This window comes from Trichoplusia ni, chromosome 10, assembly GCF_003590095.1.
Source record: "Trichoplusia ni isolate ovarian cell line Hi5 chromosome 10, tn1, whole genome shotgun sequence".
NCBI classification, from domain to species: Eukaryota; Metazoa; Arthropoda; class Insecta; order Lepidoptera; family Noctuidae; genus Trichoplusia; species Trichoplusia ni.
Window position 1 is genome coordinate 3,171,830 of NC_039487.1, and position 72,089 is coordinate 3,243,918.

Here is a 72,089-nt window from a genome sequence, read left to right on the forward strand (position 1 = left end):
TCTTTATATTTCCTCATTGAAGCTGAATATATATTCTTCGGATCTTTATTTTGAAAGTCAGTCATTTTATGTGAGAGGACGAAATTAATAAAATCATTATTCAGCAAATCTGGCCACAAGCCCACGTCAACATATTTCTCAAACTCAAACTTAATATTTTCTAAATTTCTTTCCACCTCGGTCTCGGTATTACCTCCCTTTTGCTGAACACCAATTTCATTTTCAGAGGAACCAGAGGGTTGCTGGAAGTCAAGATATTGCACATTTTCATCGTTGGTATTTTTTTTCTGGTTTTCAAAATCTTGCATATTTTCATCACTTGTATTTTTTTCCTCGTTTTGCGATTTTTTGCTGCCATCGGTTAGATTCTCTTCGCATAAAATACCTTCCTTTACGTTTTTTAATGGATTTATAGCTATTTCATTCGCGTTTATATGTTCCGATTTAAAAAAAGTTTCAATTTTTGCGCATTTATTTCTTTCTTGTTCTCGACTAAACTGTAATTTTCTTTTTTCAGCTCCACTTTTATATTTTCTAGCAGACATATTGTAAAATAAGATATTTTTCTGAAAATAAACAAAGAACTGGATAGAACTTTTTAATTTTTAATACCTACTTTGTAATGAGTGTAGCAATTCACAAATTATAATTAAATATCGAACGAGTTTGATTCATTTAGTTTTGAAAACTGAAATAAAAAGTCATGTTTTATAATTCTTTTTACTTACCTACTGCCTATTAAAAGCAGGAAGTCTAGTTATGCTGAAGACTTTCAATTTTAGTAAATTAAAAGAAAGGTCCGGTCCTTATAACTTTTAAGTTATCTATTACTTAGTAAACTAAACACACGCACTAAACACGTTTCTAACAATAACAAAGTCAATTCGTTAATATAGTCGACTATAGCAGAAGTGCGGAAAAATAACAAAATTGCGTCGGCCGATAAGCGGAGGGAAGTCCCCAGTAATAGACACTACTATACACGGAATACACCGACTGAAAACAAGCGACAGGGAATTCCCCGTTCCATTTGATAGATGCGCACTCGGGTTGATTGATCGCAGTGTTGCCAACCTAATGATCGGATTTTTTAAAATTCTAGATAATTTTTATTATTGACAATATCGTCTATTGGTTTCAGTTCGGTTGGGGGCCCTCTGTATTCGCGGGGCCCTGGGCTGCAGCCCAAAAAGCCTTTAAATAGATCCGCCCCTGCGTATGCAAGCATGCTTAATTTATAGCGCAGCCTTTGTTACATTTGTGGAAGAAGAGGGTCTACCCCTAGATCTTTAAGTGATATTATTATTTTTCCCACGTTTTTATACAATCACTTTTCGTTTATTTGTCGTTCCGTTTGAATTTTTGCAACTCAATTTTGAGGCTCCTCCCGATAAGCTAGCAGGCTGACATTTTCAGGGTAGGTAAAACAAGATGACAATGCAAATTATAATTACAAAAATGGCTTGGCCGATTTTGATAAATTATGAATGGAGCCACATTTAAAAACGTGGGTTATTAGATTTTTCTATTACTTGTTCTGGATAACAGACAGCGCAATACATTGCGTATATCGGCATCTCTCTTCTACGACCGCAATAATATTACTTTAAAACATGGCGGTAGACCTTCTGGATGGCAAAGTAAATGAGGTAGATCGGCCTTCCACCTCTCCAACTTATATCTAACTTATTCCGGATTTATTTGTCTCGATAATTTTCGGCGAACATGATTTCTGAGTATTTTCCACAGTCTGATGTAGCCTATTGGTTTTGCCGCTGGCCTAGTCTCATCCAATAGGCTCTGTGATGTATTTGGTTCGACGCTTCCGAAAGAATACACTCTCAATTGAAGTTCCTCAATGGACGGTGAATTGGTTTTTTGAGTAACCCAACGAAGTGGTTTCGATAACCTGTTGAAAGTAAGAGTTTTAACTGTTGTCATTCCACTTGGTGTTAGGAAATGCATTTGTTAGTTTTGTCTGTTTGTTAGAGCTATTACATGGACAACTGTTTGATTTGTGCGAAACTATAAAATGTGTTAATACGTGTCAGTTTGTGGACAACATAAACTAAAATAGGGAGCAAAGGTAGATAGATAACAATATCTAATAGAGATTTGGTACTGGCGGGCTGCCATCATCAATTAGGTATTGGAATATCATGACAATTGTGGAAGTGTGATAGCGCCCTACAAGGCGTGGAGCGACGTCTCTTTTAGAATGCCAATGTTAAGAAGTGGTGGTATTCCTTACTCCGAAAAATAATCCATATCCTCCATGACATCAGGTAGCTCTCTGTCATCCACGTCTGGGAAGGTGATGCAAAGTCCAATCAGAATCGTCATCACTGTTAGTTCGATGCTGACCAACGTGACGTCATTTATCGGACGGAACAGAAACAGCAGATAGCTGACTATTGAGCCCAGTTGGCCAGTAGCATGGCAACAGCCCACCACTGTCGCACGTATGTTTATTGCAAAAAATCGAGGAGTTATGTTGAGGATTAACGCATGCGCTAGAATTCCTGATGCTAAGGCAATTGAAGACAGGAAACTCCGAAGAGGCCCCTGAAAGGTTAAGGAACTGTTTTAGAACAAGTTAATTTGCTTTTAAGTAAAATGAAACTAAACCTTTTAAGGCATAACACAATGATTACCTTACACAAAAATGTAACACCAGCGGTAAAAAGTCCTGTGATTACGATATGTACTAATAGCAAATATCGTAACGTCAACTTTGCAGATGTGAATTTAGTCAGGCACCCAAACACACTCACGATGCAGAACACTTCCAATAATAAATAGTTGATGTCTTCTTCACTATACATTCTTACGTAAATCTGGCTCCATAGAAAATAGTATAGGATCCAGAAAAGGGCGGATAAGAGGAATATCATTCTGATATTGTATGTCGACAACATTCCGACACAAGTCGTTGTTTCATCCAGACAGTCGTAAGCCTAGAAATAATTAATAAGAATATTAATTAACATACCAGCGAGATCGAGAGTTTCATTAATAACTAATTAGTATAAACTTACAGACGTACTCTGTTGTTAACAGGCCTTATCTTGAAATCGTTACAAAGTTTGATGCTGTTGGTCTGCGCGGCCTTGGCTAGAACTTTTTCTGCAACCTGTATTTTTCTATTGTGCAACAACCATTGAGGTGATTCTGGACTCCATCTAAATGATTATTTACAAGTATTATAATTAAAGTAATACACAGACGCTTTATATATTATTGCTTACATTATAATAATGTTTCCTGTAATCATTCCCTTATTAACCGACTTCGAAAGGGAGAGGTTTCTCATTTCAGCTGTACACATTTTACTTGAAGATTTAAACCATTTTCAAGTTTTCTTTCATCTCTATTTCTCTTTCTTTACATTATAAATTCAGATTAAGCCATTTACGAATATTTCAGTGCGAATTCAAAGCTTAACTGCGCACACTTATCCCATATAGCTCTACTTATAATGGGTAATCTAAAAAGTAGTATTAAGGGGAATCCCACGAAATGTATAAACTGGTCCACTTAACATATCTCATATATATAATAGCCTAATTATTTTTACATACATATTGCAATAGTTTTGCATCTACTTTGAATTCTTCATGTCTGTTCTCCCATAGAGCGGAGGTGAATTATCCCTAGTAGATGCCCCATCACATTGTATATTAAAGTTCTCAAGAAGGCCTCTGCACCTTGGATCTGTGTCCCCGTTCACGCCTTTAAAAAGGACCGGGTCTCTTCTCATGAAGTTAGCCCGTGAGTGAAAAGAGATTACCTTATTACTATTAAACAAAGAACAGCGTAAATACAGGCTATAAAACTGTATGTCTCGGTATTCGGTGCACTATTTGCGAGGGGCACCATGCACAGTAAAGCTAGAAGTCTTGGAAACATCACTATAATACAGAGCCAGGATCGCCAGCTGTTACTTGCTATTTCACATACTGTAAAAAGTGAATTATATTATAAGATAAATTTATGTAGTTACTGCCTTATACCTAGGACGGATAGGTATCTCAATCTAGTTACAGTTGTAAAAGCGCGATGGCACTTTATTTTGCGCTTCTGTCCCACATCCACATTTTAGAATAAGTTAGGTCTCTTGGTTCATGACATTTTAAGCTAGCCTGATCCGAGTCTAAATAAATAATTATTGCTATGGATAAAAGTCACAAATTGTATGTCTTCTTCTTCCTGAATATTTAGGAGGCGTATTCGTTGTTATTAAAATATAATATTCTTCATGCCATAATTACATCGGTCCTACATACCTGCTTATCAACAGGTACGTGTCAAAATAATAGAATAGATTGACCGTGAATCTTCAAACATGGTTGTTCAAAATGGAATACTTACTTCAAAAGCAATAAAACAATGGAGGTCAATTCGAGTGAGCTATTAATATTACAGGTAAACTAAAAAATGCCAGTCCATTTATAGCAACGGCACATAAAACCATGACGTGCGATGGTTAATCAAGTGTAATGCCATTTTGGGAGACAGTCACTTGAAAACCGGTGATTAAGTATTGTAATTTTAATAAATTATTCAGACGATCATATGGAGATGATCGTGCGCAGATATTGTCTTACAATTTCGTAGAATCAATCAAAGTGCGTGACACTTCTACCGTTGAGACGAAACAGTCAGACGTTCTATTGTTAGTCTGTCTTAATAACCTACATTATAAACTCTTGGTTCTAAGAGTAACTAAATAATTTCATACTCCAATAAGCATGGCGAATAACTGTGTTAGAGTTTAGTTAAAAGAGTTCTCTGTTACAAGATAGTTGAAGACACGGTATAAGGAAAACTTTACTTACTAAGTATAAGGCCCATGTAAAAGTTTGCACTACCCAGTAACGATTTTAGAAAGGCAATCAATCGGAACCATCCTTCTGAATCACAGAACGTCATTACCAAGCCAAGTATTAGTTCTGCAAATACGTCGAAAGTGATTGCTGTTTTTCGTCCAAAACTGAAACAATGATCATTTTTTATTGTTCTAATTAGAAAAGATCTGGGCTAAATATATTCTGCATCTATTGCAATGTGGGAGCGGGACAGTACTACAGGGCGCATAATGGCGTCTCTTTTCCGCATCAACAGTCCTATTGCTTGCTATGGAGGGAAGTGGAACATTTTTTCCTACTCTGCTTTTTTACTATTTCTGATTAATTTCGTGGCCGGTTCCCAGGCTATGATCTCAGTTAACAGTTCCCCTGGGACATACCGAGCTTAAGTGTTTCGTTGGTTTTATTATAAATCGTAGCTTATAGGAGTCGCAAGGACGAGTACACAGATGTAGCGGGTTAGTCCCAAAAAAGTCCCATTGCATGTAGGCCGAATGTTTGCATTTATTTTAAAATAACTTAAATATTGTATATCACATTACGAAATATTGGAGTGATAAACCTATAAAGATTTACTGTCCCCGATTTAGGCTGGTATTTAACTTGGATTTAGTTGTAAACGTTATCAGTTGTACAAGAAGATCCATTTGATAGCTTATCAATAATATGTAGCTTTACCTAATCTATGTATTGGTTATATATCTGACTATCTTTATTACTATCTACATGATGATTTCTTACATCAATTTTGGTTAAGTGATAGTATGTTTGTGATGGTATATGGTTAGCCACAATAGTTCCAAGTTCCATGAATACTGTCACAAAGAATCAAATACAATTACTTACAGCCTAAGTTATTAAACTTAGGCTAACTTAATAAAATAACTAAGTTTACCAGTGTTCATATAGGATAGAGTGCTCAGATATTTATTTTGTGAATATACATCTAATAGGTAATTGTGATTGAAGTTATTTTTAAACGACTGCTCATGATTAAACACAAAATGAAATCGATAAAAACTATAATAGTATGATTTAAAATAAAAACTTGTTATAACCGCAAGTAAATAAAGAAAAACTATACTCGTAGAAGCAACCATCTACATTTTGATTCCAGTTTTATCTTAATACTGCAGTATTGTGTATGTTCTATATATTAGATAATATTTGTAATTACCTGTCTGAAACGAGTCCATATATGATAAATCCAAACACCAAACCAAATCGACTTATGATAGCTGTCGACAATAACTTTAATTTCTTGTCGCAGAAAACAAGCCACTGAAAAACATGTTGTGAATTACAACCTATAAATACTAATACACATAGGTATATCAATATCGACCAGTTGGAGCGCTAGAGAAAAGTATCTCTCCTTTTTAAGTGTTATCTTGAGGATTATCACATTCCGTATGTTCATTACAGAATTATTATAATTGTTAGTACACAAAATTTTGAGTTTCCACGGCTCCCTGTAATTCAGTGGTGTTTGGTAATAACCAAGCAATTATAAATTACTTAGAAATAATAAATAATTAGGTAAACACATTAAAAAAAAACGCAACTCTACTTTTGCTATGGAATCATTAAACAATAGGAATATTTTTCTATGATTCCACTTTTCAGAAGCCAAATCGTAAACATTTTTTTGGCATTGTTCGAAGTTTTGTAATGCAGAGATTGTTAAATCTGTTTGAAAGTGAAACCTTAATTTTTTTCTTCATTCTTTCAATCATTTTGACGGTTTAATGGCGAAGTTTTTATAGTATCTTTTAGACATGCAGCTTTGGCACTAACTCTAATAGGTATAGTGGTACAAAAAATATAAGAATGATATATCCAGCCTATGCACATTCCACTGCTGGGCAAAGGCCACTTATCATATTGTTCTCAGGAAGATTTAAGAATTGATGACCTCGCCAGATCACTCCAGCTGAGGGATTTCAGATTCCTTTATTTGAAGTCCAAATTTTCTCACGATATTTACACCTTCCCGTATGTCAGTGGAGTCTTAGGATAATTAAGAAGATACCTACATATAACTTTCGAAAAAGTTTCAGAGCTACTTGCCTGCTATCACGAGTCAAATAAAAATTAAAAGCTAAAAAACACAAACAGTACCGTCTTCTTGATCCAAACGATCCACATTAATTTCAAATGCCATTTATTACACTTGAACTCCTCAGTACCATTATTTGCAATGGTCAGGACACATAAGCTTGAGTTTATTATTTCATATTCGTTTGGGAGCACGCAGTAGACCTCAGATGGCTTCAAAAGGAACATGTCCTCGTATTGATTGAACATTGGTAGTACCATCAGCGTTGTTGACACCAGTGTGACATGCCATTGCCAATAGCCTATTTTCCCTGCCACATCTGTAGTTACATCTTCATATATCGTTCCGATGCTATAACAAACAAATACTTCTATAACTTCGTATGCTTTTATAGTTTCACATAGATAAACATATTTACGTACACAGACATGGTCCTTGTATAAGTCATTGCTATTGAAGCTACATAGATTTGATTATATTGTTTTAAAAGTGACATTTACGCACGATGGCGGTATCAACGTTATATAGTCATTCTAATTGTGATACATTGAGTTGGAAGTTGATTCGTGTTAAATTATTCATTGGCTTGTATCCCGCTGCAGTTTAGCAATTCAATGTTCAAGTGAGACCAATGTGTGTGTTGCACAAACAAAAAAGCAGTTCGAGGATAATTCTGGTTATTCCCCTCTAAAGTAATAATTCAAATTACCGCGCTACCTAGAATCATGCAGGTACTTATTTATCTAATAAATATTCAGTCGTGATTTTATGACGATACAACTATACACATGTATAATCGTTATTAGTTAAGTTCGTATCGCACGCAACTTACATATTGCGATGAACCAATATACATAGATAAGGCGCGGTTTCATAATAATTTTAGATATATGTTTACTGATAATAATAAAAATTGAGAGAGCAATTTAACATTGACAAAGTCTCATCAGAAAAAAATCGCATATTAAAAACAACGATTTAGACGAAATAAGAATTATGATACGTAAATGTAGAGGCAAGGAAAATGCCGCGTTAGAATGATTAGCTCTATCAATATAACTTTAACCCTTCCTGATAACGGTAGACTTAGTTGAAGTGGAGATGGGTTCGCAAACAGCATATCAGTTTTCTTAGAAGATCCTGCTAAATGCAGTTTGTAAGCACGTTGTTTAGTACGGGTTAGTGTTGGCTCGCCTGCATTGCGACGGCCGAGGGTCATTGCTGCCGGCGCTCTGGCGGCGGTGGCCGCTCGACGCCAGCTTAGCGAGAACATACGTTTCGTAGAATGTAACATTTATATACGCGAACAGTCCCAACTTATGTACCAAGCAAACATACCGAAGTGCGACTGTAAATATTACCAATAACATTATCTACTGTTTGTTGGTTTGTGATATGGGACCAATGAGGTTATGAAAATAAAAATATCTCAGCAGATATTGCGCAATCATTAATTTATTAGGTTGTGATAGATCAGAGTAGATCAGGCAGCTGATAATAATTTCTAGATATGCTTCCGTGTTATTTTTAAGATGATTTATTTTTTATTAGAAAATGAAAATTATAGTAAAGAATAGGAAAGATCAAAAAATGTTATCAATACATTGTCAGGATTGATAATAAGTTAAAGATCGGTCAAAATTACATCAGATCTTAATGTTCATTATGGGCATTGAGATCTAAGTAGTGGACAAATTTATCCGACTTGTAACAGGAATTTACAACAATGTCAAATGCTGTAAAGACCCATGAAACGACAAAATTGGTTCTGTCGGTAGGCTCGATTAACCAGCTGCGGATTACCCTTGAGTTTATTTATATCGTGGGATGATTCAATTGTTACAGCTTAAGTGATAAGATACTCATAAAACTGAAAGGGTAGAGCCATTCTACCGAACGTTTATTTCCTAATGTTGTAATGTTATACAAATAGTAATGTGAACTATAACATGGATATCTAATGTTGTTCTATTTGTGACTATCTGCGGTAAACAGAAGTTCATACGTAACCGACTAACGTGTCTTGTATCAAATGCGTTGCGCTAACGATAAACAGTTGTGACGATATCATTATTATACGTATTTGTGTTCCAGTGATGAAAAAAGAGCATGCGCAGTAAACCGATTAATGATTATAGTATTAGGCCGATATTTTTTTGTTTACATTCACGTGAATGTGTCTGATAAAAGCCATTGATAATATAAATAAGTGATTTCTTAGATTATAGTTGCTTCGCCAATTATAGAGCTAGATAGAGGCTCCTGTGTATTACGGCGTTAGCAACAATTGCCGAACTGGCAGGTATGTCCGACGGAGATAAGAGGTTAGGTTTTTTCGCGCGATTGCGGTAACCGACCCGCGGTCGGCGCCTCGACGCGACGATTGCCATCCATTCGCTCGTCCGCCGGCACGCACGCTTGGCGTTCGCCTGCACTACTCACGCCGCCGCGCGTTCGACATAACTCTACCATCAATGGTGTTTGTGAATATCGTTACAGAATTTTGTCAAACCAAGTACTGCGCCGGGAACCACCGCCACAATCATGGACAAGGATCACGCTTTAGAGGAAATGATGGGAAAGCTCGGTGAGTGGTCGTTTTCGCAGCATATTTAAACATATGGATACTTACAATTAACTTCGGTCGGAACCCTTTAAATTTAGTGAAGTTGGTTCGTTGCTTTTTTTTCGTTTCGTGCAGACAAGCAGTGCAAGTAACGCTTATTGGCCTCGTTTTCGTTGCAACTGGTCAATCTTGTCTTGACTGAGAAATGTGAATAGTGTTGTAAGCGTAAACCTTCATATGACTGAGAGGTAGAGTTTAATTAAAGCTGCCGCGCTTTCCTTTCTAATTGATCACATCCTCTATGTCGACTTTATCGATTGAATTAAAGTTAATTATTAGTACTTAGTGCGAAATACCACCTGTTCACTTGATAGTCGCTTCTGATAATTTAGCTACTTTGAAGCCGGGTTTGTGAAACGCTCTTTGAAAATGTTAGTTTAAACTTGTAAAAAAAATTAAGAGATATCATTATTAACGAGATTAAGTATAACCTGTATGAAAATTGTATAAATCTCATAATGCGGTAAAATTTTGCGTTATATCAATATAAAAAAACGAACCTTGGCTGCTACAATACATTATGCGCATGTTTAACGAGTAAGTCTGGACGATAGATAGCTATCTCTATACAACTATCCTTTGAATAAAATGGTACACGTTTTATGTAAATGAGCATTTTTTTTCTGACAATTATTACATACGTCACAAGTTTTTATATTTGTTCAAATAATATTTGCATAATCCACAGCGTGCTACGTTTTAGACCACACGTATTAAGTTTTACACGGAAAATTTATATCCTTTACAAAAATGAGACAGTATTTCTTCAACACACAACACGCTTTTACAAGATTGTCTAAACACCGAAGGCGTCAATTTATGTACATGATGAATTAAAAGTGTGTTCTAATGTCTAACTGAATGTAAGTAAGTAGGTCTTCCAAACAATGCTTGTATTACCATAATAATTATTCATGTTAATGCTGTCAAATGCCATAACGTCGCGTGACATCGGTGACCCTGTATAATACCGAGTATCGGTACTGCAGACCCACTACAGTAATACTTGATTGCAGTCATAACCTATTAAAAATGTGTTACACGGTACAATTGATAGGATTATCGCTCATACTCGAAGATACATCAATCATCAGTAGATATATTTTTCATTCATATCCTCTGATAGCCTAATTTTGAAGACCTTTTTGATATCAACCTATCAAGGAGTTTATATTTGCGTATTGTACAAATCACAATGCAACAGGTCAATGCTCGTTCTCTCTTATATTTTACAGCAATTACAGGCCGCAGGTTTAACTTAAAAAGACGTGACTCAATACTGACGCTTGAATTATATTACCCTTTTTGTTGTATTTATCAAACGGCAATTTTAGCTTCGTGTTTATGGCATTTATTGATTTTATCATCAATCGCAGTAATTTTTTTGATGTTCAACCTTTTCATTCTAAAAGTTTTACCTAGAATAATAATATTAGTTCAAGGTCACATTAAAAACAAAAAAGAATGTGTAAGGTTATTATAACTATTAATTTAAGCCCATGATTCCAGTTACATTCGTTGAAAACTTATGATGTAAGTAGAGGAAGCTCCGACTATCTGGCGACCTGTTATGATATAAATAAACACCATAATTATCATTAAGCTCCTCTTTCCGGGCTATTTTTAGCTTCTAATTCCCGTTTACATCGGAGTCGTAGGGACCTACTAGAAATAACATATACATTCAAATAAGTTAAAGACGAAGATTGAAGTTTATTCAATTTGGTATTTAAGCGAGTTTATTTATACGTGGATTATGTATGTTTGCTTATCCGTGTTAGGATAAGAAATAACTAAAGTCAAAACTTGTTTAACAAGCTTAGCATTATTTGTTTCGTCTGCCGATTTGAAATACCAAGTAAGTTCTTCGTGTCTTTTTCTAACCTTTATAATTCTCCATTGATGGCTAAAGTAGGTGAAAATATCAAAGTCAATTGTCCGTAAATAGCTGGATGTATCAAGGTTGGCCATTCATCATCAACGAAAACAATACTTTGGCTGTTTGACTGATCATTGTCAGGTAAACAGGGTGTCACTGCGGAACTATTTTATATGTTTACCATATCAGTGTGTAAACGTTGTTAGCACATGGCCAAAGAATAATACGCAAAGTCGATAACAATATAGCTACAGGGTTATTTGACAAACATTAGTTAGGGATTTTACTGCGATCGTAAACCAACTTTTATTTCAGGACTCTGAACAGAATAAATTTTACGAAAACTGACTTTCATACTCTTTTAGAGATAGTTTGGATCTTTTGATCTATATTTTACACGTCTTCCTTTTCATTTTTTATCAAGGGAGTTGAAAATATTTAAGCAATAAACTAACATTATACTCGAATTTTCTCCAAAACTGAAAAATCAAATGTGCAATTTGATGACCTAAAACAAAAGTGTGCTCACAATGTTAGTAGTATAGTCATGCTAAGTTATGAATGTTTACTAAATAGCCCTGTCGACACAAAATAGAGTCTTTGCCAAACGGTTTATCGATCTTAGTATTTATTTATTGCAGGCGATTGTAGCTGCTCATCCTCTTTACGTAACGGCTTAATAACCTTTTACAACATTCAGTGTGTTATAAAAACTGAACGAGGTAGCAACAGTTTCAGTAGGCACAAGTACTTTATCATATTTTGGCATCTTGTCACTAAGTAGTGATAGCATGATCCCGGCTTAGATACAATTTTGACAGGACATTAAGACCATCGAAGTTAGGGTTGTGCAACAACAACAACGATAAGTATATTGTAATGTACGATAAGTTTGTGATGTAATACATTATATGTAATAGTATGTACACAAGAAATGTGACTAAGTTGTTCGGCTAGATATTATGTAATTGACGTATCAGATTAATTTATCTCCTGATATATTTGATGTGACTATTTGCTCATGCAAGCGTGATTTATTCATGTCAAATACACAATGATAAACGCTAAAAGCTTTATAAAAGAAACGCTGTGTAGAGGTTTGTGTAATTTCAAACAAAACCCTTTTTTTATAAGAATTCGCATTGTGGGACGAACTAGAGCGTAATGATCTTGAAATGTCAACAACGACATTATTTTGAAGAATGGTAAATGTTTTAAAATAAATCGCGCGTCACGCTGTTGAGACAGTCAGCTGACCTACTACGTACCGCCGCCGGTGATTACTCGGCTGAAAACATTTCGGAGGTGTGTCAGGCTACGCAAACATTACATGCCTATCAAAATAAATCGGTATTATGGCTCTACCCGGCTTGCCAAGGAAATATACGTTTTGTTCCCGATTATTGTGTACACTTTTAGAATTGCATTACGTCATAAAACAAATGAAATGCTAATGTTTTCCCAAGAACTGCCGCCAAATGACGAGTTATTTGCATGATTGGTATTTTCTATAGAAATTATGATTTTTGTTCTATTTTTTCGTGTTCTTATGGCCTTTTTTCTTATGCCTGATTATTATGTATTTATTCATCAGAAAAAAAACTAAATGAATTTCTGCTCTTCTTCTGAAAATGCTGGTATTTAGCTACCATATTTTAAAACGAAAAAGTAACCACTTTATAGTTTTCACTTGCCCAAAAACCGGCTTACATGACATAAGAACTTTTAATTTTGATTTCAATTATCATATGCAATATTGAGGCCTAAAACTATTTCTAAACTAATTATTCGTACAGTGACCATTGTCACTGTATTCACTGGTAACAGTTAATTTCATGCAATTAGGCAACAATGTTCCTTATTTACACTTTAAATGAATTGTCTTTACTTGCTCACAGCTAATGAATACATTCCGTTATAAAAGGTCTAACTGTGTATATTTAAGTTTCTAGCTAATTACATGTGTTTATGTAATGTTTAGACTTGGGCGTTCAATTGCATTACAGGCTACATTTATCTTGAATCAATTTTGTTTTTTTTTTGAGTGCTGTGAACATCGTTTATGCATTCTGTATTAAAATTTGTATAAGGAATAGAGTGCTCACATTTACGACTAGGTATTTTAATACCGGCAGTAATATGGTACCTAGCACACTGGCCAGTCTTAAAATCATTACCTTTGCTAAATGTTAGTGTATCATAATTTAGTAAAATACAAAGCTCTTATTGCTAAGATGCCATGTGATGTCAAGTAACGGAGCATAAAATATCACATTTTACTGTCCTCAGAAATAAATATCAGTACAAGATGTAGCAAAGCAAACAAGTTTATGTTGTAGAAATTACCTTAACTGTCGGTATTCATTTCACGTTCGTACAAGAAAATTCTTCAACGTTTAACTTAGTTTTCAAAGACGAAACCGAGTCAAGTTTCACCGGCCAATTTCTTCGTTTTCCCGGCGTATGCGATACGCGTACTCACAGATAAATACGATCTCTACTGCATTTATTCATCATTTGTTTTGTTTATATCGCAGGTTTATAGTTCAGTTGTTTTTTTTTAAGTTTTCCTTCTGTCATACGCACGCATAGGTATTTTTAATGTGCTCCGTTTTAGCTGCCCCACTTTTTTCTTTAAAGAAATTTAATATAGTTTGTGCGAGGTTGCACGACAATATTTGACAGGTTACCAATCATTGAGTGACATTCATAAAAATATTAATTATAGATGTATCACTTTGTTAACTAATGCACTAGTGATCAATAGAGATGAGTCTGATCTTTTGCTTATGGCTGTATACTATACATACTTAAAGAAGTGTATTTAGTTAAACCTTATTGGCAAAACCTGGAATTTTCATACTGATGTCATTCAAAAAAGGTAGAGTCTCTTGTAACACAGTTCTCAATAACGTCTTTTAAAAAGTTTAGCCAACTTTGACGTAATAATATCGTGTTTAGTGTAATCAATGCAATTAGCAGTTCTTGTTGCTATGAAAATCTGTGTAAATATACTTATCATTGAACGTAACAAGGGCACTTTTTCAGGTCAGCGACATAATATGTCTAAAACTATTTCGAGACGCCTAAATCAGTACTCGCTGGCATTCTGAATATTTCGTTCCTTTTATCAACATGACGTAAATAGTGCAAAATGTGTGTCACCTAATGTAAGCTATATCAACAAAATTAGATTAGGGCGACGCTAGGCCTAACAAAATTGAATAATCCATTTTCTCGTTTATTATATTGTAATACCTACTATAATGAGCGACTTTTTCCCTAAGGATCAAATACTGGATTCCATGAGTGACAAGAATTACGCTAAAAGTATAAGGATTTGGCTAGTAAACATTTTGAAGGATGAGGGAACTTTTAACTTGCAAAGGCGACGAGGGCGCGGACAAAGTCGCGGGACGCTATTGCTATAGCATTACATCTGTTGCCAAAGAATTATGAACCAACATTATTGGACTTACTTCATTAAAATGAGCACAGGAATAAATACTGCGAAAATGAGGAGAACAGTGCGTACTTCAACAAAGTAAACGACCTTCCAAGAATGTTTTGTGTGTCGTTTATTTTGGTCGCATGTCGAAATATGCACAGAAATAATATCAGCAGATTTTGCTCAAAATGAATTGACAAGGAGATACTCAAAAATTTCCGTCCCCTAAATTAAAAAAGAACTGATGAGGAGTAAAAGTGATTTCGTTCCAGTATAGAGTTCATAATGTGCGTGGACTTTGCCTGGAGTGGTTTAAAACGTCGTAAGCGGTATTCTGCGCATGACCTCCAATTTGTAAATTACTGCTTGCATGTAAGTAAGTGCGCTTCGGTTAATTGCACCAATTCTACGAGCGGTGTACAACAGAGATATGTGAGAGGTACCTACCGATTGCTTGGTACACAGTCGCTGAGTACTTTCACAAAATCTATTTTTGAAATTTGTAAGTCAAGTACATTATTGCGATGTCTGGTGCCTTGGTAATCAGGGGCGCTATTTCGTCAAGTACCATGAGATTCGGCACTGTAGAGTGTATTGCGTCATTAAGTTTTTATGCCTACATTCGTGTACAGAAAGTAGAGTTAATTATTAAAATGAGCAAGTATCCATGCTTATTATACATAGGTATGAATTATAAAAAATGCAAGCGCGTGCGTAGGTCTTCCAAAGATAATGTATTGCGCCCGGATGTTCGATATTCACGTACGTAGGTATAGTAGGCGTGTCAGGACAAAGACCTTTAAATAAGGGAATTGACCATTTTATGTTTCGTATACAATAACTGATTGTGAAGTTGTACTAAATAACATTTTTTTCGGTTTCTGTATTTGCGTAATTTTCCATTAGGGTATTATCGGTTCTACTCAGTTGCGAAGCCGTTTATAGTAACGAATAAAAATAAATAAATACAATATTATACATGCATCCTGTTTCAGACACGTACGAAGGAGATTAGATATTTAAATAAATAATGGATTAAATTAAATTGTTCAATAATTTACCCGCCTAGACAGCATCTAGACAGTTTTCATAACCTCATGCTTCCAAAACTAAGTAGGTAAATAAATAACTGTTATTCCACTTAAGTAATGTTTTGGATAAATTAGATTAACTACAAGTTAGGATACGGCTTTGTCAAATCCAATTACCCAGTTTAACGTTATCACTGCTTAATAAGCAATTACGTATCAACGTAGTTTAGGCATAGTTTTCGATGTTTTTGTTTCGACCACTGTAAAAATTCTCGATCTTTTTTAAAACTCTATTCTAAGAAAACGGTCTGCAGTAACATTGTACCTCTTTTAAAAAGTAAAGAGGTATAAAGCTGACAATAAATTATTCATAGAACCGTTGTCGCTTTGCGGTGATATTAATATGTAATACATATTTTACGAAAACTCTACAAAACCTTTTATTGAGGTTCTTATTATCGGTCGCGGGTGCGTTATCACGTCTGCATCTGTGTCAATAGTCAATACGTGTTGCGTGACGCGACGATCTTACGAACCGACACCGCGGTGCTCTACAAAACCTAAAAGTCGAGCAATGTCATAATACACGTTATTATTGCTTGTAATGGTAGCCATTGGCCTTCAACAAAGTCGTGACATGTAATTTTCTATACACTCGCACTTAATTGATTTAGCATTGTTATGCAGACGACTGCACATATTTTATATAATTTATCAGCTTGCATAATCCTCTGGTCAGCATTGGCGTCTCACGAAATTCGTCATAACTACGGATAAGAGTAATATTACACCTTGAATAGCAAATTTATTTATCCTTTAATTGTGGTTACTTTTGATGGCACAAAATAATCATATTATTCGCACTTTTCATATTGAAATTCCGACTGAAAACTGTTTCACAGGTGTGCAAAGGTCTGTGCTTGCATAAGCAAGTAAACATAAACGAAAGTAGTTTGTATTTGAAGAATTAAAATGCCTCCCAAAAATAAGCATTATTCTTGATGGCTAGTTTTTTGCCCTCTAAATAAGTGCTGTACATTCGAAACGAAAATTTACATCGATTCGTTAATTTTATGTTAGCGATAAATGTAATTCTGATCAACCTTTAATTGTTTTACATCCCAATTAGCTGTTCTAAAAGCTATAACGTTTAGTTTCAGTTGTTTACTGACATCTTGGACGTTCTAACTCCCACAACAGTACATTACTATTTGAACCGTATTGTGTCCTTAATTAACCCCTCGTTTTCTGGTAGTTTAAGTTGGAGGTAAAATATAAATGTAGCCTATTATAAGGTAATGTAATCAGATGTTCCTACACAGACATGTGCAGTTCATACTGCTGACATTAGCTGCATAAATTGAGTCATACGTTCCCGCCTACTCGTCCCAACATTTGTAAACAAAACATCTCATATGCTTGGTAATTGTCAGTGAAATTCCTGCAGCATTCATTTATCTCTTAGGTTAAAGAGTCCATCCGTTGGCTGAAACATCTTGCTCATCCGACGCAGTTAAGCGGTCATGCGCAGTGAGACGGCGCGTTGGCAATAAACCTGCGCCTCAGTGTCATTTCACTCGTATCATAACAACTCACTTTCCTGGTAACATTAATATATGAAACTCTACAAAAAGTCTACGTACCAAGGACCTGCGATGCTAAGAATCATCGGAAAATTTATTTGTTCCAGAATAAGACGTCGTAAACGGCGAGAACAATAAATCTATTGATATAAACGGATTAGTGCTAACGTAATGACTGAACCTATTCTTAGTTGGTAGATTCATATTAACACGTTTTGTTGTGTTAATTATGGAGTTAGCACGTGATAAGATAATGTGGTGCGAGGGGCGTGAGTCGAACAGATCGGGTACAGTGCGTTCAGGTTAAAGGGTTATCGGAGTCCCGGCGCGATAGTGTTCGGTGGAGCATTGTATACAACGACCCCCGTATTATGAAACCATTATTGTAATACGTTTCACGTACAGTATGTTAAGCTGCGTAACTTATTTCTGCGCGAATATTTGGCCCTAAGAACTTAACTATCAAGTTAATTATGGACGCTTGAAAGGAGAGCCATTATTTTATTATAATCATTTAAAAAGTGTAATTTTCCACGATAGTCATATTTAAAATAACTAGCAGATTCAATATACTCGATTGTGTTTTGCAGGGAAAATACAATACTCCATAACAATATTGTAATTGTGTCTATCACTGTTCAATAAATATGCAGCGTACTTAATCTAGATAGGTTCAATAACACTTTCGTCAACTTAAAAGAATGTCCATATCAAAACTAAATCATTAGTTTTAATTGCATCGTAAATTGCTATAAATATTAGTATGTACATAGGCATAACTTTAGAAAATTGGCTCAAAAATAATTTACATTTTATAATATTTACATTTTTAAGAAGCCAAAATGTAGAGTCACAAAGTTACAAAATTTAAAAAGTATTAGTGACGCGGTACAATAGTTGGTAACCTTGATGTTTTACAATTTTTATTTCACTTAGCTTAACCATAGTAGGGCTTGCTCCAAAATAGTGGTTTTTAACGAAACAATATGGGCTTGTATGCAATTCAAAAACACTTACCGTTTTAGGAGAAAAGAGTTTTAATACAGTTATATTATTTAAATTTCTATTATTAATTAGGAAATTGCATTTTTTTGGTATTATGGGTATTGGGTTAATTACCCCAACTGTGTTCGACACGAAATTGATTGCAAATGCTTAATGCCTGCAAATAAAATTCCCCGTATAATTTAAACAATGTGAAAAAAAAGAACAATAATCAATTCGCAAATACAAATAAGAAAAGAAAGAAACACCGATAATTTATGGCCAGTGATTTTTAACGAAAATTCCAAGAACTTAAATTCTTTTTTTGTGCTGTTCTTTTTTTAAATTTCGTTTCATAACAGGTGCGATAGCAATCTACATTATACGGAATACCTGTAAGTGGGAGTAACCGGTATGGCCGTTGATATTAATTGCGTTGCTTATATCCTTCCATAATTGTATCATACAGGGCAATGCTCATGCTTTATACGACGCGTGTACTACGTATAAAATAAGACGAAGTAAAGCAGCTGATAAATCATGGATTCGTTCTTACGATTAAAAATATTAAACTTGTAATTGTTCGAAGATATTTTTTTAACAGGTCTTTCTTTTGAGACATAAATTTACATCGAATCTAAACAAGAACCAGTCAACCCAGGTACTTTTATAACTCCGAAGTTAACTGCAACTGTACTTACCACTCACCGATCGATCGAATCATATGTCCTTCAAGTACAATTATCAAGTAGCAATAGACGACCAATTCGAATGACCTTAAAACTACTTAAACATTATAAATTATATTTAAAATACTCGCCCTTGTAGGACCTAAGTTATCTGTTAACATTGTTATATTAATTGGTTCACCTTGTACAAGTTGATATCACGTTACGTAAAGGTCATTGCTAAATCGTCAAAATGTTATATAATATACTTACTTTACAAGTTTAAAGACCGCATTTATTATTACACAATGGCTCCATCGCGTAAACTAGTTCCAACTAATATACATATACTAACTGAAATCGTCTTGATACTTATGCTCTTATCTATCTACGACTCTACGTACTAACTGCAGGAGTGACTAAATCAGCAACGTGTGTACCTATGTATTAGATTTATTAAGCGAGTTATCGTATCCTTTTCCTATATTTTCCGTTCAAAAAATAAATTTCGTTGAACATTAATCTAATAGTGCGCTAATTTGTTACATAGCACACATATATTTCCCCAACTTGTGGTAGTATAAATTGATTCGTTTAGGTACGAGGAAAACTGTAGCAAAACTTCAATGATGTTCATAAAATATACGCACAGAACTAAAATTCTACTAGCGCTTATCAAATACATAATAATGTGATCAGTTTCACGCTCTACATAAAAACCTTTCCCATGGTACGTTACTTTCTTATCTCGAAAGATATACTCGCACTTTTCTCGACCTACATAATTCTTTAACGCGTGTAAATAATGAGTTTAAATAGAAAAAGATCTGTTTCTTCTATGGCACCCTTACACAATAAATCTCGATCTGTGACCAATATCAGTGATTGCAATCCAGATTGATAGCGGGACAAATACACAGATTGATGGTTTGATGGTCAATCCTAGCTTTTGATCTCAGATTGAGACTGAGTGGGTACGGGTTCACTCACTTACGATTTATAACCTGTATTTTTAATATTTGTAAAAAAACATACAACCAATGGAACGGGGAGAGAAATAAACATTAGTCACATATTTACAAAAAACTCAAAAGTAGTAATAAAATTAATTAAATGTTAAATAACCCGTTAACGAGCTATTCTATTAACATACGCCTAGGTTAACATGAACAACATTTGCTTTAAACATGTTGAACAGGTGTTATAATTTTACTAAATCACCTCTGCCCAAACAGCCCACACGTTTGGATTTCCAGCGTATGCATGCAAAATAGTTTAATTACTAAGTAAATGTTGCAACCGAAATTAGTCATCATTACAATAAAAAACAAGGCACCATAAAGTCATTACCTAAAATATTATGTTCATAGTAATTCTTCAGCGATGAGAAAATAATTTCATAAGATCAATATCATAAAACTGTAAGCAAAGCCATATACAAAGATCGTGTTCAAATGAATAATTTTTTGTACTTAATTTTCTTTCTCCCAGAGATCTCGACACAAATCGCGCAATCTCTACATTTAGTAGTATTTAAACCTTTACAGCTTAAATTACTTCTCAATGTTTTAAACAATATTTTTTGGTGGTTCCAGGTGACTTCGGGCGATACCAATGTTTCCAGTTCATCCTTCATATCTTGGCAGCGATGACAGCTGGCATGCACATGCTGTCTCTAGTCACTGTCGCGGCGGTACCAGAACATAGGTCAGTCCTCAACCTTCGACTGTGGAGAACGTCAGGGTTAAATGGTACAATGCTCAATAGAAAGCATGGATAGATATTTGATAGTCACAGGCCCTTAAACATCGTAAAGCAAGACTGTGGTTGGCAACGATGGTTTCAAGACTACGCTTCCTTTCCCCAAATGCAAGTCTCACTTTAACAGGTGGTATTACTTGGTAGATCCTCCTCTCGCCTAGTGTAATAAAAAAAACTTTTTTTAAGATTATCAAGTCCCGATTCACAGGAAGGTCCAAGACTTTGTACTTATCAAATATCTGTCTACGCTTCTTTGGTAGGTAAACAGGAAAATATTTCACTTTGCATGGGCATGGACGGTTAGCAGGATAAGAAAAATTTCGGGTACATTCCCACCTCTGGTGAGGGTAAATGTAGTGTTAGTCGTGTGAAGTCTTTATCTTTTATCCCTTTCTAGATCACCCTCCGAAATATATTGGTGCGTATGGTATGGGTCTTATAACATTTGCTTCTGGTTATTCAGCGTACGGTATGCTTGTCGGTACGACTGGGGCAGTAAGTGGTCGGCTTTGGTGTTCGTTTTACAACAACAAAGTGATTTTATTGGTGCAGTTATATCTTGATATATACGTAAGTACACTATTTTATAACATACATATCTTTGTCTGGGCTATGGAACGCTATGTCTGTCGCTTTTTAAATTCACCACCTATTAACAAATCCATTCGTCGTTGTATGTAGCATCATTAACGATTCAGTTCATTTAGATCATCCTCGATTTGGTTCAGGGTTAGGCATTCATTACTGCCTAGGATCATTTACCAATTGGTCACAATGCCTATTACTGTTTTATGAAACATGCTAGTTTTAATGAAAAAATACCGACTAAATTGAAACCTCCGCTTTTTTGTAGTCGGTAAAAAATGTGTAACAGTTGCATTTTCACCATGAATGTCATGTTACTTAATTATTATTCTTGCACTGCAAGGTTACTTTACGGCAATAATACGTCGTCTTAAGTAATAAAAAGTTAAAGTATGTGTAGTATACATCCAATATGTTGGAGGAAAACCCGTAACAATAGTAATACGAAAATAAATACTTGTTATTATATTATCTGTAAACAATACAGCCAAACACAATTAAGTGCATTTGGTTTGTGTTAGAATTATAATGAAGCCTAAAATAACTCGTGCTTTATTGCTGAACCTAGTTGTAACACACAGCTTTTAATAGTATCTATCAGTAAAAAGTGCACTATCTCACTGTGTTTAAACAGGTTTAACTACATTTATTAGAACGGAATGAAGTTTAAAACTGCAACTAACATGCACTGCGCACGCAAGGCACGAAAGTAATAAAAATATGCGCAAGCAAACATTCTTAGTTTTCTTTTTGAATTTCAGATGTTACCTGCCAGGAGTAGATACTGCAAATCACACGGAACCTTGGAACTCTTCACTAGTTCTAGCTGCCATTCCTATAAACGAGCACGGGAAGCTTGAGTCATGTCGAATGTACGGCGAAAACAAAACATTAGTCGATTGCGAATCTTTTGTTTACGATACTCAGTTCTATTCTTCGTCGCGGGGGATTGAGTGGGATTTCGTATGCAGTCGGCGATGGATGGGAGCCTCTGCCCAAACCGCCTACATGTTTGGCGTAATTGCTGGTTCCCTCATATTTGGACGAATGTCTGACAAGTTCGGAAGAAAAACTGCCTTCCTTTGGGCCGGAATCCTGCAGCTCCTCTTTGGCGCCTCTGTTGCCTTCGCTTCTGATTACTACACATTCATGGGACTTCGATTCCTCTATGGAATATTTGGATCGGGTTCATACATTGCCGGTTTTGTGTTAACAATGGAGATAGTTGGTCCAAGCAAGCGCACTATTTGCGGAGTTACGTTCCAAATTATGTTTGCTATCGGAATTATGTTATTGGCCGCTTGGGGATACTTAATAGATAATCGATTCTATTTACAATTAGTATATGCAGCACACGCCTTAGTCCTACTTCCTCATTGGTTACTTATGGATGAATCCCCTAGGTGGCTATGGGCGCAAGGTCGTGCTCGTGAATCTGTCGCCATTATAGAAAAGGCTTTGAAATTCAACGGATCTACTGACCCGATAGACACCCCCGCGCTAGTATCCCACTGCAAGGCCACGTGTGCTAAGTATACAGACGAACACTCCGCTGGAACGACTGACTTGTTTAAGACGCCAAAAATGCTACAAAAAACTTTAATTATTTGCGGATGTTGGTTTGTTAACTCTGTTGTATACTACGGGCTCTCTCTTAACACTGGCAAACTGAACGGGAATCCTTACTTCCTTATGTTCTTAATGGGAGTTGTGGAATTGCCAAGCTACATTCTAATTGTGTACTTCTTGGACCGCGTCGGACATAGAGCTCTTATCAGTACCATGATGTTGTTGGGAGGGATCGCTTGTCTAGTCATTGTCGCTCTACCTCATGGCTCTACATCTACCACAGGGGTGGTAATGGTAGGAAAACTTTTTATATCAGGCTCTTATTCAATAATTTACAAGTATTCGGCTGAGCTTTTCCCAACAGTGGTCCGTAGTTCTGGAGTAGGTCTTGGCAGTATGTGCGCTAGTGTGTCAGGAGCTTTGACACCTCTCATCAATCTGTTGGATACTTTAAATCCTAAGATACCTACCATACTTTTTGGTTTCCTTGCCTTGTTATCAGGATTTTCAACCTTTTTCTTGCCAGAAACGATCGGTAGGAACTTACCTCAGTCTTTGGAAGACGGAGAAAAGTTTGGTGTCGGTGACACATGTTTTACAAACTGCAGCGGTCGAAGAATGAGCACAGACTCGGCGGAACTCCCGGAGACAATGGTGCCGTTAGAAGTTATGGAGAAGAAACCGTAAAAACAATTGTATTTTGACGTCAGTATGTAATGACTCAACTTGGAAAGCGACTTAAAGTCTTGAAACTATTTAATAATTGTAGACAGCGAATACTTACTAACAGTTAAGATAGGCAACACGGCTATTTTGTAATGCTTTAAACTCTTAACGAAATATTACCTTTGTACGTAAATCTTGCATTTGATGACTCTTGCTCAATATTTTATACATTTACTAAACGCTTTATCTAACAACTGTGAACTTTCTTGTTTTATATTCACTGTTACTGCTATGCGAAGAACGCATGCATATACTTTAGATATAAGGTGATACGTAAATAGACTTATATTTATTTAAATTGTCTAGTCAAGTGTTAATAACAAGCATTTCAGTTTTGTCAAAACAGGTTTGCTTTAGACTGGATAATTGTTCTACTAACAACTAGTTATTATGTTGTGGAAAAATATAAGTGGTAGTACCTAGGTATACAACTAATAGATGTTAAAACAATTAAGTACAACTTAAAATTAACACACGACGCATGTATATGTCTGGATGTACCAGCTAAATATATGCTTGTGTGTACTACATACTTAGTTTAGGTACTTAGTACAATCTTAATGGTACTTATATAAATTGAAAAATAGTTAAAAAGACCGAAAAAAAAACAGGTTCGTGGCATCAGTTGACTTATAAAGTAAGCAAAATAGAGAGTTCTGAGAACCTACTAATTTGCAAAATAACGGAATCATAAGAGCTTTTAATGGTAATATTATATATAATGTAATCGCACAGACAGGAAGATTTATTATAAACAAGATATTACACCATTTAACCTTTTTTTCTCGTGTCCAAGACAATGTTAATAAGTCAATGATCTAAACTTAATAACATACTTAGCGGTTAATTATTTTTTTAATGTGATGGGATCACTGCCCATTAAATGGGTTTTCGAACTTATCAATCTTAATTGAATTTTAGACATCGATTATCATATTAATCGTTGTCGCAATGTAATCGACTGATGTCATCATTTTACTTACCTAGTCAACATGGCTAAATAATAATTAAATAAAATCTATTTCGAATCCATTTCTTGTCACTGCCAGTTGGTGCTTGATTTTTTTTAAAAACCAATAAAAGCATCACAAGATTAATTTATTGAATAAGATATAACTTACTTTAGGATACTTAGCAGAGTTAAGTTAACACGCATAAAAGTCATTTATGTGTATCTAAGATTAAAAAACAGGAACAGTCACGTACACCCTGTATTTTAAAATTGTATATTTAAAAACTGCAAGGAAAATAATGTGTTCAATGCTTAAGAGTTTTTCATTTTTCTATTGTTTTATATTTTTATAACTATACACGTTAATATAAACGTATCATTGAGTACACTCGTAAGATATTACAAACTGACCACCTATCAACTCACATGTTTCATTTTATTTATGTAAATTACGACATTCTACACTTCGAATACACCGGTCGCATACCTATGAAGTTTCTATAAAGAGTAGAATTTAAATAGCTTTAGCCAGTTCTATAATGCTTTACCTATTACTGAATTAAGAAACTACAGATTCTGTTAAATGTACGTATGTATTATGAATCAATGTGTTATAATCATTGTATTGATAAATACGGATGTCAATTAGCTAAGAGCAAGTGATAAATAATGTCAAGTAATTAGTTAATTAGAAGACTAACAGATAGAGTACCTATATACCTACTTATTTTAACAATTCTCTAAGTATTACTAAGAAATACAGTGAGGGATAGTCAATCTAAACTGCCAAAACGCTAATTAATATAGGTACCTATCTAAGTAATAAAATTGCCAACATCAAGACTGAAAATGTTCAAATACATAAATTATGTTACAATACTGATAAGGCTATACCAAGGGCCTGCCGTCACTCAATAAATAATAATCATTAAACTTGTCAAAGAGCGCCGTGTAGCGCGCTGTAACACTTTCACGAGTGCAATAATGTTGTTATAACATGTGGTGGCAAGGTCCCTGAATTAGACAAACATCACAGTTTTTACTAGGATTTATAATTTTTCTTACTTAAAGCTAACGATTTGTTGGTACCAGTGTGAAGAACTAAGATAACAAAAGAACTTATTATATTAGGTAGCATGCGATGCATTTTTGTATACATTTTTACTGTATGTAAGATTGAACAATCAGAAATTATTTTTCGATTATCTTACAATTTTATCAATATCATAATAATTTTCCCTATGTACGTAATTTATATCTTCAGATCTTACTTAACGTTTCTAAGGAACCTTAACGATTTATAAAGTTGTTATACGTTTTATTACCTTACTTTGTAGAAGTTATAGTCATGAGTCTTTTATGTATAAATATTAATATGTTCTCGACTGTTTCCTTATTGACACTGAGATAGAACTTTGCTATTTTCTCAGATATTACGCTTAAGACCCACAAATTGCCGGCAGAAACCTTGTCGCATTAAGGACCTCACGTAAAAATAAGCTCTAAAACGGCTTGCAACATAAATTAACTGTCAATTTACGACCTCAATATTGTGAGTTGGTGACTGTTAGCAATATGCGGGGATTATAGTTTTTTGACAATATGTGAGGAATAAATGATAACGGTTATTTTTTCGTTTAATTACTGATACACATAATAAATGTTTTCAAATTCTTACAAGCCTTAAATATTTCACAGGTCAAATTCAAACTCTCTAATTTTATTTCGTTTATTTTTAAGTTTTGATAGACATTTCAACGTTATCACGAAAAGAGTAAGTATCAAAATCCATGGTGTACACGAATTAAATAAACGTATTTTAATACTGTTTAGTTTTATTTTATAATTTCCTATTCTAATCTGCTTAGGAACAAATGTTTTTGAATAAATAACTTAAAGTGTAACCGAAGTAAAAAACACATCTCATTCACAATATCACTCCAACAGTAACGATACACCGGCACTACAATAAATTGAAATAGAACTTATATATTCTTCTTCTGTAGTTTAGTACTGTTATTTGGAGCTATTAGCTCTGCTAGAAGCATTAAATTATTGTTTAGTAGCCGTCTTGTTCAGTCGGTGAGGTGAAGATTTCTTTGTTCAAAGAAATCAAAAAAGAGGGAAAGGCTGACTGCCAGCAAGTTGGTTGCAATGTTAATCGATTAAGGGCCGATTTTTCAATCGCCAGATAACTTTTATCTGAAGAATAAATATAGCCGTTTGACATATTTTCTATACAAAAGCTGTCAAAAAGTCAAAAACTTATTCGTTAGATAAAAGTTATCTGGCGATTGAAAAATCGGCCCTAAAGTAGATAATATTTACTAAAGCACAAGAAAGTAGATCCCTATCAGTAATTACGCGAAGAATTACAATTCTTTTGGACAGCCAGCCAAGAAAATGATCTGTGGCTTTTTTCATTTATATATTTACCTAATCAAAACTGTTTGATTTTCAGATGTTGGGTTGACGGTGTCGACACAAATGAGTCGATAGCTCCGTGGAATTCTTCAGAAATATTAGCTGCTATACCTAAAACGGTCGCAGGGGGTCTACATAGCTGCTTAATTTATGAAAACAATGAAACTACAACTTGTTCGAAATGGGTGTACGACACGACATATAGATCGTCATCGCGTGCTATGGAGTGGAATCTCATTTGTAACCAAAGGTGGATGGGCGCTCTTGCTCAAACTATTTATATGTTAGGAGTGTTTACTGGAGCCGTAGTTTTAGGCGGCATGGCGGATAAGTATGGAAGGAAGACTATATTTTGTTGGTCTGGTGTTTTACAATTAGTATTTGGCGTTGTAGTTGCTTTCATACCAGAGTATTGGTCATTTTTGGCAGTGCGTTTCTTATACGGTATCTTCGGGTCAGCTGGATCTTACATTACCGGGTTTGTATTAACTATGGAGTTAGTGGGAGCTAGTAAGCGAACTGCGTGCGGTGTCGCATTCCAAGCCGCTTTTGCTGGCGGCATCATGTTAGTCGCAGGATGGGGAGCTCTTGTTGACAATAGACAGATTCTCCAAGTTATATATGGCTTGCATAGTGCTCTCCTTATACCACATATTTGGATCATGGATGAGTCTCCACGCTGGCTATGGGCCCAAGGTCGGGCAAAGGAGTCTGTGGATATTGTAGAGAGGGCTCTTAAATGTAATAAATCTGAAAGCACCTTGGAAAGGGCAGAATTAGTTTCTAGAGGAAGAGCTGAAGCGTCAAAAGGAACTGATGCTCCTTCTGCCAGCACGGGGGACTTGTTTAGAACTCCTAACTTGAGAAACAAAACCCTTAACGTCTGTTTCTGTTGGTTCGCTAATTCGATAGCTTATTACGGCCTTACATTAAGTACAGGCAAGCTGGAGGGAAATCCTTATTTAATTACAGCTATATTAGGGTTTGTAGAGCTTCCTAGTTATGCAGCAGTCATTTATTTCCTCGACCTTTGGGGTCGTAGGCCACTGATATGCTCTATGATGCTTGTGGGTGGTGCAGCTTGTGTGATAGCCACATTTCTGCCAGCAGGAAGTACCGTGTCGACGGGAATTGTTATTGCAGGCAAATTGTTTATAGCAGGTTCTTTTGCCATTATTTATAACTATTCAGCGGAATTATTCCCGACCGTAGTCCGTAATTCTGCCCTCGGTCTCGGCTCTATGTGTGCTAGGCTTTCCGGCGCCTTAACGCCTTTGATAACATTGCTGGATTCATTCAATCCTAAAATCCCAGCTATAACATTTGGCGCAGTGGCTGTTATTTCTGGCTTCTTATGTATGTTTTTACCGGAGACTATGAATCAGCCAATGCCTCAGTCACTCGCCGATGGAGAAAGATTCGGAAAAGGCGACACTTGCTTTTCTAGTTGTTTAGGAAAAAGAAACCGAACTTATTCTGAGGAAAATAAAGCGCCTGAATCAATGGTTCCTTTAGAAGACGCTGCTAAGAAAGTATGAGTATTATAAATATATTTTTGATGTTGTTGAATTTAATTGAAGCCAATCAAATTAATGACCAATTCGAATGTAATGGTAGAAATTTATGTGTTCCTGCTTCGATAAGTATTTACGTTAAGTTATGATTACGATTGTTTGCATTAAGTGTTACCTTACGTTTTTAAATTGAAACTATGTTGATTTGATGTTGCCAAAAAAAAACAGTTACAAATATTATTGTATAAACGTTGTAGTTATATCCTTAGGTATGTTTCGTAGAGTTTAAGATATTTTGTTATTTTTGTTTTACTAGAGTATTTTAGTGTTAAAGCAAAGTGCCTATAAAAATGATCTATTGGTGCTTGAGAATCTCGTGATGTGGTGTGATATCGACTGTACAAAGAAATTCTGATTATATTGTAAAAAATGTACATACTAATAATAAATTATAGGTACGTTGTAAATTTGGTTTTATTGGATCCGAACGATATTAAAAGACCGATGTAAAACTCAATATAATTTTATATTTACACCAAAACAATAATGAAATCACAGTGAGATTAAAAACATCAATAGTTGATACATCGATGCATGAACAATGAACATATAGAAGATAAGCAGTAAACATTAATGATCGACGAGTGGGCAAAAACCCTTTTACATTGAACTGTACAAGGAGAGGTACACATAGAACATTAAAAGAGTACTTACTAGATGAGACACAGAGATGGTGCCAGATTATTAAGTACAAAGAGACAAAATCCCACAACGATAACATTATTATACTGTAAAATTCTCTTTGGTCGGCTTGCTTTTATCAAATCTGGTTGAAACAAAGACTACACAAATTGTTTTGCATTCGACACTAAGTGCGCCATACAATTTAGCCAATTATAAATATCGTTTTAGATTGCACAGCTGATTCTTTTAACGTGAAGTAATCGTAGTCCTGAATGAGTTTGTCTAAAATGACTTCTTCATATTGATGCGGTAATTATCTCGTGAGCCGTTGTCTTTATTTCGTGGAACACTAAAACTAAAGCTAAAAGCATACTTGGAATGATCAACGGCCCATACTTCACGATTTAAGAATCAGCTATAAAACCAATATAACATGGACTTCACTAGATAGCTGCTAAAGTTTAATTTAACGTCGTCGGTAGTTCAACAAATGTATAACAAATATTTAACAAAAAATATCATCTTCACAGAGATAACGAATCTGTATATAAATTGGTCATTCCGTTACTTTTCGTCACAAATTTGAATAACAACAATATTAATTTCAATTTTCAGAAAATAAGTTAAGAGATTTAATACATTGTTAATTATAACACAGCCAGATAACATTGTTCACGGTTTACAACGTAGATGTGACAAAAAATATAGAGATTATACGAATTTTATACGCATAGGGCATATGGAGAAAGGCGATTTTCGACACTAAAGAGAGAGAGTTATAAAAGTAAGAATAAATTATATTCAGCACTTATCACAACAACGTAATGATAGTAGAAGCAATAAACCAAGATAAAAAAAGATACTTTTGGAATCAGATCAAGAAAATTAACTATTGTTAATGATTAAGTACTTTCAGAGTAATGACAAGTAGATAGACAATGGACAAGTCCAAGTTCCAACACTAGGTTCGGTAAGTTTTTGATTTGGCCGGCCCAGGAACTGTTTCGTAACACATTGGCCAAACAGGAATACACATAACATATCGAAAATAAGTATTTTGTTCAACGCTTCAATATCAAACAGATACCCTTATTTATATCCTTAGTCAAAATGAGATAATTCGCAACGCTGACGATGAATTAACTTCACGTCTTTTTTATTAGTTTAATCTACATTTTGCTGCTACTTCTAATTGCCTTACCTAAACTTAGGTAAGTACGTAAAACTAGAAAATGCGTTAGATGGTTCATTTAAATTCTTCTCTAATATCATGTGGCCTTTGCAAATAGTGCCTGTGCAGTGCCAATTTACCATTTCTTTTTAAATAAATAGATCTAAAAATAACAAAGGAACTTTACGATTGCATCTTTAGCGATACAACATCCCAAAAGCTTGCCAAGTCTCTATACTTGTAAAATGTTTATAAAAACTACAACAATATTAATTCTATTAATAGGTACATATTTTGAAAAAGGTAATTTGTTTTTCTAAAATTATTGATTATTTGAATGATTCAATGCTTTAGCAATTAATTGTAAATTTGAATAAACTTGTTTATTATAACTTTGTTTGTCTTTAATATTTTTTTCGATTACGATCAAGGCGACGATAAATTAATTAGTGAAGATATGTTATCAATACGTTCACATGACGGAACATTTTTATTTGAAGAAGTTCTTAACATGATCTGACTGGTACAGACTTGTAAATTGTCTAGTTTTTAACGATTTGACTAAGTCGGCCTTTTAGACTTGAGAATAACCGTAATATTAGCTTATGCTGAAATAGTGAAGGTTTAACTAGACTTAGTTATAAACTTGATTTAAGAAAGAATGTTAAGTTACCAATTCTGTGTAGTCCATGAAGATAGGTTAGAGGTGCAATAACGCAAAATTATGTAGTAGGTACTGCCAAGCTTGCAAACTTGCAAAACAAATTATGTAATTTGCAAATTTATAATAATATAACTTATATCCACTGAGTTTGATTAACCATTTTGAATTTAGAACTCTTTTTTGCATTGAACCATCCAAATATTTCCTTAGGCAAATGTACCCACCCTTGAATGACAAATTTAACATTTATTTAGATATATTATCACAAAATTCTAACACTATTAATTTTTATAAATACAACTTTAGTAAATTTGAAGCCAAGGTAAGAGATAAAGTTTAAAAAATATAACTAAAATTTAAGGTAAGTAACAATACAGTTAGTAATGAACTACATTAACTCATGAATGAGTTAAGCATGAATCAATTCTACAATCAAAGGTGCTTAAATGTAAGCAGATGAGATCTCATGGTATTTGTCTTGAGAAAACAAAGCAACCAGGTGGCTCTAATAGAAAATTATACTAACAATTTTGAAATCAAGAAACCTTTAAGGGAGATTCCATAGACTTACTTTTTAAGAATACAGGAACAAGTGTGTCCAGACTATTGAAAAGATGAAATGAATGAGTGAATCAATATTGAAATACAACATAATTCTTTGAGCAACCTTACATTAATGGGGTTAATATTTGGAAGGCTTGCTTTTCTGATATGTTTTCAACAATTGTCAGTAAATACTTCTCATTTTGTAAACTGTATATAACATAATAATCATTTCTTGTTTGTTGTCACCACCATCAGAACTATTATTTCAATTATCTGTAATGACAATGATTTGTGTAACTAAATTGTTAATAAGCAATTTTAGTATTCAATAATCTTAATAAAAACTTTGATAAAACATAGCACCAATTTAATTATGTGTAATTTCTGTTAAATAAATATCCATTTCAACAAGCAAAACTACTATTAGTCTAACATTGTTAACAAACAAAAGCTCATTTCACTAGAGCTTTAATTTTGTAGCCAACACTTTAAGACGGGTGTCATGCCTTTGGCTTGACGTGTCATAAAAATTGACACGCAATTGAATAAAAAGCATTCATGTTTACTACTCTAATTCATAAAGTCACTAGATTCATTCAAAAGGCATCTGTATCAATAATCTGGACAACGAGTATGAGGTATCTTTGCTACAATAGGAGTTTGCTCAGATGTCATAGCAGTATGCACAATAATAGCAGGCTGTGTAGGTGTTGGTGCATGAAGTTCATGGCTCTCTCCTGGTGCCAGACTTGCCAGTGCTGCCAATAGGTCATGATTAACTAAAGGTTCATTTTCTTCACGTGGTTCCCAGCCCACTGGAGGACTGGATGGAGGTGAGATCAGAAACTGCTTGACGGGAGCTGGAGGTCTCAGATTCTTAAACGAAACAGGCGTCACCGGCTGCGCAAAGTAACAGTTGATGCTCGAGTTATGAAATTGATACTGATGCAGTTGCACGCGAGCATTTGCTGCTGCCAGGGGACTGTCGTAGTTCACTCGCAAACGTTTAAAACTGCGGAGCCATTGAAATGTTATATTATCTGAAAAGGTTCGGAATAAATCTTCCATTCCTTTCTTTAGTTTCTCATCACCGAACACGTCACTGTGTATGTTGGTGACGATCACGGACTTTGGCAGGTCGTCGAAACCATCGACTTCATCCTGCACATCACTCTCTTGCTCTAAATTTGCAATGTTAGGGTGAACGTTTGGCATTCCATCTTCTGGATTGATATAAACGTCGTCCTCTTGAAATGAGTCTTCGTCCTCCTTGTGAGACATTATAGACAAAGCTAACTACGAAACCAAACACGCACTTAAGATATTTTTGACGACTAATAACAGTTATTGATTCAGAGAGAGCATAATATCAACAATTATCGTACGCATGTACGGAATATTTTTATTTTTTAGTTTATCGATTAGTGCGACTACTCCACTGTCAAAGTAAATGTCATTGTGACAGGAGCCTATTCTAAAATTTTACTTACAATAATGTTACAGTAAGAAAAAAGTTACTAAAATGATATCAACGACTTTGACGACCATTTTCCTTTTAAAGGACCTTTGAAACAAAAATAAATTAATCGGTTAAGCTAATAATATGAAATAATGAGTATTAAAACCTCAGTTACAATTTTAATCCTGTCCTCACTTGTAAAATTTTCTGTATTAGAAAACTGAAAGTAACATTTTTATATTGCACAAATAAAACTACAAAAATATTCTTCTCGTCAGTTTTCATTAATTCCGTCCTTTGTCATAGACTAAAAACTAAAAGATAGAGATTGCATTGCAGAATGTAACATCAAAACTAGAGACTATAGACAAATCGGAATTAACATGTTTATTTGTCAAAGTAATAATTTGTTTTCGATTTAAATTTCGATTATATTTGACTGTATATAGGAATCTTTATTTGACTAAAAATATTATAGGTGATAACTCTGTTTTAAGTGATTATTATAAAAATGGCTGGACTAGAGTCCATGGTTGTCGAAGAGGTTAAGCCTGCAGAGAAGCCGGTCGATAGAGAAAAGGTAGGCTTCGACTTTGAGCTTATTGCTACTAAAATAACATCCCATTTCTAGCTTTAACTTTTCAAGACATAAATTGAGCTAATTAATTTAAACCGATAAATTAGTTTGTATTATGAGTGTATCATAGTTTTAAACTCTGCAATGTTGTCTTCTCTATCATGTGCATCTGTCACGTTACAGACTTGCCCATTATTACTTCGCGTCTTCTGTTCAACTGGACGTCACAATTCGCCAGGAGATTATGCAAGAGGAAATGTTCCTCAGAATGAACTTCAAATATACACATGGATGGATGCTACTCTTAGAGAGCTGACTGGACTCGTGAAGGAAGTAAATCCGGACACCAGACGTAAGGGCACATATTTTGACTTTGCAATTGTCTACCCTGATATGCGGTCACCCACATACCGCATGAGAGAGATTGGTGTCACTTGCTCTGGGCAGCGTGGAGGAGATGATAACAAGACATTAGGCCAAGTAAAGTTCCAGATTGGGAACTATCTGGACATATCAATAACACCACCAAACAGAATGCCTCCTCCAATGAGACGTCCACAGCCTTACATGAATAATCGTCAATACTGAGTGTAATTTGTAAGATTTAAGTAAGTTTAATATTAAATAAAACTTAAATGACTCTAAAGTGTTTATATCTAAGTATGAAGATTTAAAATAGGTGATTAAATAGTTTGTGTGTTGTCAACAACTAAACCTCAGAATTTGGTAAATGGATCTATGCATTTTGTACACATTTTATTGAAAGGTAACATAAAACAGTGGAAATGAAAATAATGTTTTTATTTAAAAATATTCTCATTTATTTCCTTCTCTCATTTATTTTCAAGGCACAAGTGAAACCACCCGAAGTCTATGAAATGTTATGACAAAGATAACACTCACATGACAAGACAACTAAAATGTCCTTATATTTAGATTTTCCTAAAATAAATATATTTTAATGTAATCTTATATACTAATGATTTACAGGTGATCTGAATGGCCTCTTGGATTTCTTGCCCATATTAGCGAGATCAATTGTAATGCCATTAGGTAAAACAGCCTTATTTTCCTGATAGTCTACGAAACCTTTCTCATTTTGCTCTTCCTTGGCCTTGTCACAAGGAATTCCAGTTTCGTAGTTGTATTCACGTTTTAGTCCATCAGGATCAACGTAACCATATTTGCCTCGGGTGACGCAATCAACTCCGATCGTTTCCTCCTTGAATGATCCGTCGTCATTTTCAAATCCCCAGGTGATACTGCCGTCTTCGTTCTCATCTCTGTATTTACGGATGATTTGTGCTACTGGTTTCTTTTCTCTCTGGCTTGACTGCGTGTATTTTTGTTGAGGTGCTTTAACCGGTGCGCGGTTTATGGGTTCCTGTGGTCGTGAATACTGTCTTACAGGCTGAATGGGTGCCTCGTCGTCTTCAGTGAATGGTTTAGGCTCAGGCCTGAACGAGGGCCTCTGTGGTCTGCTTGAAAGAGGTTGTAGCCTCGCTGGCTGAGGTTTGTTGATGGGTTCGTTTCTGATTGGGTTGAAGGCTTGGGGAGCCAACAGCGGTCTGTACTGTGTCGGTTTGATTGGTTCAAGTGGCTGTCGAATGGTCGATGGTGTTGACTGTGGGTAAGGAGAAGGGTTATATACAATTGGAGGTTTGGGCTGAGAGGTGGTCGTAATGTCATAGAAATCATTTTGAGGTTCTTGTGTGGAGAAGATAATGTTGGGTGAAAAAGCTGTTGGTGTGTTAATTTCTAATTCGTCTTCCGGCTCTTCCGTGACCGGCTTCGCGGGCTCATCAAGGGATTGAAGGTTTGGCCGTGGTGAAGCATCTACAGATTTGAAGGATGGCCTAGCTAGACCCGGCCTGCGGATCCTGGTGGGTCCGCCGGGCACCGGAGCAGCCTGCAGGCGACCCTGTCTGAATCCCCCTTGTCTTGGCAGACCTACTGGAATCGCTCCAGGAATTTGTAGTCGTGGTGGCGCTGGTGAGTCATTATATTGAGCGTATGCTGTGATGACACACAGCGTTAATATCTGAAAAAAAAAAAAAAAAATACAATTATTATTTGATTTAATAATGAGACGCGTTTCGTGAATAGATACATCTTACAATAGGATCAATTTATTATTACGAAAAGACTAATTTCGATAGTTTGGAAGTCAATTATTAAATAACAGTACCTATCGCGCTTTCAAAGTATGGCCCTCCTAGTAAATACCTCTTTAATCTGACATACTTTCCAGTCTTGTGAGCCTCGTTCTATATCTTCCAAACTAATTAGTTATGCGGTTTAAATAACACCTGCATAAATCTTAATATAGATGCAATCACCTATGACGAAGCTTTAAACTTATCCTATTGTGTGGTATACAGAGATACTTATCTACTTGTAATGATTACGTTGCGAAACAACAATTTCTAAACGAACCTACTTGGATACGGACCCGTAATCTTACTACTAGCTCTTATGCTTTGGAATGTAGCGGAAAAGAGATGCCAATACTTTTAGTGTAAAGTGTTTTCTTGCTCCTACGGTGGTAAGTCTTGCTTTAATTGTTCGTTGCTTAGCACAGGCACAGTACGTTCATATAAATAATCTTTAGATTCGTTCTACACTTTCAATTATGTTCAGTTACGTTGAATTCAATTATCTCGCGACGGTAGTTTCAATTTGGAAAATATCCTGTTGTTTATCGTGCTTAAGGTAATTACAAGAAGTATTTCTGTTGATAACTACTTATGCAAAATGCATGTTAATGTTTCGTTAATTGGCGGAATGTAACTCTCAAGTTTTCACCCACTATTGACAAGGATACTTTACATGGAATTACTTAATCCTTTGACCCCAACGCTAAGTATTGACGTCGGTTTCTACAGTTCTTTAGTTGACATGATAATTTTGAACTGACATTAGAGCCCCGAAAATACGTATTCGCAAAACGGGGTGGAGAGAAACAGAGTTATTATTAAAATTTGGAAGTTTAACAAGACAAAATATAAAGATAATACGAAAATTCTCAAGCATTTCATAAAGTAATTGTGTTTAACCATTTTTGTGTAAGAATATATTCATGCAACCCTTTTCTTATAATGATATACATATTTTCCCTTTTAACCATTTGAAATTATTTTCTTATCCAAGGAAAAATAGCTTTTACCTTTTAAGTCCCTAACTACTTCTTGACTTCATGTTCCTATGAACTGTATGTAGGTGCTACTCCAAAAGTCCAAATCATTAGATGATGTTTAGCAAAGTTTAGGTATATATTGTTGTAATATATGGTAAGTCGATATACCTAGCCATCATAAGCGATGACTAAGTGACCGTAAACACTATGATTGTTCCGAATCAAATCGGATCAACTACTGATGATTAAGTTTATGAAATTATTAAATCAGATGCAAGCGGGAAAATATATGTTTTGAAAAGGTGATGATTCTGATAGGTGTTTCGAGTATATAGAACTGCTAACTTAGATTACTTAGATTTTTAAAACCGGCTTTAGTTGTAGTTATTACATAAGTCACTAAACATAAATAAGTTTCAATGTAATTTAATGTAACCTTTAACTACTTTTGTAAATTTATAAAAGCAATTAAAATAAATTAAGTTTATTGCTCAAACATTTTATTGGCCATTTATTTGACATATCAGGTGACTGTTTTATATATTTATGTAGGTCAATCATCTACAATCATAACGTTATTGTGAAATTGTCGGCAGTAAGTACGAGACCGAGGTAGTTTGGCATATTGAGACAGTAACTCGTTGTGTCTTGTGAATTGTCGCAACATGCAAATGACTGGGCAAGTGGGCCCACACTCCACTTTCATAAATCGATGTATGTAATGCAATAAAATACCTTCAAAAATATTTTCATTGTTACTATCGTGTTGGTGTGATAAGTACATTGAACTTAGTTTCGAGTTCGGTTTCGTATGTGATGATTGAAATACGTTGCGTGTTTATGATATGCATGAATAAGAAGCATATAGAGTGGAGATAAACGGCATTTTTAAAAGTCAATATAATTTAAGCATTCGAAACGTTTCTAAACATGATAAAAGTGTAGTAAGACCTTAAAAGTACACGTTAAGAAAGTGAAATTGCCATTTATTGGAATAAAATCTACAATATTTCCCACATCCGGAGATTCAGACAATTCTATCGTCAAAAACGAAAAGGTAAACTGCAGGTGGTAACGACTTCCGATTTTAATCGACCATATTTCGATTTGAACCCAACACGGAAGGGTACGCAATTGACACTGCAGACAGCAATCATAGCGCTAATGACTCGACAACTCGGATATACGATTCTGCTTAATGAAATCGCATTACCTAAGTACTTATATGTCTTTAGAAAATAAGGAAACTCTTGATTGTTTGCGGCCGTGAAAGTTCGGCTCATTGTGGGATCTAGACGTGTACTGTGCTGTATTTGTGATGATTTGAAAGATATGGGTGCGGCAAAAACCATTTCTATAGCTTTGAGACACATTATCCGTCACATTTCTCAATCCTCTCATGATGTGTTTTGTTTATGTCGTTAAATATGAACAAAATGTGCACTCAGAAGTTAATGAGACTCATACAATCAAGCTATTTATAAAGTTCATGAATATTTAAGACCAAGCCATGATAAAAATCGGTGTCAAGTCGTATATAGTAATATTAAGCACTGTTTTGGCATGCAATATTTGCCTTTATAAATGCACATTGGATTCAAGTTTATTTACATAAGGGTTACGTATTCTAGTGTCATAGGTAGTTAATGACCTTTAGTTAACTCATGCGTTTAAGTGAAGATTTATTTAAACAAAAGACGATGTGGTTAAAATGTATTGATATTTGCAATGACGCCCAAAAGACAATAGCTTCGCTCAATCCGCAAATTAGCAATTTCTGATGTTATTCAAAGTTGCCTTTACGGAAAAGACTAAAACAAAAGAAACACAACAAACATTAGAAGCAACAAAATGTTTGTTGCTTCTATACGGATGCAACCACTAACCACTATTTAAGTACAAATTTTGTACTATCAATAAATTGTAGACTGCATTGCTCTACATTTCCGCCTCGAAATATGCGGCACGGTCCTTATACTTATAACTCATTAAAACATAATTGAGATTTAATTTAAGCTCAGCTTAGGGCGGGAGCAGACAGATCTGAAAGTGGTAAGGACGCCCGGCGTGGCACGCTTCCGCAAGTCAAGGTGACTGTGGAATGGCATGCCTCACTATACATAGTAGAGGGAAAGAGACGTTGCTCTACCTTGGCTAGTGCGCTGACTCGCTCCCACAACTGAAATAGTACTACTACTTGAAAGGTAGCCGCCAATTACTTTGTACATTAAATATCTTTTGTTGTTGCGTTATCTAATAAATGTCAGGTTGCTTCAGACAAATCTTATAAAATGTTATTGAGATGAGTATTGTTATGCCGCTAGTTGGTGAAATTGATTTGAACGTCAATGGATTGGATTCTATCGAAATCTGATTGTCTCAGCGAGTCGGTGTTGTTTGTCGTAAATTATATGATAATGTTATGTATGAATGTTGGTTATCTTATCACGAGATCGAAATACGTTAGATATTTAGACTTCTTTACACTGAATGCCTAGCACGCTATACATGCCAAAACGGTACGTACTTTCTTATAAGGAAATCATAAATAAATGATTTATCTAGGTGGTCATTTATTAGTGTAAAATAAATAATCTAAAACATAACTCTTATCTTGCATTTATAATTATTTATATTTTTTCCAAACAAAAATAAATTATTGTTAAAGGTGCAACTCGTTGATGTCTTTTGTTAGAGGCAAAAACAAAATTAGTGTATCCACTGAAACGGTCAAGATTATATTCTTTATTGAATAATAACTTGATAAGAACGTCTAATTAGCTTCGCATGTCTATATCATCATATAAGTTGGTGCATCGTAACCGTCACGCACGGTGGGCGACAATTAAACTGCCGCGTAAGCAGAGCCTGCCGCTTAAATACTTCCATAAACAACTATTATATAAATTAACGATTATATTTCTTCAATAAAGTAAAAAATATTAATGTACTATGAATGAATACACTTTGTAGTGAAGTGTATGAATACACTTTTCACTGTAGTTAACATGAGAATATGTATGTACACATTTTACGAAAGTTTGCAGCTAGTCAACAAAAATGCAAGTTCATTAAAATTACGATTTAAAATATTTCGAGACCGCATTTAAAGAGTTACAATTATGCACTGCTGATTAAGCACTTAACAAGTCAAGTTATCTAATTGGTCTATTTTTTTTTTCGAATAATAAAGCTTTTATAAATACTTTGTCTATAGACTTGATCGATAGTATAAAAAGCTAAAGTATCAATGTGTGTGTACTACTGTACTCATTTATTTAACTATCATCCAATAAATCGCTATTTCAGAAACTAATTCGTAAATATAATTTCGATTGATATGTAACTTAACTTGTCTTTAAACTGCACAAATGACTTAGTTTAAAAGAAAATATTGCATTCAGTTGAAAAACATAAGCATTCAAATATAAGCCGTAATTTATAAATGTATAAAAATATCTTTTTGTTTAGCTACATCACTCCATAATGTGGCATGTACTCGTATGCAGGTACTAGATGTATGGACAAAATGCAAGGTGTTTACACCATTGTTAGCTATTTAGTAAGTGTGTCTCGTGGTCACCACGCTTGGTAAGCACAAGGCACGTACGTGTGACATAAAGAGACAATCGCTGAAACACTGACTATGTACGAATGTACCTGCAAGTATAACGAGGTATGTGCACATCAGGATTACCGAAACTCGATGTCTGAAACAAATGACGAATCGCACAAAGAGTCCGAACTTGCCATAGCGCAATAATCATTTAACCATTGCGGCGCACAATTAGTTATACATGTCATATACTGTATGTTTGCTTAAAAAAGAAAACGTGACTAATCTGAAATACTCGTTCACGTAAGTAATTTTTGACTCGAGAAATGTCATTGATCGATGTCAACGTATAATTGAACTTTTCAAGCCTTGCTCTACTCACTAACCCTGGAAGTTATTACATGACGGCAATGATGTGTGACACCGGTTTTCACAGAATGCAAGGATTTCTCGATCGTTTTCTCATGGAATCGTAAATCGATTTCAGAATCAAGATTTATTACACTTTTACTTCGTAACACCGGTGTCTCGAGTGAGTTTTCAAACTGGACTTTTTGCAGTGAATGGCTACAATTTAATATCACTGTTGAAACATAACAAGTTATGCGTATCGAAGTCCGTATCTACGCCTAGAAGCCGAGCCTGTTAATAGCAGTGGGCCAGTGTGGTAACGTAACCAGCAAGGCATTTGTCCGTAAGTTGCGTGCTTTACGTAATTCAGCCGTTAACATGACAACGACTAACTTGCCAAATTATGTGTTAGTACTGAACAATTAGTTACGCCTTGTGAATTAATAAGGGCGGCACTTTTATTGGTATGTTGTAAAGGTAATAGAGTAATAGCCAGTGGAGTGTGGCTGCGCTGTGATCTGTCAGATCACGATCGCCGTCAAGGTTGCCGCGAAATCGATACATACTTCGAATGCCGGCTGTATGATCGACCTGAATTCTATACAGATATTAATTTACTTGTATTATTCATTGAATGCAACCAAGAACTTGTTGTGACTAGATATACAAACAAGTGGTTAGATAATGAAATCATTTGTATATTTAGTCCGGTTACTTTCACAAAGTAGTGTCCTTACAGTATCTATATGGGCACGGTTACTTATAGTTCACTTTTTGTGATTCATTGTCCATTCAAGGTAAATTTTATTTAAGAAAAGTAAAATTAAATTGAGTGTTAATATAATTGAACAAATATTAAGAACATATCTTTTTAAATTAGAATGATTTAATAATATTTAGAATAATCTAGTAAAAAATCTATACCTATATTCCGAGACTAAAATAATTATATTAAAAAAATATAGTAACATTATTCAATAGTTCACAGAAGACTTTTTTTGCAAAAATACTTAATTAATGAAATAGTTATGATGTTAATGATGTAACTGCCCTTGGCGAGGGCATGGCACTGAGACTCACCAGCAATGCACGCATGATGTCCTGCGCGAGATTCACGTCACTATCACGCAGCGAACAACCAACAAATAAAGGAAACGCCTCCCGCGCAAGCTATATGAGGTCGCCCACTCTCGCCCTGCGCCCGACGCGACCACCATACCTTATTGCAAGGTGACCAACTGTGAACGCATACCCGAACCACACGCATCTAATCAAATGCACCACTATACAATTTGGCTGACTTGTCGCGAAGTTACCGCTAAACGATCTAATTATTGAAAAATCTATTGTTACCATTGTTTGTATTCATAACGCGAATTGTAACATTATTTTTATTTAAATTAAATTTGAACTGTATAATTTTATTTTAATATGATTTTAACAGTTCTTACACCTGCGTCTGCCCTATAGTTCATGCGAACCGGATCGGAACTGTGCCACTAGTGCTATTCAATGGAGCAAATGTATTAGGTAAGCATCTATACACAATATGTGTCTTGTATTATTTACATAGGTACCTTCATAGAGTATTACATTATGGAGTCTACAATTGAACAGAATCACCTCTTAAAGCTCTCTTAACGAAGTGGATATCCATGGATATTGTGTACGTAGCTCTTATTTTTAATTTCTGAGATGCACAGACCATACTGAAAATATGTCAGGAATATGATGGATGTTGCCAAAAATAACTTTGCCTAAAGGAAGGTTATTCAAAGTTCATGATTTTTCAAACAGAAAAAGCTTTAAAAAAGAAAACAAACTTGGTTTTGACTGTCCTTAAAGAAATAGTACATAAGGCAGAATAAAATACTATGCTTAAGTATTAGCAGACAATGTGATGTACTCGTACAACCCGCTCTAGATATTGCAGTATATTACATGTAGGTTAGTGAGTCGTTGCAAAATATAAAAATAATTAACTAATATAGTATATTCATTTGTGTATAGAAACGACCTAAGAATCAAGCTTGCTATTGGTTTTACGAAGTAGAACTGGCAAAAGGATTGGCTGACATCAACTCAGCTTAAATGTCGATCAGTTCATTTATGAATATGATTATGTATAATTACAAAATTAACGTATGCATGCCTTAAATCGTAACAGCGGGCCTGTTGCCTCAGATGCAATTCACAGTCTAGTGTTACGTTACAATCTCGACCTTAAAAAAAGTTCATGCTTAATGAAATACTCATTTAGCATTTAGAATTACTATACGTGTAGAATGATAGCTTAGGTCAGAGAACATATCAGATTACCACAGCAGCTCCTTTTGTCCAATCATATCTCTACAATCGCTATCTTTTATAGAAAACCTTCAAATAAATGATAATAACAATTTGTTTTAACTCAAGTGATTTATACTGTCGTTTTCATACAGTCGGGCATTTTCTATCATGAATTTTCAACGACTTGCTTAATAGGACAGAAGATAGAGTTCTATATAATTGTATGAATCGCACCTTAGTTAGTAATATATTTAGATTTTTTCATATTTATTAGTCGTGATTTTCTACTGATGCAATAACCGGATTAATATTCACAAGGTTTCAGGTTCAATATTATTTTTATGTAACCTGCTATTATAAAACACTAAACGTCTTAAATAAAAGAGTCAGGAAGTTGTTTATTAGGTCCGTTTTTATTACGATTTCAATTATAATGAAAACTATAAGCTGTGAGTAGATATGTGTGATTTCTAGTTAATAACCTTAACCCTTATTTCGAGAGTTTTAAGTTGCAGGCTCTATGTCCTGCAGTGCGGCCTGCGATAGTCTGAGTTAATTGAGGTTGATATAATTTGTTCTGGAAAGTATAAGTATCGTTATACCCCAATAAAACACACAGGGTTAATGCCCACACGTCTACCACCACGTCTTAAAACAAATACTATTGCAGTTTCGGAAACGTGACAGCGTACTACACGGCGTCTTTCTTCCACAACTGCAATACTATTCGTTTAAGAGTTCGTACTAGACTCTCTGTTGTTAACTTACACACCCAATGTTAACCTCTTTAACAGATCAGCCTCGTCACTTGTAAAGCTATTGTACTTTTCGTAAGACGTAACATAATCTAATTGCTACAAACGGAGATTTATATCAGGTGTGGCAACACCGTGATGTACTTTTAATGTTTAGTGGTTTAATGACATTGTGCTATGTTCCAATTAAATGTAACTGCGCAATGTGACAGCTAAATTTAGATTCAATATAGATATAAGACCTCCATATATGTGTTTATGAGACCAAATGCTTGATGCGTAGGGATACAAATTAAAAAGGCCGATTACTGAAAAAAAAAACCGTTTTTGGTTTAAAAATCACTTTTCTTACAGTTAATCTGACGCCGGGATATTCTTTTTAAGTAAGCGAAAAAGATAATTCAAGAGCCACCTACCTGTACTACTAGGCTCTTTAACAATGATAAAAGTAAATTATTATAATATTTTATCATAGTAAATTATTTTATGCTGCATCTATCAGTTTAAAATACCAATCAACTAAAAAAAATACACAGTAAAGACCATCTTAACGTTAATTTTCTTTTCAAACATCCTTGAAGTGAGTTAAAGTTGAAATGCTTTAAAGTTAGGATGAGTGTGGTCATATTATGTGTCGGTATGTTGCAGGATAATGCATTTGGGGTGTTACATCAATGTTTCGCCGGCACGTCGTAGTCGAGTCACGCATCGCACAGGAAAGTGTAAAGCCAGCATCACAACAAACGAGTGAGAGTTGGTGTGGCCATAATAGTTCATTCCCCGCGCGCTACACATTACAAACTCGATTTAATTTTCCGATGGTGGAAATTGGAGTGGCGAGAGGAAAGTGGTCGCGTTTAGTAAAGGTGTTATTCTACTTATCAAATACAATGATTACTTTACTTACGTTTGTTGGTTCTTAATCATCAATTTAGAACAGTTAATTGATGGTAAGAATGTCTTGTTGAATGTTTTTTGAGTTAAAATAACGATTCCCGCTCTGAGGAATTTAATAATTCTGTCGCAGGGAAGTTTCATAAACATTCAAGTGGCAGCGGGGCTTCCCTTTTGTTAATTTGTAGTTTAGTAAAATGATATAATGATCAGTCAGTATCTGTAGATGTATATAGGGATATGTTTGACTTGTACGGAATGTCACTCATCATAACATTTTCGTATTAAAGCTATTAAACTAGTGTTATTCTACTGAATAGCAAGAGGATAGATGAAAAATAGTCCATATGATGTGAATTTGCCAATTGTTTGCTAATCTTGTTCTGGTTTTATTTTGTCGATTTCTATACTTTCTTCAGTAATCGGTATTCTTGTCGTGTTTACCACTGTCACACATTTTATTGTATGTAATGACGATGTAAGGAAATATTACATAATACTGTGTGGATTCAATACACATAATGTATCGGACATAACATAATAATAGCAAATTGCAAACTGTAATGTCATAAGAAGACTATTTACTATATTGAATTCTTGTTGGTTTTACAGATTTTATCAATTTATAATTATAATACATCATTAAACTGAGTTTATTGTGTTTCGTTTTCTAATGGTGTTTACAAATACTGCTGAGTTCGGTTATTATAAAAACTAATATTCACCAAAAATATGTCGTTTATTGCTCGAAGCACTGCTCTACAAAGTTATTCATTACCTAACTTGTTAAAATCTCTGTTGTTATCTAGTCCAGTTTGAACATCGCCTACCAGCATTCTAGACTATTGTCTACAGCTGAACTGCTTAGCTGCATATCTATTGCTTGCTTAGTTTACTGGCATAGTTTCACTGGTGGCTCCCAGTACTAGTGACTGATTTACCCATCGCGGTATGGGTACGTCGCCGAGGCCCGTTATCCGTCCTGTATCGCCTTTTTCAATGGCTTTCTGATTCGACACGTATTCTACTACCTCCACAATAGGACCTGTCGGCGTCGCACTGGGTTGTATTCATATCAGCTAAATATGCATCTGGGTTAGTGTACAACAGGTGAACGACCAGAGAAATTAACTATGACCCCGCAGGTATTTCGATGTTACGCAGGATAGACGATGGTTTACTGCAATAACAATTTTCTAAAACGATCAATTGTTTTGCAACGTCTTTATTGTTTGCCTTGAATGTTTAACGAAATCAAAAGTTTAACATTAATGATTTTGAATACAATAGATAGATAGCATCTTCGTCGAATACCTATGACTCAGTTATCGATTGTATTAGCACCTTACTCTTTGCGAACTATGTACATCAATGTCAGTAAGTAACTGGTTCTTGATATGCTAAAGCGTCTATTTGTTGTAAGTTATGAGCAGGACGTTAAAATCCGTCTTAAATATGTCCACTTGTCTGTATGCACAGCGTTTGTCACGCCGGTCACGTTTGCATGACGCCTGCGCGGCACGTCACCGTTACCGGCGTGTTGTAATGGCCACCAAGGGACCGTCCTAGACGCAGGAGTCAATGTCCCGACTAATAATACACTGCAGTCCACCTGTCAATTTGTGTGTGCGACCACACGAAGCTACGGTGACCACACTCAAAGAAGCAATTCTTCAATATCACGGTTGCCTCACTAATACAATACTTATGTAATAAGCGACTTCATCAAATCCATCACCGCCAAATAAAAGCTATTGGGTACAATAAATGAGCATCTATTAAAAATAATTAGTTTATTTTAGAATTATTACACCATTATTTCACTAAATTTACATTGATTGATATTCGAAAATTGTTTTGTTCAAATGTAAGCCTGTATTTAGCGTGGCTTATAAATAAGTACAGAAGCCAAACATTAATGAAAACATTGATGTCTACTGATGGTAACTTTACATTAAACAGCAGAATGAAGCTACCGATAGGTCATTGTCTTATAATAAACTTATAACTTAGCATATTAAAATTACTTACTTATTATAGAGGCAATAAATAAACTAATTGGTAAGAAATACAGGTACACACTTCCCTAATAACAATATACATAACCATGCAATAACGGTACACGCACGTAATGTTATCTAGTACAAGAACAAAACAATGTATTAAATAGACAATCAGAGATAGTTGTGACAATTTAGCTACATAATACAAATTAAAAAGTTTATTAGACTGAAAATAATAAGTCTTCGTAATTTGCGGTTCTTTAAGACATCGCAGTTTGATCTTGATCGAATCTTTTGAAACTCATCGTTAGCTGCCAGCCGATATTGTAAAAATAACTGTGTGGAAAGTTGAGTAAGAGTTTGAAATGAAGAAGGTGAGAGTGGATTAGAAGACGGCTTACCTAAACAAAACTTGACAAAAAGGAGTTTTATTTAAAACTGATAATTATGGATATGTTACATACTTAGTCTAGCAACATTTGTATCGTAGCGAGTGTTAACAATATGTAACGTTAATTTACGAAATAAAAACGGATGCCGAAATTATAATTACATAAACAGACCAAAATATGATGATAACAGAATGTTTATAAAACAATTACCTACTTAATGAAGACGTCTTGCATTTAGTATATTAAGTAGACTGCTTTGTAATTTTATGTAAATTTTGTTTAGCTCGAATTGAATAAGCAGAGTACGAAAATTAGTTAAAAGATTTTTCAAAATGATCTTTGTATGTACAAATGAAGAGAGTTAGATTTACACGCTGAAAATAAAAACACTTGCTAAGAGAGATATTTCTACCTTATTACGTAAGTCTATTGCATATAGAAGAAGCGAGAGAGCTCGCTACAAAGCTTAGCGTGGCATCTCTTTCCAATAACTTGATCGTTGCTAAGAGGCGGTGGTAGAAATGTTTTAGTCCGAAAATGAAAACAAAAAAGGTTGTTGTCAATTTTTACCTCTTGGCTCCAGTATTTTTGTTCGTACCAATCTTTCGATGCATTTATTCCCAGTAACTCATTTTAATAGCTATTAAATCAAATAGCTACGATTTAATGGCTCCACCATTTTATTACCATCCTTATAACGGTAAATTAGAATGTGTGATGTTTTGTTTACGTTTAAGCAATAATGTGAGAATGATTAGTAAACAAACACATCGTCTAACAAACATGCCTTTAATACGTAATTACTTAGTTATTGTTTGAAGGCGTTGGTAATTAAAGCATTGAATTGAAAATGAAGAGACGGTTTAGTGCTAATTTTAATAGGCTATTAAATAGAGATGTGAACACTGAAGCAAGAATTTATTTGTGAAAAGAAAATTAATGCTTTATTACTATTAAATAAACTAATGCCTTGTTAAGGAAAATGTACGTGTGCTTATTTGAGAATGAGAATACAGAAATCTAAGGAAAACACCTTAGTTTATGATTTAATATGGTAACACAGCGTTACGAAAAAGCAATTAGTATTTGTTTGATCTTGCTTTCTTTTTTATTAGTCTTCTTTGAATAAATGAACTGCTGTAATGCCAAATAGCAGCCAGACATTGAAACTCATTGCGTGTTTTTAAAATCTGACTTCTATATATTGGTATAGAACAAATCGAAAGGTGTTGAAATTGCATTTATATCGATTAAACCTTTTGATCCACATAATTTTTATATTTTGTAACAAATTAATGTTCTTATTTACGTCTTAAGTAAACTATGTAGCCTTGGGTTCTATCTCTAACGTCAAATTGACACATATTACCTATTTAATTGATGGTTTAGGGAAGTCATTTGAGTTAAACATGTATACTTAGATAATAAAATATTGCTCAGAGCCCTACTGTTAATTAATTAAGAATTACAGCTACTTTAAATAGACTCTTATGTTGTAACGCTACTTAATTACAATTAGGTAACTACGACATTAATATTATGATACTGTTTTGACTTATTACTGTACAACACATGCAACCTACGCAGAAGTAGGGCACCTAATCACTCTTCTATGATATGTTAATATTCAATACACGTTCGAACATCTACTTAATTGCAAATTAAATTCGAAATAATCTCACTATTCACTGTCCATTGCACACAGCACAAAGTTTTTATTTACACACTTTCGTAACAATTTTTCAATCCGCGCCGCTAGTGACCTCTGTCGTCAGTTATTGTGAACGTTCCGTTGCAAGGGGAGTTGTTGTCGAATGGAGGCCTGTAAACAAAACACAGCGTTAGTTTTACGTAGCGAATAACAGATGGCGCTTGCTTTAATCTATTGATATAGATATCTATATAGTTCAGTTTAATATCGTGTGCAATGTACACGGAAATTAGTGTTACTACAAGGGACATACGGATTATTCACACCTTGACCCTGTTGCAAATCCCGTTGTGCAGGGTTAAGCGTGGTTACTGTGACAATCGTAAGAGTTAACTGCCTTGTTTTATTTATAGAAAGGACATTTGTAGCATTTATTACTACCAGAAGAAATTAATCGATAGTCTTAGGTAATTAATCTAATACCGTTTAATAGCTCAACGGTAGTAAGCCGGGAACTTAAATGACGTAACAAGTAAAGCAATAACTAGGATATGATATAATTTTTAACAATTTCCTGAACTGTTTATGGTTTGATGGTTAAAACCTGGTCATATAAACATTACGTTTAATAAACTGTAGATATTTTGTCCTTACGATACCTTGTCTTGAAATTTACTCTAACTCCTTATAAGTAGGTAGATATTAAAAACAAAATTGCGTGAGATAGAACTTGCAGTAAAAATACCAACTTACGCTGTTAATTACTAGGTACATACACTGCCCAGTCTCAATTTTAAATACTATACATTATATTACTTGTAAAAACGAATACATCATGTCCTATTGTTTAAGAAATAGTAGTAGCCTTAGTTAAAAGCATTCAACGAATACCATTTTACAAGAGAACGCAAACCACAGAATTAAAAAACAATGAGGAAGGATTTTGACAAAACTATTTTTGGTAATTCAATAGACGGATATTACTATCAGGTTACATTGTCAGACATAGTTGACTAGCTCGTGAGAACTATTACCTTGTTAGGATTTCGATTGATCACATACCGCTCCTCGTTGTACTGATACATGTAAATAGGTACCTAAATGTCATATTATTTATGTATAAGAGTATAGTATGCCTTGTATCAACGTGATTGATATCATCAATGAGAACTGTCATGAATCTTTATTAGAACATGAATCATATTACAAACGTGCTGCTAACGCCTGTCATTTGACGGCAGTGTTTTGTTTTTAGTTATTTATTTAAATTACAACAACAGCACTAAACTTCTCTAAACTCTACATTTACAACATATTAACCATCTTTAAAACATTTGGTCCGATATGTTTTACTTCTATAATTAATCAATTTATTTGGTTAGATACTTAAAAAAAGTAAAAATCTACTAATGATTGAAATAATTTTACACAACCACATATAAATAAACGATTAACATATTTCAGCGATTGTTAATCTTTATTGTTGATTTAAGTCGTGTGAAATTTTCTAATGGATTTTTCAGTAAAAAGAACTCTAAAACACTTTTTCAAGTGCCTAAACAAATAGAGCACATATAGACCTCTTATTGGAACTTTAAGGTGTCCACTATACTCATAGGCTACAAGCCTATACGGCCATTCGCATTGGTATTAGTATCCCACGATACTTACATTTTATTGTCAGCTACGGGCTTCCCTTGCGGGCGCGAAGTATCAGGAAGTAGGAGAACTATACCACCGCCGAAAGCGGCCAGCGCTGCAATCGTCACCATTGGCAGGTGATCGTTAAACATCGTCTGTAAACAAAAGGATAATTATCAAAATACTTATCATGTAATCCCGTCCCATCCCGTCATCATTTATAATAGAATTTTATTAGAATGGCTCCAGCAAATGAAATGAGAAAAGGTTCGTTTACTTCCGAGGTCTGTGAGACCCCGGGAAGCCAGCGGGGGATTGTCCAAAAGAGTTACCGTAGCCCCGGCACAAAAGGGCAAATGAAGGAAAATGGGTGGGTTTTAGCCAGTAGAAGTATGACACTTCCTTCCGCTTAAAAAAAGGTCGGTGATATCGGCCGGAGTGAGTATCCAATGCCTTCTTATAATCTTTTATCTTTCTAATAATACCAGTAAACTCTACCATTAATTAATTAATTGACATAGAATTATTGTTGTTTCTGTTAATGTTCGTTTTCGTTATTATGGTCAGGTTGCTTAAAATTATTTATATTATCGAAAAACCAACCGGATTATTTTATGTATTTAGTAATTTACTGTTAATGAATGTTTCGAAACTGTAGCAGTACAAGGATTAAGAAATAACATCCTAATGCATATTTTACGAGCAACTATAAATTTCCTTACCAGTTTCCATAAGTACGGTATGCAAATAAGCGCTAGGCCGGCCGCGATTTGGCTGGCGCCGACTCCAAGGTTTCTCACCACCGTCGGATACAGTTCCACAGTGAAAATCGGCAGCATCATATTCGTAGAGCCGATAGAAAACTTCCCGATCATCAAACAAGCGATCATGATCCATTGGTCGTCAAAGGCTATTGAGAAAAGTTCGCTCGCAACGCAAGCAAGTCCACACGCTAACATGCTTATGAATATCGGAATCCTTCTTCCAGCCTTCAGAAGTATAGGGATACTTATTGCTATCGCTGGGATTTCCACAACAGCTAGAATGATCGACGTCACGTGTAAATTTCCCAAATTGAAGTTTCCGATGTTCAATAATAGCCCGTAGTATGCTATCGTCATTGAGAACCATGCTAGGAACAGGCAAATTGTTCTTTTACGTAGAGCTCCTTTGAACAGCATCATGACACTTGGTCCTTCGTCTGTGTTGTCAGTTTTGCACAGCATGAGCAGTTTGTCGATATCAGCTGGGAACTCGCGGCCATTGAACTTTGCCGCTTTCTGCAGTATCACTTTAGCTTCCTGAGTCTTTCCCATGCTGAGCAACCATCTTGGAGATTCTGGTAGAACAAACCTGTAATGGTCATATAATTATTTAAAATAGATCATTTTACTTAACATAACATAATTATCATATTGATTGATTACTAAATAATTTACTAAATACTGTGATAAGTTATCCAATTATCGAGAGGTATAGAGTAAATCTTACCACAATGCGATAAGTAAGCATCCGGGAATAGATAAGCTTAATTGCAAGTCTCTCCAATTGGGCATGGCCATTGACAGCAGGGTCACAATGAGGTACGCCAGAGGCAACCAGAAGAAGTTGCAAACTCCAGCAATCGTCACCCATTTCCCTCCGACCAGTTCTACGGCGAGCACAAAGGCGGCATAGACTACTGACACCGATACGAAGCCCATGATGAGCCTCACTGTCAGGTACTGTATGAAGGACCGCACCAACAGGGAGAGGATGGCTAGAGCACTTTGAGCTATCATCATGCTCATCAGAACGCGCTTGCGGCCAAACCTGAAACATAAACATGAAAATTTTGTTATTTCGTCTTCATTTCTGGAACTTTATGATAAAAAAGCAATTTCTCGAATCACGAATTAACATAAACTATCTGTAACCGGTCTCAGAAGATGAAAGTCCTTACTTGTCTGAAATCCATCCTCCTATAACGCCGCCGACGCCAACGCCGACCAAGAACATAACTTCAGCTAAACTCGTGAGGTAAGCTTTATCGCACACGAGGTTCCATTCCGAGATAATAGTGTTGCCAACTTCGGACCTATCGTAGTCCCACTCCGTGCATTTTGTGAAGATTTCTGAGACTGGGCCAGTGTGGTCCAGAATATTTTGTACTGTCACATCTGCGGTGAGCGTCCGCACTTGACAGCTGTCAAAAGGTTGACTATAATTTATCCAGTCCGCTAATGGTAAGCTCGACAGATTCGCCGGCTGCCGACACCAAAATTTCGTTGCCTTTGCCTGAAAAATCAACAACTATAGATGTAGCAACCGAAAGTAACGAGCATATTGAGGGAATCTAGAAATTCTAGTCCTTCTAGAAATACTTACAGTAAAGGTAGGCAAGTAAATGTGAAAGGTGCAGGGCAGTGAGAACAGCGACATTAGGAATGTCATGAGCAATTGCCAGCGTCCGTACTTCCCAATGACTGTGGACACGACGTCTGGTCCATCGTCCTCCACGGGCGATAAAGTCCGACTTTTCTCTTTATTTGTTCCCTGACTTGGGATTACTGAAACAAATAAACAACACATTAGTTAATTGATAAAATTATGGTACCTAACTTAAAAGTAGTAGTGGATAGTTTGCATATACTATACAACAAAAGTGTGAAAAGGGTAGGTATGGCCAAAACCTGATAATTTCAACATTTTTCTGTGCCATTTATTTTCGAAGCCAATGTTATCAGATAGGGATCAAATATCTGTAAATTAGATTTGATCCGTTTGAAATCGGAATATGCAATACGTATCGCATCAAACGGATTGAATCGACGACGGCTTAAAATTTGCATTTCTCCGCAAATATCGTTCGGTTTTCCAGTTGTGTTTTTTTTAGCAGAAATATATTTACTCTATATATCTGTACTCTGCTGAATTTACAATCCTCAGGATTTCCTATTACGTAATAATAAAAAAATGGTATAATAATCTACGCCATATTTCTCTGTAAGTATTAATATATGTGATACCTAATGCCAGTAGGTAAAACCATATTTATCACGAACATGTAATGCGAGCATCCAATTCTTCTGTACGGCCGATATACGAGATTAATTACTCCTAGTACTTGCTGTATCGTCTTAACACGAACTAATAAAAGCGTCTTACGTATGTTATCCAATACTAACCTGACCAAATTAAGTTTCATAGCAGCAAGTACTTATTTTACAACTTAATTGTTTATCGATATATGGATATGAAGTCGACTAATATCAGAACGTATTCAGAGAACACATTAGAAACTGCACTACTTCCGACGACTCAAGGTTGCATCAAAAGCAAGAGTTCTCTGCCTGTGATTAAGGGATTAATTAAATAACAAGTACATTAAGATTTTAATCACGGTGGTATAATTAAAGTAATTTAATTACAAAATTGATTGTGTAGTTTTAGGACGGAACTGAGCCTCTTTGGCGGATAATTTATAATCTAAGCAGTCATATTATACAATGGTTTTTGAATACATTTTATTTAAGCATCATTAAGGCGCCTATCTGTTTATCATTTCCTGACTTGATCACGTGAATCCACGGACAGTAATTAATTGTCTGCTCGGATAGCCGAGTGGCATAGGTCACTACGCCAAACCCGCGCGACGTGTCGCGGGTTCCATCCCCGTGTGGGACAAGCATTTGTGTTATCCATGGATGCTTCATTTAAGTTAGGGTGTCTTTGTGCATGTTACTTCAATGTTTATGCCTCAACTACACAAGGATTACATTCCTTAGTGCGCCTACTTTTTGAGAGTACAAGAGTCACAATTATGTATTTTACTCGTTCAAACAATTTGTATAGAAAATCAGTGATTCTCGGATGTTTAATAATAAATGTTGATATGTCTTTTATAAGCTCAATTAATGCTTGTGTTGGTCGCGTGCTCAGTTAGATGCGCCACGTGCTTTTCTTGAGCATTTCGCGCGCTCTTCACAATTATGTCCGAGTACGCATGCGTAGTCGAGCACTACCGGCGCCTTAACAATGATCTTTATGATTGCAAGTGTAACGAATGACAACTGAGGAATCAATGTTAATGCTGCCATCGTTTATATCTTTCATGACATTTATATTAATAGAACAAGAAATATGATAACGTTGTAAACATTATGTAAGTGTCAGTACGCATTACAGAACATGTTGTGATCTTCATTTATGAAGTTGCAATCCATAAAATGTTAAAGCAAGCACATATCTGTTTCATACGCAGTGTTAAGAAGCATCTACAATATTATTTTAAACGGTTTAAGAGGTCTTTAAGAGGACATACATACTGATGTCAACTCAAATACCCTTCTAGACGTTCAACCCTTTTAACAAGCCGACGCATAAAGTCGGTATGTCTGCCTGTCTGTGTCATCATAACTCCCGAAAGGTTTGAGCGATTTTAATTTAGTTTGTTTTGTATTAAAGGTGAATTAGCATCCTTTGAAAGTTGTGAAGAGTGAGAGATTTCTTTAAATTTAATCTTGTGTTATAAGTACCTGCTATGAAATGGTCGGGTTGTGTATTGAACGGATAGTAATAATTCCAGTGTAACATCTGACGTAACGTAAAATTGCGTGCGTAGTTTTACAATAAACTAGAGAGTCGTCATCCGTTTAAACATTATTCTTCATCTCGGTCCGCGGACAGCAGACTGCATTCGGGGCCAAGGACAGAGGGCATATCGATTACGCGATTAATCGCGATTTGCATGGCTGACTTAGCACAACGAACGAATCGCTTTTCATGCAACTGTTACATATACTCCTCTAGCCACTGACCTCGGCGGAATGCGTGCAAATTAAATATTAATTAAACGAATCTTAGTTTCAGCGATCACGAAAGCCGCTGAAATATTTAATTACTAAGCGTCTAGACCTATTAACTAAATTAAATGCTATTTTTAATAGACCGATAACGCTAACTAGGAAGTCAGCTGTACATTCGTGACAAAATATGCTAAAAATTGTTAAGATTAGTTTGCGGTATTGTTCTGTAATAATAAAATAAATTACCGTAAGTGGTTTTTCAAAATTCCGAAATTTCAAGGCTAGCCATAAAACGATTTTGTACACGCACAAGTCTACATGTAATCATGGTCTCAAATCATTGTATTATAAGAATTGCTGTAGTGACTGATCGTCAAATTTAATCAAATTACCGGAGTTTATCCCTTGCCCTACACGTCTTGGTTTAAGTGGTGACTAAGGACATTATTTAGTCAGATTACATCAAACGGGAACTTGTATTATGTGATTACTTGAATTACGCATGCCCTATATTCCAATGATATTGTGTTAAATCTGTGATGCATTCCTTAATAGAAGCTAATTAATGATTTCCGGGTGTTCTATCTTTGAACTCTGAAAGCGTTCTATTCGCGCAGCAGCGGCAACACTGATTTGCGATTTTTTATTAATATATTTGTGTAAAGATAATATTTAAACGAATTTTCTTTTAATTAGCTGCCAATGACTTTTACCCGTAGTTTTAATTAAAGAGTTTAAACAAAGAGGTCTTTATAAATTATAGTTATTAAGGAATAAATTAATAAAAGTCGGAAAGATAGCACTAGGTCCACTAGTCATATTCTCGGCAGATTCACTTTAGTAATTGATTTAATCTAATCAAAATTCGACAAACCGAACGCTCACGTGTTAGAGTTATAAGAAAACCAAATGGAGGTTTTTATAGTTTCGGTGCATAATAAAAATTAATTTACAAAAAGCATGTTTAATTATATACTAGCATCTTTGTTTCACGTGCTCATCAAACACCTGACTTGTGTAGGTAATTAGGTATATATACAGTTGTGCACGGGTTACGTAGTCTTAGGGATGATATTCTAAGAATCCACTGTTTGTTCGTCTGTCAGTCTATTCGCGTGTCTTCGGCTGTATTTCATAAACCGTGTTAGCTACACAGTTGGTACTTTACAATAACTAACAAAGACGATCAAAATAAATATTTTAGGAAGCTCTAACATAACAAAATTGATTTTTCTGTCGTTTTCATAGATAAATAGTAAGGAACCCTTCGTATGCGAGTAAGTCTCGCACTTGGCAATTTTTTTTTATTTATTTGCTGTCAATGCGCCCGAGCGGCTTGTCGGCCGTGACCATGACCATGGGAAATGTCTCGACCATTATAAATGTGTTCGTTTGAATAATATCAAGCATACGTGCATTTATTTACTTTATCAGTTACATTCTAGTACATCAGTTGACAATGACCTGCTTTCTAGTTTTATGTTTTTCTCAAGCTCTGTTGCAATATCTCAATTGCGAATTGTTGCGACTAAATCCGGTGATTAAAAACTGCGGTGACTGCGGCTCGCGGTACATTGAACTGTGTAAGTACCTTCCAATTTATGTCACGAAAAAAAGAGAATTAATTAAATTATTCTTATGGGCCAGTTTCCTAGTGTTTAAAAAACGAATTTAATCAGTGACGATTCCACTCTACTCGTCGTCCAATAGATCACATCTTAACCCAACTAGTGACCTGTTAAATTAAATTTACTGCTACACGTAGGAGATGCTGGATGATTTCATGTGTAATGCGATAGTACAGTTCGTCATGCTGCAATTTACATTATTCTTGCAGTCATTAAATCATTTAGTTGTTTGAAGTAATATGTTATTTTAGTATCCATTAATCTGGTATTGCGTATGTTACTATATCGAATTGTTTTAGTAGGTACTTACATCAATATTGAAAACCGGCGTTTTGATGGTGAATTAATTTCATACCTGCACATGCAGCGTTATAAACTTAATATTTCCTATTGAATTCATTACGATCTAGATTGATTTTGCACGGGAGTTAGTTTTTAATCTAAAACCTATAATCACGGAAGTCTGGTTTTGCAACAGGTCAGGATCGGGTCGTATGACAGTTGATCCGCGTAAAACCAGAAACAACAGACTGTGGCTGATAGAACTGGCTGGCTGTAGGTAATCTGAGGACCAATCAATTGTTTTAAATGCATTATGCAAGCATCATTTTTTTCATTAACATTTTGATTGAAATGGTTGTATTAACGACTTTTCCTTTAGAAGAAGTTGTAATGACATGACGGTTATAAAAACGGTAATTTATTCAATGAGTGGGCCTGACGTTTTCAAAACTTTTTCATTTTACGTGCAGTTAGAATTTTATCCAAATCATTCGTTCACAACTACAGAGTTATGCGGTGCTAATAATTCGCATAATTTCGAGTCAGCTTACAGCGGCGGTGTGGCGACACGATCGCGTCTGCGTTGGGGGACCACTCCGGAAGCAAACGTACTCAATGAAACTGATTCGACGCGATCCTGCTGCCACTCGGTCACTGTTCTGGTTACTCACTCTCATACAAAGACGCCAAATAATATGCTGTTATTTTAAAACCAAATGACACGGTACATATGTACTGTTTTGTTTTAAAATAAGAACTGAAATTGCCGACGGTCATTAAGAAAAAAAAAATATCAATCGCGTCTAAGGAGTTTTGGATGTATAAGATTGTACACGTTTTCTCGTGGGATCGTGTTATAAGTCTATATATCATAATTAGAGGTAATCAATCTTCGTTATAACTACATACTTAAAATAATTTTAGTTACTCGTGAGTATCAATGGTGCAATATTGTTAATGCATCAATAATCATTAGGAATCAGTGACCTTAGTTCCTGCCTTCCATTAATAACTTTGATGTGGCGCCGTACCAAACAACCTACCAGAAAATACGAAAAATGATGTCTTGTTGTTATATTAATTTTCATGAGCATCTGAATCCTATTGATTCTACTAAGCTATCATGTAGTAGGTAACATAGAAGCCAACTTAAAGCTAATTACTTCTTTTCTTAAAAAGTACGACACGCGACGGTTCTAAATCGATTAACAGTCCGACCTGGCAATGGGCTTGCCCTTAACCGATAATTCCGTATCGTGAACCTTTCGACCCTCCGGTTTGTTAACATTGAACTGTCAGTGTCGATCCACACAATGATTCCGTCTCCCTTCTGGCGAGCATTAGGATCTAATGCCGTTTTGTCACTGACTCTATACATAGAGCCGGTGCGTAGATCAATCGAGATCATGACTTTGAGCTGGCCAATTCTTGAATTAATATAAATACTGAAATAGTAGTGCAATGTTTGCTATGACCAAAGACCGAAATATGTATTTGAAAAGAAACAACTTTTGTCTGCTCTACATCATTTTAAATTACAGCCTGGCTGGTCAACGGTCAAAGAAAGCCATAATCTATTCTATAATGCATTTAAGACCTTCCAAACAATTTTCGCAGCTGTAATCTTGTTCTTAAGAATTGAGTCATGCGAAATTTATCTTGAAAAAATATCCATGCGGTGGTATTGTAAGTCTGGAGTACGTTAAAACAAGTTGCACAAGTAGCTGTTGAATCAATCGTGAGTCTTATTGTTTATAGTTATATTATCTGTAGTATAGTTCGTTACATAAAGATCTCAGTTTGAATGGTCCTACGTCCGGATCTCGGAGCGTCGACCCTACCGGGACTAAAAGATTTAATTCATCATTTAAAATGACGTGCCCGATTGTTTAAATCTAGTTCAGATGAATTCGTAGAATCGTTACGAGAATACAACACAAGGAAAATATCGTAAGGAGCGTCAACGAGAGTAATCTATCCTTTAAACATAAAGTTGAGTAGATTCGTGCTTGACTGCGCTAATCTCGGAAACGACTGATTCAAAATGGAAAAACATTTTTGGAAGGAGTAGTCTACGTATCGAAGAAGGCTACAATACACAACTATTACGACTAAGTGAGAAAAAATCAGTTGAAACAGCGGGGCTTAGTAAGCGTCTTACGTATTTTTTATAAATTTTCGAACAATATACAATTTTCATTTGAATCGAAATGACATGCGTGTTCACATGGTTACCTGAGAAAAACGATAAGCATTATGTTATTGTGTTGAACAACTTGCTTATTGTAAGTGGCACGTAATAACGATTTAGCTGTTTAACTTAATCTATTGTTCAGATGAAAATATTTAAATAAGTAATAGAAACATAATTTAAGTGTCATAAAAATACGTCAGTTATTTAAAAAGGAAGTTATTTAGCAAATGTGCTAAACGATGACAAAACGGTAACATCGTAATAATGTTCACAATTCTTAAGTTAAGTATATCCAGACTGTTTAATCTCATAAATCCATGTCTGGTGTCATAAGAAATGAGGTTGTAAAAAAATATTTAGTATATAAAGAAAGAAAGTGACCGTATTCGTCATACGAATGCGGCTGAGCTAAATAGCTCAGCGAAATCGCCAATAGTGTTTCTACTCTGTAATTAAACATTATACTGTAAACAATGTATGCGTAGGCATGGACGTCAATACTAACATGTTCATCAATAATTCATTTCTATATTACTTCAATAAATACAGAAATATACCCAACTTTATTGCCGAATGGCTATACCACATCCAAATATATGATTATTTTACTCAATCTCCGACGCAGCGTGCATGATGAATGCTGTGCATTACGATAAATTATTTATTTTGGAGCATTTTCAGTTGTGCGCGTGCTTGGCGAGCTGTTCGTTTGTTTTGGATTTAAATGCACGTTTGAACCGATTAGGAACTTTGCTATATTAAGGATATTATAATATACGGACTGAGAAGCGAAACTGTTGCTGCAAAATTTTCTGTTTGTTTGTTATTCCAACATATTTCAAGAACTCTACAATTAGCCTTGTCAGATCGACTCGGTCCATATTCGTTTATAACAGATATGACTGTCTCAAAAAATATACGTCCACCACCAAAGAGCTTTCATCCCCCTTCACAAATTAAGACCAGCTCACGTTTTTTTTTTATAGCCGTATTATAAAGCCGTATTTATAAAACATAACTTTAGAGGGATGCTTCAGTAAGTACCTATACATGACCCTGGTTCAGTTGAACATGTTACAAAATACAACTACAACAAACAAAAAAAGTAAAAAGGCATATATCCTAACAATTTTCATCTCCACAATTATTATTCATATTACTAATCTCAGTTCGTAATACCATTGAAAGTCTTAAGCTCTTCGTTCACAATAGGTGCGACAATGTGATGGGAAAATTGTTCAGTGCATTCACCTGAAATTACCGTTGTCAACGACATGTGTATGATTAAAATGACAATAAATAAAATTCAATATTCATTCTCTCTTTTTTAAATCCATTATTTCAATGTCAGTATAAAGGTAAAAGTTTTATTACTTTTACATTCATATATCACATTCATTAATTCTTTTACTCGGTACTTAATTGAATTAGGTGCAATAGAAATGCATTGTCTTTGCTAAGGTTTATTGCGGTGTCTCATAAATTAATGAAAATCATCGCACTAAAGCGTGATTATATGTACTTATGTCAAGACTCCTACTTACTACAGAAAATTCTTCTTTATTAAATGTACGGCAAGTAAAATGTATTGCTATTTGCCACGTGCTTGTGTTAATAAGAAAACAAAGCAGCAAGCATAATATGATTTATTTAATTAGTCGAATTGAAGTCCGATTTGTTCCAATCAGTTGATTAACCGATAATGTGCTAAATATTTAGGTAATTAGCTTAAACAAAGATACTTAATACGTTTAGTAGGTTTAAGTAGTTAAATGTTTTAATTCTTAGTTTTTTTAGTTAATTAAGGTGTATATTTTTTTCTTTTGCAGTTTTTTTTTAATTGTTTTTTTTTTCTATGAGAGTGTAGTTCCATATTTGATTTGTTATTAATATGTATCGTTGGAATCTATTTTGAAAGAACAAAGGGTCTAAATTTAGAAGGAAAATTTCATGAAAGTAACTTTTGTTTATCATATTCGTTTGGTCACGTACCAAGGCTTGAGGATCAACAACAACCGCTTAATATTGATTTCCTATTCCATAACGAAATTATAAGCAAGTTTCTATGACTTAGATTCTTCGAAGGACGACTTCTTAATTAAGCTCTAACCTAGACACATAAACTCTGGAGATAATGATATCTTAAAATCTAAATTTAATTTCAGTAAATATATTGTTAATTCTTAAAAATAAGGATTTTTCAAGAAGTTAGTTTCATTAGAATAATTATGTTGTTGCCAGTGCAAAGAGCATTTAGTGATGAGTTTATTTTTTAGCGCAAGATTGTTTTTTTCTTTCACTTCACGGATTTTTTTTAAATATTTTCTCAATTTTTAAAGAAAACAAAGCCGAGTTTGACAAGTTTATGTTCATAAGTAAGGTATATCAGCTTTGACTAGTTTTTTTAGAGTCAATTAAAACTTTTCATGTTTATGGTGCAACATTAAAATGACATACGTGCATTCAGCATTATAAGTCCGTCAAGAAAATCCTATACTTTTAAGTCTTAGCAATTTTCCTTGTAATGTACGTACGTACGGTTTAGTATGTTTTAAGAAAAAAAAAGAAGTAAAGCCTATTTTGCTACCTAACAGCACCTCATAAAAATACAACAACACATACATTGTTCTGAACCCAAAGTAAGTTGCTAAAGCACTTTTGTGTTATGGAATTCAGATACAACGAAGGTACCACAAACACCCAGACCCAAGACAATTTAAAATTGTGAATTTTTACATTGACCCGACCGGGGATCGAACCCGGGACCTCAGAACTAGCGACACCTTGAAACCGGTGCTCACGTCACTCGACCACGGAGGTCGTCAAAAATATTATTAGATATACGAATACAGTTGTTTCAAAAATCTGTTTGCGTCAAAAGTCTTCACAGTCTTAACCTTTACATACTACGCTATTCATTATAATGACAGTACTTGATGTAATTTGCTATGACATAATAAAATATTATGTTAAACGACAAATTATTATAGTATCTTTAATATGCCTCAATTTGTCAACAGCCTGTCAATACATCATATTTTTTGTTGTTGCATATTAAGTTGCATCGTAGCATATAATTTAAATTAATGATGTTTTTGTACCAATAAATATATCTATAATTAAATTAAGTGATTACTTACAATAAAATAACAATAAGATAATTATTATTATTATTTGATAGTAGATCTGATTTTCCTGTTTATTTAATAAATTAGTCATATGGTATCAAAAATACTCGAGGCCGACTATTATAATTGTAAGATTAAAATTGATTATGAATTTAGGCAATTATGTTTTAACATGAGGTCGCAGCGGCCTTGTTTAAAAATTTTAGAAGAAAAAAATATTAGTAACAAGGATAGTAGGTCCTATCCGTTTATGGAGTTTCCTTATTGTATTTGGTAACGAATTGATTGTTGTTTTCCAAAATGCTGCTTTATGACTATTTTATTGTTCTTGATTAAGATTTTTGGTAAGGTTTTGGTTGATCGTTTTGTTTTTATTAATATTACATCTTATACGAAAGTTCTAAAGTAAATAGATAAATTTAAATAATAGTGTTCTAAAATTAAATTTGCAAGCTTTAATTAACACTGTACGCCAGTTACCGGTCGACTATTGCTAATGTTTGGTTCCATGTTTAATTAAAAATCCTATTCCTTTTGTACCATATTCTCACAATTAATTATTTCGTACATATAAATACCTAAACCATTTTTTTCCAGACATAATGAAACGTGATTTACTTGTCACAAGTCGCAAGTCACAAGTCACAAGACGCATCTATATTGGATGATAGTGAGGCGGTAAAACGGGTGCCATAGACAAGTGGCTCGGCCTAAGGCCTCTTTGCATAGCTGAGTAGTCTATGAAAGAGTACGTTGAGCGACCCTTTTATTTATTCACACGTCTCTCTGGGGACGACAGGAATGTCTGAACTAGAGACTTGGTAAAAAGAATACGGAATAACAACAGTTTTTGATGGCTAGTGTACGTTTTTTATTGGGTACACTGTTGCAGACATGAATTGGTTATTTGACTAGAAAACCTAACAAGTGCAGTCGAGTAGCTTATTTTGAATATCTTATTTTTCTTCTATCGCTACTATGGTAGAAGTTGAAATCTCGTGTGACGTCACTTGTCAGTACCCTGTTTTCCCGACATGTGACGTTATTATCGGCCACTTCAATATATTATGCTTTATCCATGTCCTACCATAAAATATTGATCAGGTGATAAAGAATACCTTTATATTTTTTCCGGTTAACACTTGAACTATCCCAGATTTTAGATTCGTCTACAAAATATACCACTTTAGTCACATATTTGCACGAGTTATGAATGTAAATTTAAACCGGGTCCGCTTCCTTATCAGCTTGTTATAATGACACATTTTCACAAATATTTTACTAGTATCGTTCAAATTTAGATGTTTAGATGAACCTTGGTGAACGAGTAAATTTGATGATTACGTTTTTAATCAAAGTATTCATAGTTGAGTTTGGTTGATTTTAATTTTTTTACCTATAATTTTAGCGTATTTTCACTGGTCATTCATTTCAGAGTTTTAAACGACACTATTTTCAGTCTTAAAACAACGATAATAATTCCACATTTGTATTTACAAACCTAATCATTCTAAGATCACTGTCAATTGAAGAAGAAAAACATCTACCACGATTTAAAAATGGAATCCGAAAATGGCACAAGAGAGCTAAAATGGAAATTTATTTTCTTCTCTTTTTGTAAAATGGCCTTCCAGCTTTGGACTACGCACCGGCCAGGGCCCCGATTCTGCTATTTTACAATGGCCGATGTATGAATGGCAATTGGATTAAATTTGAAATTATTCCTATTCTCTTAAGCATTTTGCCAATACAATAATTGGAAGTTAATTGTATTGACCTTGATTGTACCGTTCCGTACTGAATTTCCAATTTTTTTGCAGGAAAAAATACAAAAAATGACATTTTAAGCCAATTATCATTCATTCATCGGCCATTGTAAATAGCAGAATTGGGGCCCAGTATTATTATTGTAATTTAAGTTATTAATAGTATTTAACTACACTAGACTATAACAACACGTCCACTATCGTCTTGATCTATCATAAAATAGGTTAAGGAGCATTGATCTCTCTTTCTTCACACCAGATAAGACTGCGCTTGATTGCAGATAAGGCGAATCAATTTAGCTGTTGTTTTAATTCATGTTTGTGCTGAACGTAATTGACACCAATGTTTACAAACATAATGATTTGCGCTTTTATAATGTGTTTCTTTTGTTTCATGATGTTGGTATATTATCTGCATAGTTTTATACAATTACTTTACTTAAATAATGTTATGTAAAGAACGGTTGTAATGTTGTAAAAATCTGTGAACCATCGATTTTTTTTCAGGATTTTCCTAATCTAATGCTGTCTACTGAAAAATTGTTTAATGCAAAAATATATATTTCAGAATTATAATTAACTAATTACGTATATTATTACATACATTTTACAGATTTTATTATATTTCATAAAACCAGACAAAGAAAAAATACAATGAAACTGAATGTTTAAAATATTCAAATAAGTGTATTATTAACAATTTAATTCTAAAATGTTGTGTGTTACACAGGTAGTGTTTAATACTTTTTTAATTTAAATAATTTAGTTCTATTTTATTTAACCAATAAAGTTTTAAATTGTGACTGACGCAGAATAATGATCTATAGATGAAAAGTACATACTTAAGCCCAATAAAGCTTGTTAAATAACTATTTTATATTATTACAGTTAAGTTAACAAGACAATATTTGCAAACAACGCTTGTCTTCATTCATACGCTAATAATGTAATGCTAAATAATGTGACCGTTACATGATAAAGAAGACAATTTATCATTTAATTTATGAATACACGTTTCGCATATAAAATTCATTTTATTATGAAGTAAAATAATCTTAACCAAAAATGAACAAATGGAACAACGCATTATTATATTTTTAGTTTTATTTAAGACAAGGTCATGTAGGAAGGAACATAGATAATAAAGGTGCAATTTAGCCAAAGTGGTCGGATAGTCTGCCTATTATTATACGGTGTTGCATCAATCTTGGAGTGAAGGGCGACACCTAGAGATTGCAGGTTGCACTGCGTGACAGGTGAACGGAACTTGCATCACAATGTTTAATAAACACGGTAATGTATGCTTTTATAATGTTAAATTGAACCATTCATAAAACTTGTTGACTGTTCTTTTATTTGCAGGACTTGTTCCCGAGAGATTTTGTTTCAATCCTATTTCATCTGCCTGTGTTTTTTTCGGTACAGAATTTGTCGCCCAAATGTAGCTTAAATATAAATACTTTGAACACATTTAAATTACAGATATGTAGGGTCAAAATATCGACGATATTTTAACGATTAATTTATCTAAGTGTATATTAAAAAATTTACTATTGCACTTTACGTAAAATACTCAATCAGTCCCCTTAATTTAGTGCGAATAAAAAATAAATTTTAATTCCCAGCTCCTACTTTAAAATACGTGAGAAAATAATTGAAAATCCAACCTACATAAAACTAACGCGAACGCACTAAAAATATAATAAAGCTAAACTATTAATTATAAATTATTCATTGGTATTTATACTTATGCTTAATAAAATTGATACATGCAAGGTAAGTTAATATCTGAAATTAAAATCTCAATACATAGCCCAATATATTGCTAATTTCCAGAAGGTTTAAATGTAATTCAATTGCATTTATTAACCTTTAATATCAGTTACGTATTTATTATCAACAATCAATATTATTGATTGATACGACTATTGACTTTCTCAAACTGGATAGAATACAATATGATAAGCAAGACGCATGTTTATGCTCAAGATACGAAATAATCCAAGCGGTTTAGTGTAAACATGTATGCTGTTATTACTATAACCAGACAAAGATAGTTCCTACAGACCAGCCAACTAAATGTCTCAGATTTTCACTGTACCTTTGATGGCGGCGTGGGGAGGGGAGGGGAGGGGGGATTGAGGGGAAAAAAAAATTGCAGTGGAAATGGAGTAAATCTGGTAAAAACAGGTAAGTATAAGGTACAGGTAGTATAATGTTATCACAATCACATGATTTTGGTTTTACGAGTGCATGCTTATTTTGTTTGTATTATTTTTTACTGTCACTTTTCTCACATTGTTATAAATGTCTGAAAAAACGTTTAGCGATAAAAATATTGTTGCTATGGCCATAATTATGATATCAATGGTTATGGACACGGATTCGGACGATGTGTTCTAGACTCACATCGATGACTTAGAAATTTTGATTAAGATATGTATGTATAATCCATAACTTAAGACGTTATGCAATTAATCGTATCGTTTATTTGCGCACTTTGACCTAAGCTCTTATCCCTTACAAATCTGCCAAGCAAAATATCGCGTTAGTCTGACTATCAGAATGACACGACATTTTTCTAAAAAAAAAAGTGCCTGCGCATCATGTGTGTGTTTAGTAAAACCGTGATTTACTAAAAACTAGCTTAATAAAAGTAGAATAAATGAATATAAAGACATAACAAAAGAGCATCGAACATTTTTGGCAAAGGTAAATCAGACTTTTTCGACTTCCATCCCTTCTAACCGTAGGTATGTTATTTGACTGAGGGCGTTCAGTTCAAAGCTTTATAATTTTTCCTTACAGCATTTCCGATTTTCACGTCTACGAACAACATGTCTAATGGATCAGTGATATGTATACGTTTCTTTTCCGATAATTATTTGTTAACACAATTTGTCTAGGGGATGTTTTTGCTGGTTTATCAACAAAATATAACACTGACATAAAATATCTAGGGAAGTAGGCGCGGAAGTATAGTACTTCCGTAGTATCCGTGTTTACACATGTAATACCGTATTGTAACCGGTTATCGGCTACCAGTTGCCATTGAATTGTCCTCTCGCTCTTTATAATACGTGATTTGAACTACGATGAACTTTGAGGAAGTGTTTACAATGAATAGTGTGAGATGTTAATGCTCGCGTACTGTTTAAAATAGCGACATTAGTTTTTAGTGCTTAACATCTCTTGGATGTAGAATAATTATGCTCTATCTGTAAGTCAAATCATCCACGTTCAGCAATCTACGCCGGCACTCAGGCCCAATACTAGCACTTCTAAGAAAAAATTTAGTCATATCATGACTGTGTAGGTAAAGCTATGTAAAAAATGAATTTAGAATAGAAAAAAGCAATGAAGTAATAGGCAAATGCGCTTGAATTATTCCTTGTAATACCTAACTCATGGTCGTAAAAAATAATTGTAACACGAGTTAGAGTGTACTTATGAGTTTAATTGCGTGAAGATTCTTAGCCTTGCAGTGAATCACGTATCTACTGTTGTTTGTAGTGCACTATTGTATAATATTATGTTATACTTACGAGTATATGTTGAACGTAGCCGACTTTATAATGACGGTAAAGGTTGGTGAAAAGTCCTTTTTCACCTGATTTCAAAAGAGAGAAGGAGATAGGTACTACGAGGAGCTCGTGGCTAAGCTATAACCGCATAAGTGATTCGATCACAGGTTAAGCTATGCTTGACGCGGTTGGTCCGTAGATGGGTGACCATCTTTGTCATAACGAGTTCCTCCGTGTTTCGGAAGGCACGTTAAATTGTGGGTCCCGGCTGTTATTCCTACATCTTTGACAGTCGTTACAGGTAGTCAGAAGCTTGAAAAAGTCTGACAGCCAGTCTAACCAAGGGGTATCGTGTTGCCCAGGTAACTGGGTTAAGGAGGTCAGATAGGCAGTCGCTCCTTGTAAAACACTGGTACTTAGCTGAAACCGGTTGGACTGGTAGCCGACCCCAACATAGTTGGGAAAAGGCTAGGCCAATGATGAGAAGGAGGTAGGTACTCAATTCGAAGATTTTTAATGTTTGTTACTGCATAAGTTAGGACTGGATGAACCAATTATAATGATTATTTTTAAATTTAACGAGAAAAAGCTGTCATTTGGTCAATTTTACCAGTCAGGCTTAGTAATTTTAGCTTTTATATTAGGTTATTAGTAGTTTAGGTGATTGTATATATAGATTATATTATACATATTTCTCTTCGTTAGGATACCAATTAAGTTATTTTACAGTGAACGTAAGATTACGTAGCAAATGTATCACATTACGATGCGTAAACTGCGGTTATATTAAAAAAAAACTGTGTTTTCAATTTACATTATCGCGGAACTAGATTTTTTACACATCATTTACTCTAACCCAAATGATCAAGACATTTATAGTAATCTTTTTTACTTGCAAATAAAACTAGTTCTTGAATTCATATAAAAGGTTTTTTATTGAATTATAACCGTGCGTTTGTTACTTATCAAAAGTAATGGTCTAATTATGCATACTAGCAAGACTTTAATAGGTGAGGGAGAGGGGACCGTGGTTGCGATTTTAACAAATATTATTAAACTGCTGAATTGATCTAAGTATTTACATAAGCAGGACCGATATTTAAAAATATTTGTTTGTTTTTAATCTCCCTAATGTAGTAGTAGCTACCTACATAATAAAACATTTTGAGCAAAATTTAATTGGAATAATAAAATATACTCTTAGAAAAGATTTATATTACAGTGAACAGGAAAATAACACATCACATCATTTCGCTTTACGCATTCTTAGGAACTTATTACTTTAAAAAAATCTTACAATATACCTACGTTGATAATTGTGGAACAAACCGCAGAAAAACAAAATTACTTCAACAATTCTCTTTTAAGCCGCCCTTACTTGTTAGCTTAACTGTAATGAGGCACTATTGATTAAAAAATAGATAAGTTCGACATAGCGTAAGTGACATGAACATACAAACGTATATTTGGATCAAAACATGGCCTAAATTACATTTTGGCCTTAATTTTGCCATAAAAAGAATTAATACACAAATAAATTGTTTTAATTTTCCTCACATTATGAGCATTTTAATTCGTACTACGCATTTGTCGCTTACATTTTAATTCCGATCCACGCTAAATACTTAATTTCAGCATATTAAGAGTACAATGACAAATACATTATTTTCTATGGCCACGACCGAATTGCGGCTATTGTAACTCAAAAACGTACATTTACTTTTAACTTACAAAACATTATTATTACAGATATTCGTGTTGTTGACAAGAAATTGTTGCAATGTTACCAGAATACCATTAATTTGCCGCTAAGCGAGCACTTATATGGAAAGTGCAATGCCTGCGCGTACTATTATGAAACATTTTGTTAGCAATCACAGTGTACAATGCAAAACTTGCATACTAACTTTATTGTCCTAACTTGGAATGAAACGACAGATGCAGATTCTAGATATTTAGTAGACTCAAGAAGCAGTTCTAAAGACTAGCAAGACGAGCATGATTCAGCAATTCCGTGATTCTGGTTTAAGCAGTAGAAGGTCCAAGGTGTTTTATGACTTTTTATATCTGGTTTGAAGTAGTTGAAATCGAATTAACTTTTAGGAGATCGGTCATGCGTCAATCCGAAATGCGAAACCGCTCTACGCATTTCTTTTATTATCTCTCTGTACAATAACGATATTGTGAATAATATAACTGACGATAATTCTCTCTAAATAAACTTGCACTTTTAATCATTGCTGTCCTTGTATAGTAAGTTCATTCATACTAAGTAATACAAAGTAGTAAAGGGCTAGGTTGGTATTTCAATCTATTCGGTCGAGCGAGTGCGTTGATCACAGCGGTCGGCGCTCGGCGCTCGTGCAATCAGTGTCTCGTATGCATCGCCGCAGACCCACAATACTAGTACCCCTGAAACCCAACCATTCGCTACATAACACTCTGTTGGCAAAACATTAATTTAACCCAAAAACTGTTTTATTAATCGATTACCTTTGACCGTGGGTTGTACATGTACTGAAGAAGGTACGACTGTTTACTAAATATAATTTACAGAAGTCATCACAAGTTTGGCAAATTCCAAACAATTCCACAAGAAATAAAAATGATGTGTAAAATAATGATAGTAAACCGCAAAGTAAATTGCGAACCTGTGAACATTGCCTTATGGAAATTATCGCACTACCTAATAACACTAATTAAATAGTTAGTTTGCTTGTTCACCGTAAGATCAACATTAAACCCAAATTTTTGGTAAGCAAACATTTCGTTGCACTTGAAATAACATGGTTACAAGGTAACACGTAAATCCCAAAATTTATCAAAGATATAAGTTATAAGACAAACAACATGTTTGCGGATCTTCTTAGATTTCCACGAGTTTAACCACATTTTTCTCACGTATGAAAAGTATAAAAAATTGGTTATTCACATAGGGCGCGTAATATAGGTACATACTTGAGGCAAGTTTGCAGAATTAGTAAGTAGTTGCCTAGCGACTAAGCTTGTTCCATTTTAACCTACTTACTTACTGCGATTTTCTTTACATAAATTTCTTGGGTATGAGTTCGAAATGATTAATGTTCAAATAATCACAGGAAATAAAAAAGTTCAAAGCACGATGGTAAGAGAGGGTTTTGTTTACATTAACTTTAACTGGAAATTTCATCAATATTGGTTCAGAAGTTACCAGGAAATGGTTAACGTAGGTGTAAAAATAAGACATTCTGACTCTGCTCTGGCTGGCTATTATAACCTTTCGACGTTTAATGCACAGAGAATTCGTTTTCAAGTTATAATAAACCATTTTTTATGTAATGTGTTAGGGCATTGACCATCTTTCAGTTAAAAGTTTTTGCAAACAAATCATCGTGCATAACCCGCAGACCCATAAAACATGCGTACCATTACAATTACATATTTTTTCCTAATTTTATAAGAGGAAACTACGATCATTAGGTGAACATTTGAATGCTGGTTAAAAATAAAAACGTTAATTATTCTGTTTTGCTAAATATACCTTTATTGCCTGTTCAAGAGATAAATTAATTAAGTCTAATTGTAGTAATAATTTGCACTTGTATGACAAGCCTACATGATGTAGGTAAACGTTTTCGGGTATTTTTTACAAAAAGTTATTACCGAAAATCAGCTTAGCGTAACATAAGCATAGATTACTTAAATACATCGTGAATTGGCATTATGAAATTAAACTGTTGACATCTGATCGTAACATTTAGAACACAATATCCGTGTAAACCCGGTGCAAATCAATGGTTTAATATTAAAATTACTTTTATTGAATAAATTTAACCATAACTCAAAATAATAGGAACTCCTTTGAAAGATCCTTTAGAAGATTCTGAGACTGAGTTGAATGATAGTCATCAGGTCTCAGAAAGTCGTGTGGTTCAGTGACAAATTAATAAATGGAAAAAGTTAAATCAATTACCTACATAGCTTTTTACACGTAGCTTCCTAATAATATTGAGAAATAGTATATTATATATCAGGTAAGTTAAAACATAAATGACAAACATAACAGTTAGATCTATACCATTTAAAGCTTTTAGCAAGGTTAGAAAGCAAGGCGCATATATAATTGCAAATATCCGGCTAATAGTATAAAACAATTACAAATATATTTCCAAAACATGCACTAGTTATAATTGAATTCTAATTGGAGTGAACCAAATTACATATCTAACAGTTTTTTAATTAAAACACCGATTTCCTTAATTAATCAATTTAGGATATTGAACTAACAAATGGGAATTCTAATTACGTCACGATTACTTTTACCCGACTGTCAATGAAAGGTTATGTTTATTGTT

At 34.6% G+C, this 72,089-nt stretch overlaps 6 protein-coding genes across 10 annotated transcripts in view; 2 read left to right on the forward strand and 4 right to left on the reverse strand.

Moving 5' to 3' along the window:
* Positions 1-1,225: 1,225 nt before the first annotated feature.
* On the reverse strand, positions 1,226-25,029 carry LOC113498354 (solute carrier family 22 member 5-like). Of its 3 annotated transcripts, none has more exons than XM_026878348.1 (9): positions 24,909-25,029; positions 6,990-7,278; positions 6,046-6,149; positions 4,839-4,993; positions 3,791-3,959; positions 3,047-3,182; positions 2,655-2,957; positions 2,252-2,565; positions 1,226-1,909 (listed from the first exon to the last, which is right to left on the reverse strand). In XM_026878348.1, exons 1-9 carry the CDS (start codon positions 24,950-24,952, stop codon positions 1,687-1,689), a joined length of 1,737 nt encoding a protein of 578 aa, XP_026734149.1. In that variant the 5' UTR covers positions 24,953-25,029; the 3' UTR covers positions 1,226-1,686. The 3 variants fall into 3 exon arrangements, with proteins under 3 accessions (XP_026734149.1, XP_026734148.1, XP_026734150.1); XM_026878347.1 differs by lacking the exon at positions 24,909-25,029 and adding an exon at positions 7,350-7,440; XM_026878349.1 differs by lacking the exons at positions 1,226-1,909; positions 24,909-25,029 and adding an exon at positions 7,350-7,440 and having other exon boundaries at positions 2,299-2,581.
* On the forward strand, positions 9,145-29,144 carry LOC113498355 (organic cation transporter protein). Of its 2 annotated transcripts, none has more exons than XM_026878350.1 (3): positions 9,145-9,514; positions 20,742-20,853; positions 27,201-29,144. In XM_026878350.1, exons 1-3 carry the CDS (start codon positions 9,472-9,474, stop codon positions 28,699-28,701), a joined length of 1,656 nt encoding a protein of 551 aa, XP_026734151.1. In that variant the 5' UTR covers positions 9,145-9,471; the 3' UTR covers positions 28,702-29,144. The 2 variants fall into 2 exon arrangements, with proteins under 2 accessions (XP_026734151.1, XP_026734152.1); XM_026878351.1 differs by lacking the exon at positions 27,201-29,144 and adding an exon at positions 22,254-26,564.
* A 40-nt stretch (positions 29,145-29,184) lies between these two features.
* On the reverse strand, positions 29,185-33,210 carry LOC113498356 (protein sarah). The gene has a single exon (XM_026878352.1). It carries the CDS (start codon positions 33,021-33,023, stop codon positions 32,355-32,357), a length of 669 nt encoding a protein of 222 aa, XP_026734153.1. The 5' UTR covers positions 33,024-33,210; the 3' UTR covers positions 29,185-32,354.
* Positions 33,211-33,557: 347 nt separating this feature from the next.
* On the forward strand, positions 33,558-34,570 carry LOC113498124 (histone deacetylase complex subunit SAP18). The gene is made up of 2 exons (XM_026878061.1): positions 33,558-33,781; positions 33,962-34,570. Exons 1-2 carry the CDS (start codon positions 33,713-33,715, stop codon positions 34,364-34,366), a joined length of 474 nt encoding a protein of 157 aa, XP_026733862.1. The 5' UTR covers positions 33,558-33,712; the 3' UTR covers positions 34,367-34,570.
* Positions 34,571-34,575: 5 nt separating this feature from the next.
* LOC113498123 (extensin) lies at positions 34,576-42,084 on the reverse strand. Its single transcript, XM_026878060.1, has 2 exons — positions 41,902-42,084; positions 34,576-35,819 (listed from the first exon to the last, which is right to left on the reverse strand). Exons 1-2 carry the CDS (start codon positions 41,914-41,916, stop codon positions 34,755-34,757), a joined length of 1,080 nt encoding a protein of 359 aa, XP_026733861.1. The 5' UTR covers positions 41,917-42,084; the 3' UTR covers positions 34,576-34,754.
* Positions 42,085-46,518: 4,434 nt separating this feature from the next.
* The window catches only part of LOC113498250 (organic cation transporter protein-like), a 52,060-nt gene continuing 26,489 nt past the window's right edge, over positions 46,519-72,089 (reverse strand). For both annotated transcript variants that reach the window (XM_026878193.1, XM_026878194.1), the window contains exons 2-7: positions 52,814-52,995; positions 52,389-52,723; positions 51,938-52,258; positions 51,169-51,799; positions 50,477-50,601; positions 46,519-48,976 (exon numbers count right to left, since the gene is read on the reverse strand). In XM_026878193.1, the coding sequence (XP_026733994.1) occupies positions 48,910-48,976; positions 50,477-50,601; positions 51,169-51,799; positions 51,938-52,258; positions 52,389-52,723; positions 52,814-52,995 (1,661 nt within the window). In that variant the 3' untranslated portion in view covers positions 46,519-48,909. The remainder of the gene's footprint in view (positions 48,977-50,476; positions 50,602-51,168; positions 51,800-51,937; positions 52,259-52,388; positions 52,724-52,813; positions 52,996-72,089) is intronic.

Excerpts from the sequence above, each read along its gene's own strand:
- LOC113498356 (XM_026878352.1), bottom strand. The coding sequence starts at position 33,023 with ATGTCTCACAAGGAGGACGAAGACTCATTTCAAGAGGACGACGTTTAT.
- LOC113498355 (XM_026878350.1), top strand. The coding sequence starts at position 9,472 with ATGGACAAGGATCACGCTTTAGAGGAAATGATGGGAAAGCTCG. Across the intron at positions 9,515-20,741 it reads GGAAATGATGGGAAAGCTCG|GTGACTTCGGGCGATACCAA; the intron begins GTGAGTGGTCGT and ends TGGTGGTTCCAG. Across the intron at positions 20,854-27,200 it reads GCGGCGGTACCAGAACATAG|ATGTTGGGTTGACGGTGTCG; the intron begins GTCAGTCCTCAA and ends TTTGATTTTCAG.
- LOC113498124 (XM_026878061.1), top strand. The coding sequence starts at position 33,713 with ATGGCTGGACTAGAGTCCATGGTTGTCGAAGAGGTTAAGCCTGCAGAG. Across the intron at positions 33,782-33,961 it reads AGCCGGTCGATAGAGAAAAG|ACTTGCCCATTATTACTTCG; the intron begins GTAGGCTTCGAC and ends GTCACGTTACAG.
- LOC113498354 (XM_026878347.1), bottom strand. The coding sequence starts at position 7,423 with ATGTCACTTTTAAAACAATATAATCAAATCTATGTAGCTTCAATAGCA. Across the intron at positions 3,960-4,838 it reads TTACATGGGCCTTATACTTA|TATGTGAAATAGCAAGTAAC; the intron begins GTAAGTAAAGTT and ends CACTTTTTACAG. Across the intron at positions 1,910-2,251 it reads GATATGGATTATTTTTCGGA|GTTATCGAAACCACTTCGTT; the intron begins GTAAGGAATACC and ends TACTTTCAACAG.